At 40.7% G+C, this 72089-nt stretch overlaps 1 protein-coding gene across 1 annotated transcript; it reads right to left on the minus strand.

Annotated features, from left to right (window-relative positions):
• Positions 1-1384: 1384 nt before the first annotated feature.
• On the minus strand, positions 1385-53001 carry LOC143295358 (UV excision repair protein RAD23 homolog B-like). Its single transcript, XM_076607014.1, has 9 exons — positions 52806-53001; positions 44452-44530; positions 42679-42758; positions 41409-41605; positions 33473-33686; positions 27691-27838; positions 6081-6226; positions 5171-5326; positions 1385-2684 (listed from the first exon to the last, which is right to left on the minus strand). Exons 1-9 carry the CDS (start codon positions 52869-52871, stop codon positions 2559-2561), a joined length of 1212 nt encoding a protein of 403 aa, XP_076463129.1. The 5' UTR covers positions 52872-53001; the 3' UTR covers positions 1385-2558.
• Between the last annotated feature and the right edge of the window lie 19088 nt (positions 53002-72089).

The raw sequence follows: 72089 nt of genomic DNA on the forward strand, positions 1-72089 counted from the left end.
AGGTGTGCCCCAGTACGGGTAGAATGGGGGAAACCACCTGTGGGTGCGAGCCATCCTGCGCCCCAACCCCAAATGTCACTGGCGCCTTGACCTCCATGAAGGGAAAAACCTGGCCAAGTCGGAGGGAGGTCAGGTCTGACTTGGATGTCAGTCCCGCCAAAAGACTGGCGGGCTGACTGCCCGGAACTGCCTGACACACGCGGGCCTCCCCCAGCAGGGGAGACCAGCCAGATAGCGGGAAGACCGGCAAAGCAGGTGGCCACATGCCCCAAATCCCCTCCCGAGGGGAGACTGGGGTGGCTTGGCCCAGGGTGGGTAAAGTAGAGGTTCCCCCCCACCCCCCAGAACGAAAACTTTCTCCCCCACAGATGTAGGTGGGGAAGGGGGGTCGGCAGTGGACGGAGGAGGGGGAACAGCAATGGAGCCCCTGAGGGCCGTCTCCGAGTGGGGACCAGGGTAACGGCCAGGCGCAACCTCCACTTAAAAGTTCGTGCCTAGCCACGAGTCCCCACCCCCAAGAGAGGACTTGCCACTCACCCTTTTTCCTGCCTCCCACTGGGACACCTCGGGAGGCGGTGCTCGTACCCCTTTCCCCCCAGTCTCCTTCATGACTGTTGTAATGGTATGAGTGTTGCCTCCGCGATCCGCATCTAAAGACGCATCACTTCGGTCCCTATCGGGAGAAATCATCAGCTCTGGGCCTGGGAGAGTCTCTTGGTGGGTCTCAATCCCAGCATCATGATTCCTACTGTTGTGGGATGACATACGAGGCATGGTAACCGCGCTAAGGCACCCAGCGAAAAATCTGATCCCCAACAGAAAAAGGAAAGACAGGATCAACTGAGAGGTCAAGAAAAAAAGTACGATTCGAGGAGTCAGAGTCAAATCGAGTACACAAAATGTAACAATACAAGAAAATCAAGCAGCATGCAGCAAAATAAGGCCAAATGAACACACTTAATAGCCAAAAAAAGCCCAAGATGAGACAGAGTGTAAACCTGACAAGATGGCGTCGAGAGCACTGGCCAAAGGAATGATTCAGCGCTTGTAGCTTTTTGAGGCATTTCATTGGCTTAGAGCGGACCGGGCAAGACGGGTCGTCTTTTCACTGTCAGCTGCGCGAAATTTGGCCAAGCAGAGCAAACCGATAGGCCTAGTTTGCATCAGTTTGACATGGTACAGTATATGACACCAAAAGTAAATTTAAAAGAGATCTGGCTATTTCATTTCCTGCAAAGTTCAAGGGTACAAGCTGAAAGAGAATGAGAGCGTATGTGTGTCTGTACACGTGCATATGAGTTGTGTGTCTGTTTCTGTGTGTGCTTGTGTCTGAGACTAAATCATGCATACTCAGTGATACATACACACAGATAAATTAAAAGAACCCATTTTCCAGCTTGTTATTTTTTCCGCTTTTGGTTCAAGTAAGTGATGAATGGTTTTCTCAATCACAGATACACATATCAAAGAGACAACAGACAAAAAAAAAACAGTACTAAGCCATTCTACCCTGTTCCTTCTTGAATTCTGGCTTCCAATCATTCATTGTGGACTGGCATCAGATTCTGCAATTTGTACTGGCTGGAAGGTGAAACCAGACAACTGGCAAGCACACATTCTTAGATATCAAGCGAAGCCAAGTGACCAGCTGTCAATCATTCTGACAGTGAGTCCTAGATCCACAAGTGCACCAATACAGACTCTGTTTTGGAGACTGGGTTGACCTTTTAATAGACAATGCAACAATCTTCCTGATACTAACAATTCATGATATCTAACTGAATTAGATCTGCTTCCCAAACCCCTCTTAACAGTCCACAAAACCTATCTGAGCCGGCTAAAAAAATGAGACTGTGTGCACATCACTAACTTCCCACATGCAAGGACAAACAGGTGAACACACCCTCACAATGCAGCATTCATGGTACAGACACGCCACTTCAAATGAATTATTTCTTCCCACAGTGTCCAATATGGCAAAATGTATAAAATAAAATAAAATAAAATAAAATAAAATGAAAACCCAGCACAAAAGCAAAATTCAAGTTATCAGGCAAAATTTGTCTTTTTCACACCCACATCTACACATATGCTCTTACTCGCACATACACAGATTTGCAAATAATCACACAGGAGTCTCTTTTCACACTCCAATTCATGCTCTCTCAGCCATAAAAATATCACTCTAAATATACAAGGATTAATTCCAAAACATAGCCAAAACTTGAAACAGATTGAAATGTTTACTGCTGCAGTCTTCTAACTGCAACTCTATAGGAAAAATGTAGAGGTAAGTTTTCTCTTCATTAAAAAAGAAATCTGACCTACTTTCATACCAACTACTTCTTTGTGAAGGATGTTCCCTCAAAGGTACATGCAGGAGTAATGACCAAAAAACAAAAACAAAAACAAAAAAAAACCCAGCCTTATCCAAGCAACAGGGAGTAGTAGATATGGTTTTTTTTTTACACTAAAACAAACCTTCATGCAATCAAGCATGACACAATGCGCAATGCACCTGCTATCTTGTTTGTCAGTCTTGGGCTCACGACACACAATCAACTCTGATCGTCTTCATCATCAAAACCTTGCGATAACAGAAAATTTGCAGCTAGATCTTCATTCTTTTCGCACGCAAAGTAAGCCTGGATACACATGGCTTCCGAAAACCCCAGGGCTTTTAACTGCAACATAAAAAAAGGGTTAATCTGTTTAGTAAAAGGAATATTCATTTCCCTGAATATGTATGTGTCAGTCACACATACTGTGACTTACTCTTGCAAAAGTTTGCATGGCTAGTCTTTGCCTAGTCCTTCCTGTACAAATCTTGACATCCGTGGGCAAAATCTCCATCAGGGGGAAAAAAAAACATGGGAAAAGCTCTTCCAATTCATCAGCACCCTTGATTAAAATGAGATGAATCTATCTTTCATGGCACAGGAAATACAAACCGTGCTGGCTGAACACCAATCACAATAGATACAAATCATTAGCAATGTGAACTGACGCAAAGGGTGGTAAAAAAAAACAACATCACAAACCTTCATGTTGAAATTTGTGGCCAAGGTCTAAATGACTAAGATCTTAACCCGTTACATCTACCTTTTTTGACACAGGCTTATGAAAAAAGGATACAAGGAAACCCATGCAGTAAAAAAAAAAAAAAAAAAAAAAAAAAAAAGCATGGCAAGAGCTACTAATTCACAAAATCATGAACAAATGTAAGCCTTCTGAAACTTCCTGCCATCGCAGGACTGAAAAAGGTGGACTTTTTTCCCATGACAGATGAAAAGAAACCTCGGGGCCATTTTTGTTCATATCTTATAGACTATCAAACAGTTCATTAATGTCATTTTGGGAATTCCATTCTTCTTACCACTGTCTTTTACATGTTACTAACTTTGGATTTGAAGTCTATGCAATGGAACTGTTGTGCATCATTTATTCATTTCTACTTGTGACATTCTTACCATGTCGGTGAGCTGATTGCCTTTAATGTCAACAAGAGCTGGTTTTAAAACAAACTGCTTCATTGCTCTGACTTTCTTATTACTATTGTCATTTTTGCTTTCAGTCCAGATGACAACACAGGGCCATATCAGGGCTGACAAAACCATTAATACTGATCTGTACAATTCAAAAGGGAAGAAACATAGAAAATAAAATTAGGCTCAACTGCTGTCATATTCAAGAGGCCCTATGCTGAGAAAGTAAAGTTATGCGTGCAAAAAATATCTGACCTTAATTTTTCGTGCGTAAACAGATGAAGCCATGTAGGTGTGGTTTGGTGCACGTATGCAGGCGACCCTAATGCGCATGCGTGAATTTTTCCCGCCTGCAGAAGCTGTCAGTCGACGGCAGACCGCCGATGAGTGAAGTGTAAGTGAGCGCCGTCAAATTTTCGTTTTTGACAAAATGACTGAAAAACTTGAACAATGCTACTGCATTAAATTTTGTGTCAAGCTTGGCGATTCCCAAGTGAAAACTATCTGAAAGATTTAACAGGCCTTCAGGGATGAAGCAATGGGCACCACACAGATAAAGGAGTGGTACAACCGCTTCAAAGATGGCCGCACATCAGTGGAGAGTGAAGCACGTTCTGGTTGGCCCTCAACATCCCGAAATGAGATCGTCATTGACCAACTGAGGACCCTGGTGATGCAGGATCGTCGAATCACGATCAGAGAACTTGCAGACATGGTGGGCGTCAGCATTTCATCTGTTCATTCCATTATGCAGGAGGATTTGGGCTTGAGCAGAATCTCAGCGAAGTTTGTACCAAAGCTGCTAACGATTGAGCAGAAGCAACTCCGTTTGGAGATCGCACAGGACATGATGGAGACTGTGAACAGCGAACCCAACTTCCTCAACAAAGTGATCACTGGCAATGAGTCCTGGGTTTATGGGTACGACCCAGAAACCAAGTTGCAGCCATCACAATGGAAGCATCCAACATCCCCGAGGCCAATAAACAAGACAGGTCCGCAGCAATGTCAAAGTCATGCTTACTGTCTTCTTTGACTCCAGTGGCGTGGTTCATCACGAGTACGTACCACACGACACAACCATCACCAAGGAGTATTACCAAGAGGTTCTGCGTCGTCTTCGTGATGCTGTGCGACGCAAACGGCGGGACCTGTGGGCAGCAGGCAACTGGCAGTTCCATCACGATAACGCACCCAACCATTCTTCACATTTGATACTGAGTTTCCTGGCCCAACACAACACACCTGTGCTTCGTCAGGCTCTCTACTCTCCCGACATGGCTCTGTGTGACTTCTGGCTGTTTCCACAGCTGAAAATTCCCCTGAAAGGAACCAGATTTCAGTCAAGAGAAGACATCATGCAGAATGCGACAGACCTGCTGCATGCCATCCCAAAAGAGGCGTTCCAGCGCTGCTTCCAACAGTGGCAGAACCATTGGGAGAAGTGTGTGGCAGCCCAAGGGGACTACTTTCAAGATGATTAGTTATTAGTATCTGGATACGCGTAGTTTTTATGAACAAAGGTCAGATACTTTTTGAACACACCTCATAATTATATCAAACATAAAATTTTACTTACAAAAGACAAAACCTTTGATGGGTGAGCTCCAAAACAAGGAGAGGTTTAGCATTTTTACCAGGTAAATAAAATAAAAAAAAATAAAAAAAAGGACCGAGAGCCTTACCCTTTCAATGGCTTCTTTTTCTTGTGGGGTGACCTGAATATAACCTGAGTTGCCTCCTCCTGCTTCCTGTTCCTGCCCACCACCACCCTGGCCACCTGTCTCAGACTCTGGTTCGTTAAGCATCTCAACAAACCGCTCCTGGTTCTGGCTGATCAGCTGCAAGCACAAAGGGCACATTGCCCACAGATATTTGAGCTTTCTGTTGTGGACATTTTACATTGCAAGTACAAAGCAGACATTACCCACATATCTTTTGGCTTTTTCTTATGGACATTTCACATCTAAACACTGTAACAGCTTTTCTGTTGGTTTTATCTTTTGACTTCTTTCACAGGTTTATATGATTTTTTTGAAAATGTTCTTTCCTCAAAATATGTTTAAATTTAAATATATCTGCCTCGTAAGATTTATAGCTTGTGAATAAAAATGTCAACTGTCTTTCTTAGTTCTCCCCATAAACAAAACAATAATAGAATGAATCTTTGTAGGATCTTTCAAAATGACTATGACTGTCCCCAACCCTCTTGATCTTTCTCTTTTGCTGCTTATAGCTCAGCTGACCACAAAGGCCATCAGAATTGACCCTGCTATGTTCAATGGAAAATGATTAGTGGAAATAATCAGAGGGAAGGTGAACAAGCTCTAATTCATGCTGAACTGAAAAGATTAAGATGTGAGGTTCCCATTGGTCACTGATGATATCAAGCCATATGCTGATTTATTTTCTGTTTATTTGAAAAAATCATTTCTCTGTAGCAGTAGTGTGGTTTTCAGCAGTAAGACCAAACACGTTCTCGTAATCTCTTTCCTATCTCATTTTAAATTTAATGAAATGCATTACTTTCATGCTTTCTCTCCATGCGAACAACATAACTGTACAACTGAGGACATTGAAAACAATCTGTCTTACAGCCAAAAGAGGGGGATTTGATTGGCCAATCTGCTGCAACAGTACAGGCAGGAGACCAGGATTTTCACGGATAGCAGCTCTCATCCGTTGAAACTGTGGCTGTGTGCGAAGGAAGTCCAGGGCTTCTCCAGTACCCGCTGCTTGAGCTGAAAAATATGCAGTCCACATTATCTTGAGATACAAAGTACACAAATCTTCTCTCTGGGTGTAGTTCCTCCTATCCTGATACAGGAAAAAAGAATCTGCAAGCATGGATCAAGGCAAAAGAGATAAAACAATCTGGTCCGCAGAAACCTGTGTAACATTTGCATATTGCCCTCAGATTTCTAACACAAATTGCAAATATCTAAGTAGCAACTTTCTTGATAAAGTATGTTATCAAATAAGGACTGGCATCTATCATCTTATTAAACACACCGTATGTTTTCAGAAAAACGCAGATGATGTTGGCTGGATTATCTGATGAACATTTTATCACCCAATCACCCTGATTCAGTCCTCCATTTTTTAATTTTTCAAGACATTTTTAAGATCATTATTATCAGTAACATCTTGAACTGTGAAGAATACTAATAGTAACTTCTGAAACTCTGCAATATTATTCTTATCATTACCCCTGGATCTCTCTGAAGTGAGGCATCTGGCAGATTTCACATTATTCACCTTTTGAGATAAGTCTGGGATCTGAAGCTATGCTGCATGCATAGTTCTAACAACATTATGCTAAATTTCAAAATACACAATACAGGTACAATAAACATATCTTGAAAGACCATGTTGGTGTTGTTACTTTCTTTTTTCTTTTTAAATATCTATTATTTGTGATTGCAATCATGTTTTTCCAGATGCCACTTCCTGCTGTTTTCTTGCTGGTCAGCAATTTGCATACAAACACACGCACACAAAGATATTGTGTGATCAATATAATTCACGTCAAATGCTAAAACTTTCATTTCTTATGGTATCTGAATCAAAACTTTACTAATACAATAGTTTTTAGTTGAAAATTATCAAAAAGTTGATGGCGGCACAATTTCAATCTCCATCTGCCATCTTAATTAACTGACTGAACTGATCATGAATATGCTGAATCAATATGCTTACCGGTTCTATCCATAAATCAAGATACACACAAAGTTTCAAGTATTTCCATGCATTTTAAACTGCAAATGTAATGCGTTTTCGTAAAACAAAAAGGATTTTTTTTTTCTTTTTGTTTTGTTTTGCAAGCCACCACTCTGATCTGCAAACCGAAACACACAAACTTTTTAGAAGAATTATTTTGTATGAATTCTGGTGGAAGTCAGGTTGATTCAGCCATTACCTACTTTCATTCAAACAAGGGCTGAAGATGTTATCTGCTTCTGAAAGTTGACTCATATGTTTCCTGCATCAAATTTTCAAGTGTTTCCAAAGACAAACGATCAGAAAGCCAGGTTGCTGGTAGGTTTTTGTAGCGTTTTTGTTATTCTGTAACGTTTATATTTCTTTTTTTTTTTTTTTTTGCTGCCCCATCATCTGCACCATTTCAGTGGCATTACTCCCACGCCGCTCATTTAGATTCCCCCATACACAGCCACACCCAGGTTCGTCCGTCGCAGTTCCAGCGTCGGCAGTCCACAGGAAACCATCGTTGTTAGGTCGCCAGGAGGCCACACACCAGAGGAGACCCTGCACTGCTGCTGAGTCACTTCGGTGGTGTTCAGTGGTGCCTGTTCTGATTTAACGTACTTAGGACACCACCTACTAAGCCCCCTACTAACGACAATAATGGCTTAGTCGCGGAGCCAGACGGAGTGAGCGTCCCTCCCAGAGTGGAAACCGCCACCACGTCCCTCAAACAACAGCCCCCCATGAATCTGCCGACATTGACAGGACTCACCCCAAGCACGGAAGTGGAGGGGTATCGAAGCTGAGGTCACCATGAGAGCAGGGCATGAAAGGCCACAGACTTTGAGACTATTTTGTTTACGTTTATATTTCAATATTTCTTTTAAAAAAATTTTTTTATTTTTTTAAATCTATAAATGTAGTCATTGAATTTATGTTCTGTCAAAATTGGAGATTCAGAACTCATGATTTTCTTTTAAAAATATACAAAATCTATAAATGTAGTCATTGAATTTATGTTCTGTCAAAGTTGGAGATTCAGAACTCATGATTTTCTTGAGTGTTTTTTTCAACTAATCCTAATGTAAGTGAGTATTACACTGACTAAATACTTCTTTGCTTGGTTGGTCAATCACTTATTTTCCAGATTTATCATGCCTTTGTAGTATTGGCATACATATATAGATCTACAGTCTTAATTTTTAGTCTATGAGGTGCAACCTTATCAGCAGTATGCACCTCATCAGAATCTGAAAATTAAATTCTGACCGCCACTTTGTGCCAACTGTCTCAACTAACTCAATATATGACAACACTGTTGATCGCAATAAACACTGTTTGATTCGACAAGGTTATTTTCTCCATCATATTAAATTGAAACCAAATCGTACATTACATGAAATTTCAACTGAACGTGACCACAGTTCACCCTTGGTAGTAGGCCTCCTTCGGTCATGGCTGACCATGGATAGAGTATATCCAACCTAATGTCTAACTGGGCTGTCTGCTTGGACCAAGCAGCGTTGCCTGTGACTGTAGAGACCGATGCGAAAGAGACAGTCTCTGACGCAGCGGTCACATGTGTAAGCTGATGCTGGTCTGTTGGGTGCCGTCCCTTTTCTGTGAGCTTGCTTTTCTGCTGCAGCAGCTGATAGTTTGTCCTCACCAGTCCATAGCTGATTCTTGAGAGTGCTTCTCCATCTGTTACGGTCATCTGCAAGGTCCTCCCAGGACTCAGAGTTGATCTCAAGCGCCTTCATGTCACGTTTGCAAACATCTTTGTAACTCAGCTGTTGGCAGCCAATGCTTCTCTGCCCCGTGGCAAGCTCTCCATAAAGAATGTCTTTTGGGATGCGACCATATTCCATGTGGTGAACGTGGCCCAGCCAGTGCAGCCGACGCTGTCTCAGCATGGTAATTGGTATACATGATCGGGAGACCAGCGCGAGTCAGGACTTCAGTGTTTGTCACCTTGTCTTGTCAGGAGATGCAGAGTTCACCCTTAGGCTATTATAAATTCATGATGTGAAAGTAGAGAGATCAGAAGTGAACTCCAGGTTTTTTTCAAAAGCAGAATGCAAAGCAAAGTGGCAGATGGGAATGAAAACAGGATTAGCAGACTTGATTCTAATTGAACTTGGGCTTTACAAGAATCTACATTAAGCTGAAGGCTATAAAACTGAAAAAAAAAAGTGTTAAAAACAAAAACAAAAAGACCCAAGTAAGTGAGACAAAAACAAAAATACCCAAGTAAGTGACAGTGCAGACAAAAAAAAAAATCAAATCAGATTCTGTTCCAGTGTTGAAAGATGTCACTACTTGAGAAAACAACATCCACTGTTAGCAGAGCCACAATGGAGGACTTTCACTTTTCGGTAGATGTGTCTTATTGGACATGTACACCTTATACATATTCTGTGAGTTCACCGTATGTGCTGCAGCACATTGTAGGCTGTCAAGTACAGTAACACATACATGCATAAATATATAATATATATATATATATATATATATCATGTACACCAGTGTCGGTTTTATACACATCTAGTTTTATTTGTATATTTGATTCAGAGTGGGGGGGAGGGGGGGTGGGGGGGGGAAGATGGCAACAGCCCCAGTGGTGGCAGTATTCCCCCCAACATTAGTGCAGGGAAGGACACAAGTAAAATGAGTTTTTTTCATGCCCAGTTCTTCTGATTGTCACTGATGATCCCCCCTTCTTATTTACAGCTCGACTCAATGGCAGGCTCTCACCCATATTAATGGTTTCATTTGGGCCATTGAAATCTTAAAGCTATTTTCTCCTGTGTGAAAGTATGGAAATTCTTCATTTTTTCTTCAAAGATCAGGGAAGTTGTTGGCAAATGGTCATTCTGGTGCGGATACACAGTCCTCTCCTTTTCACAAACCTGCAGCACCACGAAATCAGTGATTTTTTTTGTTTTTTGTTTTTGTTTATTTTTGTTGTTTTGTTGTTGTTTTTTGCTGTAAGACTAAATATCATGCTTTGAGCTAGATTTATACCACACTCAGCAGAATGCTGAACAGTGACCCAGTCTTCCAGTTCCGTTTCAAGTTTCAGTCATCGTGCATTCTTTCCTTGAAAGGCTTTCTTTGATTTTTTTACATGTAGTTAGTTTGTCTCACTGCAGACGCCAGCGCCAAACCATTGATTTATTCATCCCAAGCAGTTGCACAATTTCCCTTCTGAAAAACAAGATCCATCGCTTTTAACTTGAAGTAACTTGAGGTGTCATAGACACGGTGTCTTGTCTCAGGCATGGTGACATTTCAAGTGTCTTTATTCAAATTCTGATCAGAAACTGGACAGTGAAGCAGGAAAGGCATAACTTTAGCAAAATTCACTGTCAGATTGTGTGTTCACTGAGTAAACTCAAACATACTGACCAGAGAAAAAGCTCACATTTCACCTAGACTGGCGATGAAAATGTGATGGTTCGGCTTGAATGCCAGCCAAAACAGAATTGGGAAACATGATGGTTGGGCTTGACCACCAGCCAAAACAGAATCTGGAAGATGATAGTTGGGCTTGACCACCAGCCAAAACAATCTGGAAGATGATGGTTGGGCTTGACCACCAGCCAAAACACAATCTGGAAACATGATGGTTGGGCTTGACCACCAGCCAAAACAGAATCTGGAAACATAATGGTTGGGCTTGACCACCAGCCAAAACAGGATCTGGAAACATGATGGCTGGGCTTGACCACCAGCCAAAATAGAATTCTGAATTGGGAAATGACGGGCCTGGTGGGTAAAGGGTGGAGATTTTTTCCAATCTCCCAGGTCAACATATGTGCAGACCTGCTTGTGCCTGAACCCCCTTCGTGTGTATACCCAAGCAGAAGAACAAATACGCACATTAAAATCCTGTAATCCATGTCTGAATTTGGTTGGCTATGGAAACAAGAACATACCCAGCATGCACATCCCTGAAACTGAGTATGGTTGCTTACATGGCGGGGTAAAAAAACCGGTTATACACATAAAAGCCCACTAGTGTACGTACAAGTGAACGTGGGACTTGCAGCCCACGTACAAAGAGGAAGAATAAGAACTGGGAAACATGAAGGTTGGGCTTGATCACCAGCCAAAACAGAATGGGAAACATGATGGTTGGGCTACATTACCAGCTAAATCAGAATTGGGAAAATCCACATACTAGCTGCAATCGAAGTTTTAGCCACAGGGACTTCCTCCTCCTTGGCATTCACAGCTACACCGTCAGTCCAGCTCTGGCGATGAACAGCGTTTTCTCCAGCTCTCTTTGTGGTTGCCATATACTAGTTTGGTCATGAGTGGAGTGTCAAAAGGCTACATATCCTGTCTTGCCTCTTTCTACAGAGGGCAGTTTTAGAGAAAGTGCTCCACTGTCTGGACTTCTTCTCAACAGGGTCAGGTGGGAAATGGCACCAACTTAGGTTTTTTTATGTACATGTGATTGTTCAGTCTAATGTGACTGGTGCCAAGTCTCACCAGGACACTTTACTGCTATTTGGGTCATGTGTGTAGTCGTCCCTGATTGTTAAAGGCGTCAGAAGTGTCCTGATGATGGACTTCATCTCACTGAGGCTGATGCTGTTGTTGGGTTGCTCTCCTAGTTTTTCTTTAAGATACATTTTATAATTTCTTTTGCCGGAAATAGCGATTCTTAGTTTTCTTTAAAATACAAGTTATAATTTCTCTTACTGTGTTATAAAGTAAGCTGTCAAGTTTTTATCACTTTCATATTTTAATTCAAGCTTTTCAAGTTAAAATTTTGCTATGTTCATATATATGTTAAATGACTTCGGGCTCAGACACTGACTGGTGTGAGTGACAAGCCTTTGATTGCACATTTCCAATCAGATTAATAAAGATGTAATGTATTGTACTGTATTGTAAGGCACCCTTTTTGGCCAGCCCATCAGCTTGCTCATTCCAAGGGACTCTGCAATTGGCTGAGATCTACTGGAGGACTGCCCGTCTGCTTCTTGCCACTTTCTGCAGCACTGTTGACAAGGATGGGAGTTGTTGTTCTGAAGGGCATGCAGCACTGATAGAGCATGCAGTTAACACTTTTCGTTTCTCTTCCCATGGACTACACCCACAAAGTCTATTTGCAAGCAGAATTTCAGGCTTTTATCAATCCCCCACCCCAAAAAAGCAGTCAACTAACTTTTTAAAAGACTTGTCATGCAGGCTGTTATAAATCATTGTAAAAACCAAACACAAAAAACAACAGTTCATTAAGAACAATGCAATAGTGGTGGCAGAAGACTGCAACAAAAGAAATGGGTCATATTTGGGAGGTGGGGGTGGGGGGTAGGTCTGCCACCAGCAACTGCTTGAACAGAAAAGAGTTACAGGAGAAAACAAATCATGAAGACACTGAAGTCAAATGACAATCTGAATCAAGGGTACATTAGCACAAAGCAAATACCATCTTTAACTTTTAACACTACTTCAGTAAAGCTGTCACATTCTGATGAACTACACATCAACACCCAACCATGTGACTCACAGACAGATTACAATCTATGAACCTTTCCATCAAACAGTGGTAATGATATCAATGTTAGTTATCTACAAAAGAACAGCAGATGATGTGGCATAAAAAAAAATGTTATGCTGAACTTTTTCAAACTACAAAGACACTTCAATTTTCACGAAATGAAAATGGTGTAAAAGTGAACTGTCATGAACAAGCAGTTCAACAAAATATCAAGTGAAGAAAATATGGGGAAAAAAGTCACATTACACAAACGAAACAGTTCCCACTGTTATTAATAATACACATGGAACCTTAAAGCTAAGAAGTTACATGAATGCCAAACCTTGACAACTCAAAGACTGCAATTCACCTGTTAATGAGTTAACACGCTTCAGCTGATTACATTTTGTTGTTGTTTTTCATCACTATCCAATTCTCTTGTAACAGCCACTGCTACTGCTAGAGTAGTTACTGTGATAAGTCTCCCTGATAAGCACTGAACAAAACAGAAGAGCAGTGGTTTCACCAACATCCAATTAAGAGATCGACTGGCCCTAGTTTTCACTGATGGTAATTGAACAGGAAACATAGGAATCCTTCCCTGTTTACCACTATAAAATGCCCTCTTGACAAACTTAATAGCATTTATTTTAAAGGCAGGAACAGCACGTTTGTGTCACAGTAAGCATCTTTGATTAAACAAGACTGAATGCTTTTATTACTTACTGTATTATAGTTCTCTTTAAAAATCACATCATGTTTACAACTGAGGCAGGCAACATGCATAATTTATCACTGGTTTTGAGAACATTTTCAACATTTTCAAACATTAAAACATGCAGCATGTTTCTTAAGATGATAAATGATAGGGTCTCTTCAATATCTACCATCCTGCCAGGTTTAGCTTCTCTGTCACTTGCTGTTGCAGAAAAAAACCTTTATATTGGACACACATACACATGGTTTCTGAAAAATATTTCTACAGACTTTACAGACAAGTTGGGTGGTAATAATATAATACTATTCTGCAACACCAGGTTCCTCTTGTATTTTCAATCAAGTTCCTCTTGTATTTTCAGTCACTTGGAAAATAAAAAAAAATGTTAGACACAATGTATAGAAATATCCATGACTATTCTTCTGGTTCATATTGTTTAACCTGCATGTCATACTTACTTCTTCCATAAGATAAAACCTTTCAGAAGTATTCGATGAGAATTAATCTCTTAGATTTTAAGATCACAGAGCATCTCAGTTCAACATTTAAGTTGTAAAATCTGTAAAACTGAAACCTGTTCATTCTGCAGATACTTCTGTAATATCACTTGCAACTAACAGATGTGACATTAGGCAGTTTGCAGCTGGGCATCAGAACAAACTTAACTGCAGACTGTGTTCACACTGGATGACTCCAGATGGCAATAGCCCAGGACTGTACATTTAGTCAATAGTGCAGAGACTGTAAATTTGCTCAAAATGTATACATATAGAATTTGATACAAGTCTTCAACAGTCAAACATAACAAGAACAGACAGACAAATAAAAAAGAACTTGAACATCAATACAGAATTTTTTTACCACCACTTCCTTCCATGTCAGATTCATCACTATCACTCCCTTCCATGTCAAATGGATTAAAATCTGGATCCTCTGAAAGTAATAAAATATAAACATGTAATTCCTAATATATGTATCTTTTTCATTACTTTTATTTTCTTGAATTCACATTTTGACCAGCTTACAAAAATCCCGATAGCATAAAACTGGGTTTTTTGGGTGTTTTTTTTTATATAATTTTTTTTATTATTGTTTTTAGATCTGTTGACAAAGTGGGATAAAAAAAATAAATGAAAGAGAGAACGGAAACAACTCACTGTTTAAAATACAACAGATCAATGATGTCTCATATGTGTGTACATGAACGTACGCATTCTCTCTCCAACTGATATATAACACACAAATAGTGAGCCATGACCACAAAGTTTAGCCAAACACACTGTGATTATAAACCACACATCATGTTACTGATATACAAGTTCAGATAAAATAATTGTTACTTTTGTTTAAATTGATGTCCCCTGACCTGATGTGAGTTCAGCATGAGCGTTTTCACTGGCTGTACTAATGATGTTGTGAACCAAACCCTGATGAGCATGATGGCTATTATCCTAATTATAATTTAAGACTCCACTTCTCCATCCACTTCAATTTTCGTACACTTATGCAGAAAATGACCTTTCTCATGTTTTCGATGCAATGTTGATCTGTGTATGGGAATATCCTCATATGCAGCTGTCATGACACTGAGTTTTGGTTATGTCATAATAGTGTTGCCTGCTTGGGAAGGGAAGATTTTTTGTATAGCTTAGCAATGTTACTGTAGTTTGGTCTAAATTCAAATTGTGGACAAAGATTTTGGATTTGTATTTGCCAGGGACAACCCTTTTGTTGCCAAGGGTTCTATTATGTGTGCTAAGTGCATGCTGCACAAGGGACCTCAGTTTATTGTCTCATCCGAATGACTAGCATCTAGACAACCACTCAAGGTCTTGTGGAGGGGGAGAAAATACTGGTGACGAGCCATGATTCGAATCAGCGCACTAAGATTCTCTTGCTTCCTAGACGGACACTTGATGTTCTACAGGAATATGAGTCCTTGATGTTGGAAATGTCAAGCTTTTGGAAAGCTGTTGCTGAAGTAGCGGTAAGTTCAGTGTTCTCCTCTAGTTTGATAATGTTTAATTTGCTGTAATTGTTTCTTCTGAATTTTACAAATTTCTAATTTTTCTTTATAATTTACTTTTGAGGACACTGGATAGGTAAGACTATTTCTACAAGGTGAAAGTACTTCACGGCTGTGCCACTTAACTTCCAGCAGAGCTATTTAGTTCCAGAGTTCAGTGAGCGGTCAGGAGCACTGCTGCTGACCTAAATTCCACTGGGATGGGAGGGGGGGAAAGAAAGGGGAGCGCGCGCCGCGCTCTTTGTGCCTATGTTTCCAGCAGAGAAAGGTGTATTGTTTAAGTGATTTTCATTTCATCATATTCGTGCACAGTCACTTTTGTTTGCTGTCATTTTTGTGTGCGTGATTCCAGTGAATGTGAACTTTAAGTGTGTCGTGTGATTTACCAGACACTGTCCGCGTTTTTGTGTTACATCCAGTTATTTGACCTAAGTGTGTGTGTGTTTGAGTGCCGACAAAAATGGAATCTGGTGCGGTAGCGGCAGCTTTGCTGACTGGACAACACACCTTCAGCGAACACTTGAGATGTTTGGATTATATGTGTCGTGTGTGTGGTGAGCGGGTTCTCAGAAGAGTTAAAGACTTTGTGCCAAGTATTCTTCTGAACTGTTTCGTTTTTTCAGTCTAGATGTTTCGAATGATGAAGAGGGCAAACATCCCACATGCATTTGTATCAAGTGCTACAAAAAACTGATAAAAATGAAACATACTCTTGGAAATTCTCAGTTCAAAACTGCAAATGAAAATGTTGCACCTGACATTGACAGAATGTCAGAAATCTGGACAACTTTCGATCCAGATCTATCTTTGGATCAGTGCAAAACATGCTCTTTTCATCACTCAAAAAGTCAGTCTGGTCGTCCGAAAAAAAGACGATCAGCACCCGTAAAAAAATGCACTGATGACAGTTTTGATCCGTCTTGACCGCTGCTTAGATACCAAAGACAGTGTGTCAACGTCATTTTGTCAGTCCACATCAACACCAGTCAAAAAAACAAGAACGCTGTGCACAAACGCATCTCCAATCACACCCAAAACACCTGTCACTGACGCAGCTATATCACCCATCGCACAATTGAAACGTAAGACGGTGTATGTTGACTCAGAGGATGAGGATCTCAATAAATCTCTCACTGAAGAAGAAGAAAAATTATGCACACGACTGATTCACAGGAAAATGTTTAAGTCAGGAGACAAATCAACAGTCAGATGCAAAATTGGAGGTCAGCCAATAGTGTTGAAAAAAGTCACACAACCCCGCAAATCATCTGCCATAGCATCATCTCCTCTGAAGAAAAACGGTCTCAAATTATGCAAAAAATTAGAAAGCACATCTCAGGGAACAGTAAAGAAGCCATAGTAAAACAGCAGGGGTCCGAAATCAAAAGATCAGCTCAGAGCCACAGACAACAGATACTGCAAGCTGCTGGATGTGGCCCAGTGAAAGTGACCAAAAAACAAGGGTCTGCACTGAGAGCCGCCATGGGGTTAAGCTGGGCACAGCACAGGATACAAAAGAGGTTTTATGCCAGTATTGGTGTGGAACATGAAGGGGAAAGGAAGGAGAGGGAGGTGCAGAAAGAAGCAATGTTTGGGGAGGTAGAAATAGAAAAGACAACTCATCTTTGTTGATAAAGAGGGAAGACAAACAGAGATGGTAGAAAACTTATTAGACCAGTACGACAGAGAAAACAAGTTGACATGGCATGATGATAGAATACCGCAGGATGAGATATGGTTAAAAATTGGAGGGGACCATGGAGGGGGGACATTCAAACTCATGCTTCAAATTGCAAACCTCACCAACCCCAACTCAAAACACAACACGTGTCTCCTGGCCATTGTAGACTGCAAGGACAGTCCAGACAATTTGAGAAGAATCTTAGAACCCTACAAAGAACAGCTAGCTGCTCTGCAGTCAATGACATGGCAGAGTGACCTTGTTTGGGGACTATGACTTTCTCCTCAAACTGTATGGACTGTCAGGTGCTCAGGGGACACACCCATGTTTATACTGCACAGCATCCAAATCACAAACACAAAATCCACCTCACTGTAATGAAGGCAACATCACACAGCGCACATTACAGGGCATCAAGACAGACTACAACAAATACAAACACTCCAAGCAGAAAATCGCCAGCCTGCACAACAATGTAGTCAGGGAGCCTATTGTTGACATAGAACTTAGCCAAGTGGCTCCCCCATACCTGCACATTCTTCTGGGAGTGGTCAAAAAACACCATGACCTGCTGGAGGGGGAGTGTCATTCTCTTGACAAAAAGATAGGAGAGTCAATAGCCAGCCAGGAAAAACAGACAGCGACTCAGCCTTTTCTGAGTTTGTAGACAAGCTGAGACAGCTCCAAAGTGCTGAAGAAGAAAAGAGATTGCTAGAAACTAAGATTGTATTTAACGAGCCTGAAGGAGACAGCACACCACTCAGTGATTTCCAAAAACAGCAACGTGAGCTAGCTGATATGGTAGAAGGAAAAGATGCAGACATTGAATATCTCAAGACGCAGCTTGACCTTCCACACCTGGCTGGCCCTGTCACACAACACTTAGATGCTGTACTTCAACAGCATAAAATACACAGACAGGCATACCACGGAGCATCATTCACTGGAAACCACTGTCACAAGTATCTCAAGCCAGAAACAATAGAACACATCAGTGACAGTGTAGTCAAGAAAACAGGTGAACTGACTCAAGACGCGGACATAAACCTCAGAGCTAGGAACATTTCCCAGAAGTTTAAAACACTAAACACGCATTCACATAAACATCTCATATCAAAGACCCTTGACAGACAGTGACGTTGACACACTGGATAGTGACATCAAACAGTACAGGTCTTTCTTCCGCCAACAATTCCCACAAACACGCATCATTCCCAAGCAACACATCCTAGAAAATCACTGCATTCCATTCATTCATTCTCACGGTTTTGGCCTGGCACTACACGGGGAACAAGGGGGGGAGGCAACACACGCAGTCGTCAATTCACTCAAAAAGAAAGTATTAGGGATGCAGTCACAAGATGACAAACTACGTGTCATCATGCAAGAGCACATGACTATTGTCTCCCCCATGCTTCAGCAAGTCATACCCCAAGCAGGAGAATCACGGCACAAATCAAAAAGTAAAGAATAAAGAAATTTTTAGCCCTGTTCTTTTCTCCACCCTGAATCCCTCCCTCCCGCACACACACATTGTATGGAAAAAACAAGAAAAGAAAAAATGTTTGAGTTTAGTCAGTGTCACACTTCAACTGAGTGGATTACCAACTACAAACAAGGATTCATACGGATTTATAAGTTCAGGTAGGAATGTATTTTATTATTTAGAACTTACAAATGCATGTCAGTACATGAAGCAGCTGAGAATGTTCATGAAGCAGCTGATGTTGTTACATCTTATATCAGTTTCTGTGAAGACATGATAATTCTGACAAAAATAATTAAACTTTTCCCCAACAACAAACCATGGATCTCAAAGTCTCTCAAAACAATTTTAAACGAGAAAAAGGTAGCGTTTCAGTCAGGGAACAAGAAGGATAGGAAACTGATACAAAAGAAGCTTAGAGGTGAATTACGAAGGGGACAGAGGGAATTCAAGTCAAAAGTAGAGCAACAGTTTCAGACAGGAAAAATGGCAGATGCATGGGATGGGTTAAAAATTATCACTGGAGAAACGAAAAGGAAAACAGTAGCTTGTAAAATGGAAAAGGTTGAACAGATTGATTTTTCAAATAAACTGAATGATTTCTACTGTCGCTTTGAAAGGAATGATCTGGGAAGGGAACTGGATAGTGTTATCTCACAGTTGCAGGAAAAGATCAAAGATAGGAACACAGGTGAAGACTTTGAGATCGATGCAAAAGTTGTTGAATCTTTATTTTTAAAACTGAATGGCAATTGGCCCCGACAATATCTGCGGAAAATTACTGAAAACATGTGCTTCCCAGTTGTGTGACGTGTTCTGTAAAATTTTCAACTGGTCTCTGAAGGACTGCTCTGTCCCCAGCATCTGGAAAAAATCTACTATCTGTCCTATCCCCAAGAAAAAGAATCCAGCCGCACTAAATGATTACCGTCCTGTTGCCCTGACTTCAGTAGTGATGAAATGCTTTGAAAAAATTATTCTCCGACATCTTCTTTCTTTCACTGAACAGCAGCTTGACTCTCTTCAGTTTGCTTATAAAGCACACAGAAGTACTGACGATGCTATCCTAACTCTCCTTCATAATGCTTTCCTTCATTTGAATAACACGGGATCTTTTGTTCGTATCCTTTTTGTTGACTTCTCTTCTGCTTTTAACACAATACAACCTCATCTCCTTGAACTCAAACTGCTAGGCATGGATGTTGATCCGAAGCTTACTCTTTGGATAGTAAGTTTTCTTCTCAATAGAACTCAGTCCGTCCGCTTTCATTCTGCCCACTCTTCTCTAAAATCTACTTCTACTGGTGCACCCCAAGGTACAGTGCTGTCCCCTGTTCTTTTTACACTGTACACAAATGACTGCAGAGGCACGGAGGAAACTCCTGTCATAAAATATTCTGATGATTCAGCAATTGAAGATCTGTCCAACTCTGATGCTATTTATTTCAGTGAAATTAAAAAGTTCTGTTCCTGGTGTGAGAAAAACTATCTGGATCTCAACGTATTGAAAACAAAAGAAATGTTAATAGATTTTCGGAAAGACCCCTTGCCTGTAGCTCGCCTTGTTATTGATGGTCAAACAGTGGAGAGGGTCAATGAATATAGATATTTAGGGACCATCTTAGACAATAAGCTGACTTTTGACAGAAATTTTGATTCCATTCATAAGAAATGTCAATCTAGAATTTTTTGTTTACAGCTTAGAAATGTTGGTATAAATTCAAATATTCTTCAAAGTTATTATCGATGTTGTATCGAGTCCGTGCTTACAGTTTCATTTATGTGCTGGTATGGAAGTTTGGGAGTGAGGAGTAAGCGTGTTTTGAACGATGTCATGAGTGTATGCAGTAAAATTGTGGGAGTGAAACAAGCTAGTATGCAAGAGCTGTATGAAAGTCGAGTGGTTAAAAAAAGCAGGCAGATAGCAACTGCCGACACCCATATTTTAGCAAAGTATTATGAGCTATTGCCATCAGGACGACGCTATAGAACTTTTAAGTTGAAATCCAGAGCTCTGAAGACTTTTATTCCACGTTCAATCCACCTTTTAAATTCTTGAGAACTGTGTGTGTGTGTGTGCACGCGCGCACTCTCATGTGAGACGTGTGAAAGTCCGTGCATGATAGGCTGTACCTTGTTCTAGTTGTGGTGTGTGTGTGTGTGTGTGTGTGTGTGTGTGTGTGTGTGTGTGTGTGTTTACTGAGCTTAAAACGTGACAATTGGTTATAATGAATGTGCAATATGTAGGAAGAATAATGTGCAATATGCAGGATGAATGTACAATGAATATGTCTAATGCTAACGTCCATATTCTAAATATATTTCTGTTTAATAATTACGATGTAATAATTAATTGCAATGTTTTTAAAAGCGAATATGTGAAATGCTTTTATTTGAGAACATATGTTTATTACTCTTGTTTAATCAAGTTAACCGCGTGTGTGGGGTGGGTGGTGGGGGGTGTGTGTGGGGGGTGCGGTGCGGGTGTGTGCTGATTATCTGGTTGTGGTTTTCCGCAATTCATCTTTATTATCTTATCTGTCTATTATAATCAATGTCCAGTATAGTAGGCTATGTTTATAATTATATTCAAATAATGTTTCTTAATTCTTTCTGTTTTTACATTAAGAATACTAGTTATTACCTGCAGTGTGTGGATGTATGTATGAAACGATGTATGTGATTTCTTTTTTTTTTTTTTTTTTTTTTACATTTGTATCTTCGTAATATTTGTAGGGACTGTTGTTGGCTTTTACAGTTATGGTCCCCATGTTGTTTACTTGTCTATGTTGTGATAATGCACCTGACCAAATTTCTCCAGTTGGAGATAATAAAGTTATTCTTATCTTATCTTATCTTACGTTACACTGTGACTGTTTACTAAAAGCATGGTATCGTCAAGGTGTATCTTTTAGAATGACCAAATGCATGTCGCAAGCAAAGACACACATAATGACACGCAAAACATCTAGTCGGCGAAAATGTCTCTCCCCCTGTGTGCGTCTCTCACTCTCTCTCTCTCTCTCTCTGTGCGTCTCTCTCTCTCCCGCTCTCTGTGTGCCTCTCCCCTTTCTCTCTCTGTACACGTTCCTCTGTTTCTCAGTATGTCTGTCCCTGCATATCTGTCTGTCTGTCTGTCTCTCTTCCCGTGATGTTGAGAGAAGTGTGAAACTTAGGTGGCTGGCAGCAGTTCTCAGTGGAGCTGACCGTTAAATACTGACACGAATTCCGGGGCGGTCTGCCACCTCTAGATAACAGTATCGGCTATATTTTCCTTCCAGTTGTATTGTGGAGACATGCATGTATATCATGATATAAGTTTTATCTCAAACTTAAGTGATATACACACACAACACGGAGTTGAATTTGAACTACGTTTCGTGTGTGTTCCTCAGTTCAAATAGAATGTTCGTGTGCTCGCTAAGTTTTGTACCGCTTGTACACTGCCTGTAGGAAATTAAACCTACTCATGTTTGGTATCTTTAAAATTTGTCAGAGAATCACACATCCATTCACACCCATAGCGCCCTTCTTGTTGCATTCTGACATAGAGTATTATTTTTTAAAAGCACATAACCCTGTTTCTGACAGTTTATCAGCAGCAGCGAAGCTGTTCACAGCTGTACACACTGCCCGTGTAACATGCGCTCCGCTGAGAATAGTGCAAAGTTAGTGGTGCAGCAGAGCACTGCCCCATATACTGCCTGCCTGTCTGTCCAGGCTATCACCTTTCCAACGTTTCGCGCTCGCTCGCTGTTCATCCCTCTCCCCTCCACTTCGCACCAAAACTAAATGGGCTGCCTTGTGCCGCCGTGACTTGCAAGTATTCTTTTCTTACTTGTTTTGCCAGTAAACTTAAGTTGGGTTCTGAGGATGATACAGGATCCTCACTAAGTATGTGTTTTGGACCAAATTATTCAGCCAGTACAGTTGTGAGCATCTTCAACATATGAAAAGTCCAAACTCCACCAAGAAATAATCTACGGATCGAGTGAAAGAAGGCCAATAAATCAACAAAAATTTTATATGCCAACATTTATATTTTTATGTAAGGATTTACGTTCATTATTAAAGCCTACTTTGAAACTGGAAGAGAGATTGGAACATTTGTGATTGTGTCCAGTGAGCATCAGCACTGACATGATTCATCCCTGGAAAGAAAAGGGGGCAAGTGTTTATTTTTCTTTGAATTCAATAAGATAAGGAATGCCTTTGATTTGTTCTGTTGTTTATCCCTGGTATGGAGTGAAGTCAGACTGCAAATATTGTGTGCAAGTTTACCTGCCACATTAGCCTGAGTTGAGTGAATGCGGCAGTGTGACAGTAGAACTTTGAAGCTAAACCTGGTTAAAACTAATCTAACTGTAATGTTATGCATTTACAGCTAAGCTTATCTATAAATAGATGGAATTGGAAAGTGGGAACTCAAAAACTCACAAGTACAATTTTAATTAGAAATATCAAGGAACTTACATTGAGAGAATGCTTCTTGAGCTAACTCACATGAGTTGATAAACATTTTAATTTCAATTATTTTTTTGAAAATGGTTAAAAAAATTGATTAACTAAAATTGATCAACTGAAAGACACTGTCATAGATCATCTGAACAGCTAACAAATTTTGCTGTTAAACAAGAAGCAAACATATGTACATGTTATTTTCTCATGGGATTAACACACACAAAAAAAGGCATCGCACTACTACTGGCAGGTTGAAACACAAACACAAACAGAACATGATTTCAGGATGGATCTGCCAGAATATAATGAAAGGAAAAAAAATTGGTCTCTGATCCAGAAGATCTATATGCAGCAGCAATGACCTCCGTGCATGGTAAGACTAAACACTAAAAAACCCAAGGACTTGATTTTTTTTTTTTTCAAAGACAAACTCCTGTACTGTAAAATATGTTCATTTACGAAACTTACAAATATCAAATTAATTTCTGCCATCTTGCTTTTTACATATCTACACTTTCGTTTTCATTCTGATCACACAAATGCCCTATTTTCTATAGAAAAGGTTACCAAAACACTTAAGAGAGAGAGCAACAAAAAAAGAGAGAGAGAAAAAGATATAAATCTGAATACTTATTGCAACTGATACCGAGAATTTTGTCATGAAACCACTTCATGCCCATAAAATATGAGCACTTAAATGTTAATCAGGACTTCAAGTATCTTAGCAGCCGCATATCTGCTGACAGCAACATTGAAAAATTCTTCATTAGAATGAGTCTAGCAGCACATGCCTTCAACTGACTGCAGAAAATCTGAAACTGATCAGTCTTGCAGACCAACACCAAACTCTAAATCTACAAACCAAACATCTGCTCAGTCCTCCTATATCCAAAGTATATGCCTCGGAAACCAGGAAAATGAACAAGAAAATTGAAAGCCATCTCAGAGGCTTCAAAGAATGCTGTCTCTGTCAAATCCTCAGAACTGACTAGGAGCAGAATGTCACCAACATGAAGAAACGGATATTGGAAGTAAGTGGCTGGGGCACATCCTGAGGTGGAATAAAATCAGACATCCTTATGCTTTTCTCAGACAGGCACCATCAAGGAAAAGAAAAGGCAGACCACAAAGCACATGGAGAAGATCTGTGGAAGAGGAGATGAATACAGCAGGCATGACATGAAACAAAGTCAACAGGCTCAATTAAGACCAAAATTACTGGAGAGGATTTCTTGGTGCCTTATGCTCCAGCTGAAGCTAAGAGGATTAACTGAGTAAGTAAAAGTTAATCTATTTGTCTTACATCCCTTGCCCCAGTAAATCAGACCAGTACAGTTGTGTCAGAAACATTCCAATGAGCTAAGAACACACGAAGATCAAACAAGAGTTATCTTCCTTAACTGGAAGGTTTGGATCATGATGATAAGGGCTTTTATTTTCACAGCAATGAGTAAAACCAAATGTAGACTTCAAGTCACAAAGTCCTTTAGCTGCGGGCTATGGAAATGATGTCACAATACTCCCAGTTTGGTTAAATATACTTACCATGTCAAACTGATGCAAACAAGGCTTATAGGTTTGCTCTGTTTGGCCAAAACTGCAAACTCAGTAATAAGATGTGTCGCCATTAGTCTGCCATTTGCTAACCAATCAAACGCCATTTACGGCCAAGGCTAATTACTCATTCCTTTTCTTTCTCTTTCTTTCTTTTTTAATTATAGGAAATATGCTAAAATCAGAATTTGGCCTGATCCTCTTACAGCATTACAGGTTGATCCCACTTAAATGACAAAACAGTTCAAACATGCACTGGTGAGACTCTGAGAGAGTAAATATGATGAGAGGACAAGAAAACACTCCTTAACCTGTGCTTACCCATTCAACACTGGGGAGTTTACAGCCTTGGCTGGCTTCTATGCCACACTGATACAGAAAAAATGCAGAAAAGATACTGTCTTCCTTCCAAACTACATTTGGACAGATCCAGAAATACTGTATAAGTTAGTTCCCTTTTGCATACATGTAGGATTGTGAAAATGGCTTTAATGAGATGAATTTTGACACCAGAGTAATGCTCATGAGTAGGGTTCAATGAATTAACAGAGTTTCAGTTCGAATCTCTCAAGCATCCAATATCCCAGAAATTTAAGAGATACTAACCCCAAATACTCAATAAAATATGCTCAAAAACACCATGGTGACATTCTACTGTTCATGCTAATATGTGTGCACCTGTGTGTGAACATCTATGAAACAAATGTGTGCATATGCATATCTATGCTCATGTATCAGTGAGCATGCACATGAGTGTTCATATTTGTGAGAATTGCATTTTTGCATTCTCTTATAAATGTTGCAGAAAAATTCTTCTTATCAAATGCTGAAATGTTTTCCAATTTCACTGTTTTACTTGTGTCCACTTAGCCTTTTCTAATCTCACAGATTAGGAGCAACAAAGAATACTGAGTGTAAAACTGATTTCCTTGTTAATAAAAATCTTGCCAGAATGAAGAGTTCCACATTTGTAACAATGATCCAAATGAAATGCATGTAATATTCAGAACAATACAGAAATTATGCAAACATTGTTTCTTTTCATTCTTGTGAGATTCCAAACTTTATTCCCTTTTGCCAAATAATTTTTACAAGATTCACTTATCAGTGTAAAATACAAGGAAGCAACACAAACAATGCCCACTAACTGGATATTGACAAACATCAACCACGCTGGTTTCAGTTGAGACAATAGCGTGCTGAAATGACACACCCATTACTTTTTACTATGGATCCTTTTCCTAGGCAAATTTGGAATTGTTCATGAGAAACCATGCATGGAGACTTGTCACAACTGCCATTTTCTGAATTTGGAATTGTCCATGAGAAACCATGCATGGAGACTTGTCACACCTACCATTTTTGACTCACTTCTGTAAACAAAGTGAGTCTATGTTTTAACCCGGTGTTTGGTTGTCTGTGTGTGTGTGTGTGTGTGTGTGTGTGTGTGTTGTGTGTGTGTGTCCGTGGTAAACTTTAACACTGACGTTTTCTCTGCAAATACTTTGTCAGTTGACACCAAATTTGGCATAAAAATAGGAAAAATTCAGTTCTTTCCAGTCATCTTGTTCAATATTGCACCTCTGGGATGGGCACAAAAATTTTTTTTTTAAAAGAAGCCAAATTATATGCAAATTGAATTTACTGTCATATTTTTTTTATTCTGTAAACTTGGCACTTTGATCTGATATTCAGACACAACAGGAACTTCTTTTGCTAAGCATGGAAGTTATATTTATTTTGCATGTCTCTGGTGCAGATAGTAAAAAAGGGAAATTAATCTGTAATTAATGCTAAGGGGCTTAATTTGCTTTGAACTGATCTTTCTCATCTTATTTACATTTTGAAATTATACTTGATACAAAAAAAGTTTTTGTGTTTTACTCTCAGTGTACAGGGCTTTCACTACGTTCATTCGCCCAAGTGATCTTTTTCAGAAAATACTAAAATCAATACGACGAGTGGACTTTATAGATCTAGTGGCTGAGCCCTGAAGGTCATGGGCAAATATCAACTGCGTACACATATTTATACATATTCAAAGCGCGTGCTCATATTCTTCGTGAACGCAAACAACGCCATTTTGTTTCAAGTTGTTGACCTGCCCATTCAATCCTATATTCAATCGACAATACACGATAACATGTGATGGAAAGTTGGAGAAGGAGACTGTTAAATATTTATTCAGAGAAAGATATGTGAACGCCTCATCACTAACTGGATTATGCCCCAAACTGCCACAAAAATATCCACAGAATCAGTTAAAGATAATAAACCATGAGAGTTAATACCCTTGAATTCATGAAACATAAAAATTTCCAGTCTTGACTTTTCTCAAAATGAAGTCCTTTTCACTTCATATGACGTTTAGAAGTACTTGTACTTGGCTCTACATGTTATTAGTTTAACAAAATACTCAATTATCATATCAACTTTAAAACTATAAAACTAGAATGAACATAAAAGAGAAATTGAATCGACTGTGTCAACCGGGTGTAACTTAAACTTGTACATCTATCTAGATCCAGAGAAAACGGCTAAATGTTGCAGTGTGATTGCGGCGATAGCCACGTCTCCTTTACCGCGGACTCAAAAAAAAAATTTTAATTGCCCTTAAAGATTTTTTGAATGCCCAAGATACACTAGAATAATATGATTTAAACAGCGTTCTCACTGCGAATACCGCAATTGATTTATCGCCCTTTAAAAAAGCATGTTTAAATATTATATTTTTGAACGTCAGCTAAGAAGCCCCAATAGTGTAATGGGTAAGACAGTTTCTTCTCATCCGAACACGCTGGGTTCGAATCTGCCGTTAGGACTTTTTTTTTCTTTTTTTCTTTTTCTTTTAACCTGAAGCTTCATAATAACAAATGCAGAACACATTTTAACGATTACATTTTTTTTTTTTTTAAAGTGTATTACAAGTGAGTCTTGAAGGCCTTGCCTCTCTTGTCTAAATTTGGAATTGTCCATAAGAAACCATGCATGGAGATCTTTCTTCCTGGGTCTTTAGATGGGTTGATACTGAAATACACCAGGCACTAGTGAAAACCACCTCCTACAAAATGTCAACTTACGTGCAGGGCTTTGGGCGCTGGCCAGACCTTGTGGGATAGCCTGCGGGGGGACTCCAGTGGAGGCTGGGGTACCTGTGCCTGCAGCAGGGGGGTTTCCTGCTTCTGACACTGGGGCACTCTCTTCTTGCGCTGGCATGTCAGGGATACCCTGAAACAGGTTTCTAGAATATTTTTTTTCATTTCACTACACTGAAACCAATATTTTTTTCATATCAGTATTAGCATCTATAATCATGACAATATTTTGAATTTAACTGTCCTTATGTCAATGAAAGAAGAAAAAAGAAAGGAAGAAAGAAAGAGATGCAGGTGTCTTGAATGTTCTTATTGTTTATGAGAGCAAATATGACACTCACAAACTACCTTCACCAATGGTGACATTATTTCAAAAAAGATACACATGTACGAGGTAGGTCTGGCCACTATGTAATGATTTGTAACTATAGCTGATGGATCATATTTTTATCACTTTTCACTTTGCCCTGGCAAGCGCAATACTACATACATCAAGCTGAAAAATATATCAGAAAATAAAACCACTAAAACCACTTTTGTTCTTTCCTCTGACTGTTTCTTTTTTTCGTGTGTAAGACAGTGTGAGTGAAACTTATCGCTTGAAGTGGAGTAACCTTTGCTCTTCAAAATGCAGTGCGGTAAAAAAAGTTTGCCGATGTCTGCTTCTGGTCTTAGAGGTTTGGTGTCAAGAATAGGTTGTGGACATTGCTCCTTACAACCAATCGACTATCAAATGGACGAGCCACCAAAAACTTCAACCAAGCCATCCTGAAAGCAGCCTCGAAGGCAATTCCACATGGCGCTCGCAAGAACTACAGGCCATATTGGACAGATGAGCTGCAGGAGCTTGAAGATGAAGTGACAAGGACTAGAGAGGAGGCAGAAAACCACATTACTCTCAAAACCTGCACTGCAAAATACAGAAAGGCCTACATCCAAGCTGCAAGAACAAGCTGGATGGAGACAACAGAAAAGCTGAACCTTGACAGAGATGGCAACAAACTCTGGAAACTCACCAAAGCCATGAACAACGAAGAGACAAGGTCAGCACCTGTCACACTTCAAAAAGAGACAGAGCCAGGGCTGACAGTTATCACCCCATCAGCCTCACCAGCTACGTGGGCAAGCTCCTAGAGTGTATGATCAACTCGCGCCTAGTTTGGCACCTGGAGAAGAACATCATCATCACTCCAGAGCAGGCAGGCTTCCGCCAACATCATTCCACTGAGGACCAAGTGACCTACATAGCCCAGATCGAGGATGGTTTCCAGGACAAACAGCATACACTGACGGTGTGGATAGACATGGAAAAGGCATATGACAAAGTCTGGAAGGATGGCCTCTGGAGGAAGCTCAAGAAGAGTGGTGTGACTGGCTGTATGTACCAGTGGATCTCGCAGTACCTGAACAATAGGAAGGCCCGAGTCCATGTCGGAAGAAGACACAGAGAGAAGGTGTTCCTCAAGGAGGTGTCCTCAGCCCTACACTATTCCTCGTCTTTATCAACGACACCATCAAAGATGTGCCACGCAAAGTCCAGGGAGCCATCTATGCAGACGATCTTGTCCTATGGTGCTCAGAAGAACACCTCACAACTGCCAACCACAGACTACAGCAGGCGCTGAATGTTCTCAAAAGCTTGACAAAACATTGGCTGGTGACAATTAATGCCAAAAAGACCACTTACCGGTACACTGTTTTCAGCCTCTCACCCAAAGAACAGAAGGCCAACCTATGCATCAATGGACAAACTCTGCTTGCTGAGAACAACCCCACGTACCTTGGAGTCACTTTTGACAAATGCCTGACGTGGAAGAAGCAGCAGAGAAAGCAGAATCAAGGGCAAAAGTACAACTTGCCCTCATGAAGACACTGGCAGGAACAACATGGGGCACAGACAACACAACCCTCTGGAGGCTGTACACTGTTAGAGTCAGGCCAGTGCTGGAGTGTGGCATGACTGGATGGGGCACTACAGCCAAGTCCAACTTTGAACGGATCAGCAAGGTTCAGAATCAAGCTACCCATATCATCACAGCGGCCATGAGGTCTATGCCAATTCAGGAGCTTGAAACCATCACAGAGCTCCAGCCCCTTGAGGACCACAGAGATGCCAAACTCCTGACCCAGGCTGCCAAGTTTAAGAGGTTGCAGGCCACCCCATGAAGGACAGACTGTCCCAGCCAACAAAAGGACAGCTGAAGAGAGGGAGCTTCGTACACCAGAGCAGGATCCTAGAACAGCAACATCAAGATATCCTTGACCATGCTCCCAAAGTGATACCCCGGTGTCTTGCCGTCCCTGCCTGGAGCAAAGGAACCCCTCTCCTCATCCAGTGCAGCATCCCTGGTGTTGGCCCCAAAGATTCCCAAAGCGGCCCTGAAAGAAAGTCCCTCACCTGTGAACACCTCCACACCCAGTTCCTCAAAGAGTTCTGGACTCATGTCTACACCGATGGCTCTGCGGCAGATGCCATTCGGAACAGAGGGGCAGTAGTCTATGTTCAGTATCCAGGAGGCAGAAAAGAAAAGATCTGCCTCGCTACCAGCCTGTACTCCACCAATTACAGAGCCGAAGCAGAAGCCTTGAAAACAGCAGCAGCCCACGTTGAGGTCAGCCCCTACGCCAGCTACAACACTGTCTTCCTGACCGACGCCCTGTCCATCTTGCAGGCCCTTTGGTCCAACAGAGATCCAGAACTCAACGATCTGTCCTCCTCTCTCGCTTCCCTCTGCACAAGTCACACAGTCACCCTGCAGTGGATTCCCTCCCACTGCAACGTGCTTGGCAACGAGACTGCTGACTCCCTGGCAAAGGGAGGCACTACGGAAGAGCAGACGGACAGGTCTACCAGCTACTCTGAATCCAGGACCAGAACAAGTGGAAGCAGCAGCATCCATGCCACAACAGAGCAGACCCATACTACCTGCTGACTCATCGAGAGCACGTAGCCATTTTCAGGCTCAGGACAGGCCACAACTGCCTGAAACACCACCTATACACGAAACTCTGTATCAGCGACACAGAGCAGTGCCCATGCAGAACAGGCAGCCAGACAACAGAACATCTGCTGCAGTCCTGCTCGCTCCACCAAGCGCTCCAAGAGAAAACCTGGCCCGACCCAATCCCTGCGGCCCCGAAACTCTACAGAGGACTAGAGGACCTGCGACGTACTGCCGCTTTTGTTGAGATGGGGGAATCCATCTGATAAATGACGAATGAGACAACAACTTAACTCACTCGGGACAAAAAGTTTTCTCCCTTGCTTTTCTCTGCAAACAGCCCATTTAATAGGCTTAGGAAAAAAATCACAAAAAATACAAAACATAGAGTAACTGAATGAAACTCACTGTACTTGACCCACTGACCCCTCTCCTCACATTGTGTTTAGCCCACCTCCCTCCCTCTTCACTGCCCTCCGAATCTTGAGTCACTGTCATTACCTTCTTGCTGGTAGCTTTTTTCACTTCAGATATTTCATTCAAAGTCTTCATCATCCTCGTCGATGAATTGGTTAAATCCGCTCACTGGGACCACTTCCTTTACAAGACAAAGTTTTCAATGCCTTTTTCTTGCATACGATGCAACACCCTTTCCACACGCATTCCATGTGGTCCATTTAGCATATCATTATTGAGTAGAAAGGGTCTTCTACCTAATGTATGTTCATTTAAACAGTATTTTCATAATTCAGACACATCAAACTAACCATTTAGAGTCTGTTTATGTGAAATGAACCAAACTCCAATGAAGGAAAAATCGGAACATATGCAGGACCTCAGTGGATGTCTTGTAGGCACTATGGCAACACTTTTTGTAAGTCAGCTGACATCTTGCAGACACCCAACTGGTTAAATAGGTGATAAAGTTATTATAATGCCACAGTACAACTGTTGTTGCTGTTTTAAATTTGAGTCAAAGAAAATTTCCATACAAATCAAGTGGTTAAAAATTCTCTGCATCATCATTAATTTCAGGATTTCCAGTCAAAATGGTTTTCGTTGGGTGCCTGCAGACCAGTATTACACCAGAAAAGATGAAAAAGAAACTGGGCCACCGACCTGTGTGTTGGCGCCCAGCAAACAGATACCTCTCTGCCCTCCCTCCACTTGCTGGTGGCGAGCTTGACTGACCACCCCCCTCCTCAACCCCCTTCCCTTTCAAGCTACACATGTGGATTGACAGAGCTTGCACTGGCAACTGGTTTACTCCTGGCATGCTGCAGGCCTTGACTGACCAGTCTCAGGTACATAACTTACATCACTGCTACTTTCACTCTATCTCAGTGGGTTGTGACTGTTGTAATCATACACTAAATCTGTACCTGAAAACCCACCCTCACCAATAAACTGTCCATATCTTTTGAGTATTTGCTGAGCCACTTTTTAAAGGTATACCTTCGAAAAATGAGCTCAGACTGATCTTTGCTAGACAACATCATTTTGAGTGACGCTGGAATTTCCCACTGCCTAAGAGTCATACAGTACAGACCAACAAGTACAAGGGATGTCAACACTCTAAAAAAAACATTCTGGAAAATGGAGAAACAAAGTAGGTTGTATCCCTTTAACTACAAACTTCAAACATTCTAAAAGACAGAGAAACAACAAAGTAGGTTGTTTCCCTTTCAATATCAACCATGAATTGCTCATGAAAATTATGTTCTACAGGGATACAACAGTGCAACAAAAGGGACCAAGTCATGTCCCAAGGCAGGAAACAGGATAATCCTTTTTACACTGGAGCGCCCGCAAACAGCCATTAAATATTCACTGTCAAATGCAGAAGTGGCCGGTACCACCTACTAAACACATGCTTACAATGGGTGCAGCCATTGTTATTTACATAAATGAGATTCTCGTGAGAGTCACTGCCTGTTTTTCACCCCTTCCTGTTGAACATTTTAAACTTTTCAGAGTCCGATTTGGTTTAGTTTCGCCGAAGTTATGAATTTTCAGTTTCAAGGTAAGTTTGATGACTGCTGAGAGCTTCTGAACGACAATTCTGAAGATGATTTTGAACCATTTTAATGATTTCTGCGTGAGATTCTTGTAAAAATCGATCATACTGAGTGACCTAGATATCGACTGACTGAGTTGTACCGATAATGAGAGTGAAGTCGGTACTTTAATGTGAATCAATTGCTGCACCTCCGAAATCATGAATTGAACGCTGGAACTGTCAGTGAGTCAGTCTTGATTTCACTGATATTTATTGGTGTTCTACATGATCTTCCTGATTGTGCTTGTTCAATGGATTATATTTCTGATTTGGTTAAGTTTTGACAAAGTTTTAAAGTTTCAAACTTGCAAGATAAGCAAGAACATAAAAATCAGCATGTTCCTTGTTGCAATTCAAGTTGAGGAACAAAAGGCAGAAGAAGAAGTGTTAGAAGACACTGCAAGACCACACAAACTTATTCTAAAAAAGAAATACTGATTTTTTTTTTTTTTTTTTTTTCAAAGTTGACCATCAAATTTGACACTTTTATTTTTTTGTGCAAGTACAAAGCAACATGAGCAGGAAAAATAAATATGTGCAACAAATGAAGTTAATTATATTTTCTATCAATTTTTATAATTACCTACAATCGAAAAGTTATACCCCTTGGCATGGGATTTCATGGGTGGTATGTGCTGGGCGAGGAGGGTTGGGGAACAACACAATAAAAAGAGTTGGACAACAGCAGGTCTTGATTATAACAACAGCCATGGGAGAATAAGTGCATTTCATGACAGGAAAGACAAGGATCATGCTGCACACTGACCCCTAAACAGTACTCCACAGCTCTGTCCGGGTTATTGAAGCTGGCTCTCAGGGCTCGCACCACCTGTTCTCGCTCAAACCCCATCATCATGATTTCTGTCACCATGCTTTCGTAGGCAGAGCCAGTCACCAGGGTGCTTTCAGCTGATTGGACAGCTGAACCAGTTGCACCACCCTCTGATAGCTGAACAGCTGGAGCAGCAGGTGTTGCAACACTGGGGGGAAAAAGGTGACTTGAAATGTGGTTAAATCAGTCTATTTTTTTGTTCCTGTCACAACAGTTTGTTTGTGGATTGTAAGGTGGATTATAAGGTGTGAGTATAACAATTTCAAGAATACTGATTCTGATTTCCTTACTTCCAGCTGACATATCTTGGCAATGTCCACCTATGTTCCAATGAATAATATACAGTCATAAAGTATATGGTCTGGCTAGAGTCACAGTACAAGAAACTGATAATCTCTTCAGTGCCCCTGAGATGCACATTTATGTCAGCAAAAATGCATCGCTATTTACCACATGATATACATATACATCCACATCATTTTAGGATTTTTCACAGTTCAATTTTAAAGTTGATGTGTCCCAATAGCCACCGGTCAGACAGTTTGATATGTCTACTTACATTATACACGAAGAGCAACACCCAGTCACACTCTGAATGGTAAATACAAGATATTATTTTCAGTACCCCTCTCAGAAAATTTCAAGATGACGGATGATGAAGCACAATCTGGCACTAATGGCTTGAAACAGCAGTGCTGCAAACACCCTTCGTGATTTTGTCACCCAATATACTGCAAAAGCTTTACAAGTCACTGAAGACGATGCATTCAGTGTTTGTGGTTGCAAACTCGTTTGCCAAGAATAGCTCAGTGTTTGACCCAGAGTTGACCACAAAGACAACCCTTCCCCTTATTCAGAGCAGGGAGTGAGGGAGGGACTGATGAAGGGGGTGGAACAATGTCGTGCAATGCATGAATAACTGGAGAGGCATGGCTTCTGAAAATCATGCTGGCACTGATCAAAGGGGACCAGCTATCACCTGCAGGCGAAATTCTGAAGAGTACTCACCCACCTCCCCTGCACTGCCAGCAGGATCACTGTTAATCTCTTTGATACTGTCTGAAAGTGAGCTCGAGGTGAGTGGGCATGGCACAGGCAGGTGTGTGTGCAAGTGAAAATGTGTGTGTGTGTGTATGTGTGAATGCGATTTCTATTTCTCTTGAAAAAAAAACTAAAAGAAACTTTGCTGCCTACCCTAATTTTTGGCTTACAAGACATTGCAGCACATAAGGCACCCCCCACACCCCTCCTCCCCCGAAAATTAAAGAAAAAAAAAAGGAACTTATATATGGCGCACACATCCGAAAAGCTGCATCTGCCGTAAAGCGAAAGTAATCCATTATGGCTCTGCTAACAGCGATGTTGCTGTCCAAGTAGTGATGTCATCTGATGAAAACTGGATCGGAATCCAACTTGTTTCCATCTGCCTGTTGACTAGGCTCGGTTACTCTGTCTGCTCTGTTATCTGCTGCTTTCTTTCTTTTTTTAAACACTTTTTTTTTCTTTTTTCTTTTTTTTTTTACAATTTAACATTCTTCAGTCTAATGTACACTGTTGTAAAGCCCCAGTTCATTAACATGTTCAATCAAAATTATTCTGCTAGCCCTTCTTTCAGTCTCGTTTGCCATTTTGCTTTGCATTCTGCTTTCGAAAAACGATCCGTTAACTTCCGATTTCTCTACTTTCACATCATAAATTTATCCGCAAGTCAGTCACTGCTTTTTTTTCATGGCCTATCGGCGAACTACAATCACATTCAGTTGAAATTTGGAGTGCGATGCAATCAGATTTCAATTTGATTTGATGCTGAACATAAACCATGTCAAATCGAACAGTGGTTACACTGAAGTGTTGCTGTTCAGCATGATTGTGAGCGTTTATTGTGATCATCAATGTTGTCATATGTTGAGTTTGTTGTGTCAGGTACAGCAAACAAGACGCAGGGGGCAGATTTGATTAAAAATGTAGTGACTTATTCAGTTACTGGCAGAAAATTACAGTACATTTCTACTGCAGTTGCCAAGAAGCTGTGAGTGAATGATGGGCTGAAAATGTGTCGATTTCCAGAACTTTGTATAATTCAAGACTCAACAGTCTCTGTGTACATAAGGTATGGCGACATATTTTGTTATAGTTTTATTTTCTAGGTTCATTTCAGCTGCTGTTACTAACAGTCTACAACAATATATACATTATGAAAGCATGACATTTGTTTTTCTCACATTTATGTTCACTCATTGCTAACCAGTGTGTTACGCTTCAAACTATTAGAAATTAATAGTGTTCATTTTCCTTTCAGAAAAAGTACGAGTTATGTATACTTTCTTGCAATAGTTTGCATGCTAGAATTTTTTGTTAATAGGAAATTTTCTTCCTAAAATTACATTTAAGTAACATACTTACCGTGACCCATTAGTGCAGACTCCGGCAGGGGTCTGATTTCTGTCCTGTGCAAACTACTACCCACCTATGAGGAGAAAAGGAAAGTAGCTATGGCCGTTAACCTCCCGAAGTAGGTTACCTCCCCTGTGTATCCCTGACTAGTGCCCTCTTTTTACGGCAATTCGCCGCAACCAGCGCAGCGTGCAGGGAGAACAGAAAGTGGGAGGAATGGGAGGGTCTTAAGTGTGGGTCACAGTAAACGTAATTTTAGGAAGAAAATTTCTTTTTAATTACACATACTTAACCGTGACCTACTTGTGCAGAATGATGACAAGGTGGAGGGCTCGTCTGTTCTACTGTCAGTGTGCTGTGATGGCCTGTTGTGTGACCACCGCAGAGGCAACGCCTCTTGAGCCATCATCCCTAAAGCGATAGACGTCCCTCAAGTAGAATTCAATGAAGGTAGCAGGATTTTTCCAGGAAGCAGCTTCCATGTCTTGTAGCCATGCTGAGTGGGCAAAGGCAAGAGAAGAGGACCATGCTCCGACTTCGTGAGCTCTGGCTGAGGGGGCAAGCGCTAAGGGGTCTGAGTTTGAGTGGGTGAGCTGGCGACACCACTCGCCAGGGGTGATGGGGCTCAGAGATAGGATGTACTGTGTCACCTAAGCATAGTGGAGCGGGCAAAGAAGACTGAGGCCTGCAGCTGTATTGTGGGAGAGGTCTGTGGACCACAGCTGTGCTGATAAATGTAGCGCAAAGAAAATCGGGTCAGTGTGTTGAATCCACACTTTATTGAGAGCCCTTCCCATCAAAGGAAGGGAAGGAAAACCGTCAATGCAAGGACGTGCACATGTAACTTGATCTGATGATTCCACATCGGTTGCGGGCCAATAGTGGAAGTGATATATGTGTTTGAAGGAAACTGTGGCATGAGACAGAGGTAGCCCACCATGTTGGGCTTGCCTTAGACGTGACAGCCAGATCTGCAGAGCTCCTCCGTGCGAGCTGACAGGCGATGGGCGCTCCCCCAGCCACTTTTTTGTCACTGCCAAAAAACAGCACTGGCATGTTGCCTATGCACAGAATGGTGGACATTTGGCAACAAGAGACCTGGGGTCCCTGGTATCTCTGGGACAAGGCTGTGTAATTGCCCAGGTAGGTACCATCACAAAGGGGCATACAGAAGGCTTGGTGGCTTATCTACCCGAGTGTGGCATGTTGGAGCAACCTGCAGAAAGTTGGCGGCAGTCAATGGCTGGGTTGGATCAGGCTGTGGGGGTGCACTTCATGTGCCTCCAGGTCACTGAGTCATTCCGTGGTGGAAATCCTAATGGAAGAGGATTTCCATGGGGAAAATTTTCGCTGAAGGTACTTTAGTGAGAAAGGGGGCCAGATCCATGACAGGCCTCTGGCTGTGTGTGGTGCGCACTAAGTCTGGGATGGAGCCGGGCAGGGGCAGGGATAAAAGTGGCTTTAGATGTGTTGTACTGGCCAGTCACATCAAATCAATGATCTCACATACATTTACAGTATGGCCAACAGCAAAGTGAGAACTGTATTATCAGTGGTTTCTTAATTGCAAAGGGAAATCATCTGCAGCTTAGTCATTCATGAAGGACTATGTCTCTCACATAGAAGTCAAATTACACTGGGACTTAGTGCTGTAGCCTTTGGGGCTAACTAGCCTTTGGGATCCGTCCTAATGGTGACAGTCCTAAGGCCCTCTTGATCGAGGGAGTGGGGATGCAACTTGGGCAAAACACTCTCTACTATAAATTGTATAATCGAATTCCAGCCCGGATAGTCGGGACAGCAGTTGCCTCCTCTATTGTTCTGATGGTCATTGTCATACACAACTGATTATCGTATACTGGTCCTAGGAGGGCACCAATCAGCATGGGTAAATCAGTAAACAGCTGAAATGTAAGGAAGCCGGAAGGATGTGACGGGGTCTTGTGGGGCAACCGTGTGTCTGAAAGACATGGTGCTTGTTTCCAAAGTGACAACAAAGTCATCTTCCTACAGGCCCTTGACTGAAGGCTGGGGCTCCATGATGGGATAGCCTGTCTAGGCTAGAAAACCCAGGAAGTGTCTCATTGGAAAGACAGTGCTTGAGAAGTAATGGCCATCTGTAACCACAGCAGTGGTTGTGTGGTGAGGCTGAAAGGATCAGGCAGGGAAGACCAAGTGCAGAAAGTGATTTCCAACGCCAATTGTTTGAGACGTCGATGCTGGATCTCTGTTCAAACAAGGTGATGGGGCAAACTAAAGGGTTTGAATGCAGCATCTGCCGTGCTGGTATGAGTGGGCAGAATGGTGCACCCCTGTGGCTAATGAACAGTTCGTTGTGCTTTGTGAGACACATCCGTCCTCATCAGTATGCCTCTCTCCCGAGTATAGAGGAAAACAATTATTACCCAGGCCTTCTGCTAATAGTGAAGAGTGGAAGAGATGGACTTACGGTGATTGTTTTTGGGCCTGCTAAAACTTGGAAGGCAAAGACATACACCCCTTCATGGGAGGGCTGGCCAGGATGTAGAGCCCATGTGGAGCTGTTGTCACAACCAGTGGTGCTAAAGGCAAGGGTGGGAAGAAGGGATGCCTTACAAACTTGGAAGGAATGAAGGGCATGTGTGTCCGGAGTGGCACCTCTAAGCTGGACTGCCTCATCCCTCCTTGTACCAAATTAGGGCATCTCTAGCCCTGTGGGTGAGGAGGGAGTGTGTGTAGGTCCCTTGGGGCCAGCTACAGCAGAGATGTGGATGTGGCCAGGAGGATATGTTAAAGTTTGCGTGAGACAGTTGTGTCTCCGTGTGTAGTAGTCCTCCAGAATTGAGTGAGGCAACTCTATACTAAGATGTGTACAAATATGTACATAGGATTACGTCAACTTCAGAAGATGTCAAGGAATGTGACCATGCCTTTAGATCAATGCGCAAAAAAGAATGCATGCACAAGCATATATGTAGCAAACATGGATATGCTCAAGTAAATGGGAATGTGAACTGAAAAAGTAATGCAAAATGTCAAACAGATATGCACCTACACATGTGAAGACTGTGCCTGTATGTAGATGTACAGTCCTGAGCCTCATGTGCAGAAGTGTGCAAAAAAATATGCGCATATATTGTTGAGATAGAAAATTTCAATGTATAGAGAAAGAAGTGTAATGGTACCTGTTGATATGGAGAATGTATGAACGCCAAAACGCACGCACATATGCATATATATACACCGAGATATGCGCGTGCATGGATTTGTGCATGTGCCCTTTTTTTTCTTCTTTTTTTTTAATTATTATTTATTCATATTTTGTATATATATATATCCATGGTACAGTATATGACACCAAATAATACGTTATTAACAATAACAAATGTATTATTGTTTGTTTTATTTCATTGTTATTGCCTTGGTCAAGAAATGAATGGCAAGTGGACTGGTTCCTTGCAGAGCAATACATGTGTATATGTCTGCAATTGCTAGGGGGGTGAAGAGCCCAAAAATTTGAGTGGCACATAGCCTGAGAAACAGAGGAAGGAAAATAGTCGTCAGTAGCTGATAGGAGCTGCTGCATAATGCCCTCAGGTGGGCAGCAATGCCCTATGAGAATGTAAAAGAACATCGCTAGTGGTCAGTAAAGGGGGCTGGAGTGCAAGTGAAGTAACTGCGTTGCCTACTGCCCAAGTTTCAAAAGCGGAGCTGCCTCCCTTGGCGCCGCAAAAATTGGTGAAGTGGAGGAAGCCTCTTTAGCACATATCCCCTTTATTATGCTTCTGCACTGTAGAGGGAGGAATGTAATGTCGCGTGTGGGAGTCCATGGCTCGATGCCCCCATAACCGACACGGGTGAAGTGGGCAGCAAGGGAGGTAATAATCACGTCCCTTGGTGCCATGGTCAATGCTGAGAGGAGGTGCAATTTTTGTGTTGCATGTCCCCTAGCAGACCACCTTCCTCCCAAAGCAGAGGGAGGGCTTCCCCGTCCGAATCAGTCGCCACTGGACGCAAGACCGTTGAGGGCATGCCACATGACGGAGCCGCAATCTGTGGCCGTGAACATCATGTAACGTAGTGTGAGATGCTGACTGTCAGTTGGGGCTTGTGCAAGGGAGGTAACCGCGACGCTCGCTGGTGGGGTGCCGAAGTGGCGGTTGCCTCCCTTGAATTTGAAAATCAGAGCGAGGGGGAGGGTGCATGTGTGTGCGTGTCCCCTGGTGGGTCACCTTCCTCCCTACCTGGAGGGAGGGCTTCCCAACCCGAAACGGTCCAAGCGTGGACTCTAGACGGTCGGGGCATGCCACGTGAGTGGCGCACGATCTGTGGCCATGGCCTTGCTCACAGACATATGGGATATATATAGAGCGGACTGAGTGTGCAAAGTGGAGGACGTTAAGTCCATGTTGGATTCCCTGAGAGGGAGCACACTCGTTCCTTGAAATTGTGGGCATGGGGAAAGAGACAGAGGGTGACTCGCACACTGCCGACTGGCAGGGCCAAGAAAACGCGGAGCACGTTGAGACCAATCGCGGATCGATTGAATGAGGAGAAACACCACCACTGACCTGAATATGATGACACAAACCCTGAGAAGCTGCCGGAGGAGGCGTAAGTGTTGGTGGAGGTCTGGAGTTGACCGGAGGGAGTGGAGGCAGTGGAGGAGGTGGAGCGTTAGCATTGTAGACGAAGCCCGAGGTTGAGGGCCCAGTGTCAGATCATATCATATTGATATGAAGGCCCTTAGGCCTGTAAGGCCTATTGCCCGCTGAAAATGGGGGGAAGTGAGAGTCCCCATAATTGTATTCTGAGATTTTTATAATCTAATAGTGCACAAGGCTTATTAATGACGCAAGGCTGAATTTTTGCCCCCAAATACTGTACCTGCACCTGTACCTACCCGAGGTAGAGGGCTCTTACGATTAAGATTGCGCCATAATTTTAGCTCGATTGGCCAAACAAGCTAAGTTTGTGGCCTGATAAAAGTCTTCGTCAGATACAAAACATGAGTGCCAAAGAATCGATAGACAGAAATACAAAAAAACTTAGCCGTATGAAGAGCACAGGATCAGGAGTCAAGATAGCTGCTGGAAAAGAGGGCGCTAATCAGGGATACACAAGGGAGGTAACCTACTTCAGGAGGTTATCGGCCGTCGCTACTTTTGTTTTCTTCGCATAGGCAGGTAGTAGTTTGCACAGGGCAGGAATCAGACCCCTGCCGGAGTCTGCACTAGTGGGTCATGGTTAAGTATGTGTAATCAAATATTACCTTTTACAACCAAAAATCACCTGGCAAATAGCAAGCACTAGCCAAAACCATGCCCGGCACTGGAGAGGTTAAATAACCAGTACAGTATTTCCTCTCTACCCATCAAGTAAAACTGCCCTGAAAAAGACAATTGTACATCTGCTCCTCAATTCACACACTTCAGTACTGCCCTGCTCTGCAATCCTTACCGGATGACTTGTCACACTTTAGTACTGACAGACTTACCCACTATCTGCAGGTGGTCGGCTGTCTCCAGTGCCTTCAGTCTGTGGCTGTGAGACAGGCGGTGATGTGGCAGAAGCAGTGGCCGGAGCGGAAGCTGGGGGAGCAGCCACCTGCATTGAAGGGGCTGGAGGAGAGGTGGCTGCAGCTGTTTCTGCTGGCTTGCTTGACTCTGGCGCTTTGGCTGGAGCTGCCTTAGGCTGGAGACCACATTGATGGAGGGCAAGTTTTGTATCAGCAGATACAGTCACAACAACTACTGTCATTGTATCAACTACAAATTACCTGACAAAGCTAAGCTCGGGTGGAAAAGGAAGTCTTATTCAAAAAGTATGTCAACAGCAACACAAAGCCTGGACAATAGCGTGTTACTACTTTAGTACATTAAACAATTATAGACAAAATCCAGAGACAATGAGATCAATCTTGGAAAACAATGTGAATTTAACTGAAAAAGAAATAATATTTTAATTTAATCTAAATTAACAGTGTAACAACCACTGACATGACCAAAAGAACCAAGCTCATAGCATTTGGAAAACTAAGTTTCATTGAGAAATGACATGGTCATTAAATGATTCAGAACAGTGCACTTCAGTTTCAAGATATTGAAAGCAATTACACAAGCACTTCCAGCTAAAAGTTGTAAATTATAAATTTAAAAAATGGCATAGGTTTCAATTTGACATAATGAAAATGTTTCTTCAAACAACAGTTTGATGCAGTAATAGTGTACTCACTGACTGCACAACAGATGCAGAGAACAGATTTTTTTAAAAGTGATTTGGATTTAACCCTTTGAGCCCTGAGTTCCTGAGCAATTTTAACCCTTCTGCCTGAGCTCCTGAGCCAAAATTTGCAAATAATTGGTATTTAATGTGTCACGGCAGATATAAAAAGAGTGCCCTGACCACCGTTTTACCGGTGGTAGAGAAAAATGACATAATGCCTAGCCACCGGTTGAGCGGTGCGTAAACACTTGTCGTGTTTTGCTATTGGTTGACTTACATTGAAATCGATCTTTTTTATCCAAAGCACATGCACAAAACACAGTGAAAAGGCGTGGCCATGTTGGTACTACGTTCGCTGACGTCAGAATATTATGGTTTTCCTGATTGGCTCTTCAATTTTAGTCAACCAATAGCAAAACACAAAAGTGTTTACGCACCGCTCAACCGGTGGCTAGGCATTATGTCATTTTTCTCTACCACCAGTAAAGCGGTGGTCAGGGCTCAAAGGGTTAAATATTTAACTATTTATCTTAATGTCTTACCTTTGTTACCATGACCACCACAAAATTCTTCTCTTCGATCTTGTACTCCTCCACTTTCTTTTCATCATCAAGAATTTTACCTGCAAAGAGGCACAACAACTGTGTTATTTATAATGGCAAGAAAAAAAATGTGCATGTTATCCTCATCAACAATTGCTGAAAATGAGTGATTTTTTTGATTTTTTTACTCTCTTGAGAAAACAAAAATCCAGTGTTTGGTTGTCTCTTTGTGTGTCTGTCTGTATGTGTGTCTGTGGTAACCTTTAACATTGCCATTTTCTCTGGAAATACTTTGTCTGCCAATACCAAATTTGAATAAAACATAACAGGAAAAAAATCTTCAGTCATACCAATAATAGGTTGCAACTTATGTAAGTCTAATTTAAGCCTGTATTTCCAGATTATTAACATTTCATTTTGTTGATCTGGATCCAAAAACATGATATTACCGCATCCCAGTGTCCGGAATGTAGGGTATGTCTGCTAAGAAGATGGCATGACATTGTTTTCCTAGTTCACAATTAAAAGAAAAGCAATATAAATTCTGGACTGAACACATACAGTGAAACTACAGCATCAACATGTTTACTGCATATGAATGTTCTATCAATCAACAACCATTTACCTAAGATCTAGTCACCAGCCCCATCCACATGTAATATACGGCTTATGTTCAAACATCTGAGTGTGAGTATGCATGTGTGAGTGTGCACAAGTTCTTATATTGATATGCACATGTATCCAAAATTCTACTGTATCTGTGCTTGTGCATGATTTTCAGATTATGTTTGTACCTTTTCATGTTCTATCCACTCCCCCCACCCCAATATTCCTTGTGATCCCGGTACACTTGGTAATAAAGACATATTCTATTCTAAAGTGGAATTAACATAAACTGAAATAAACACAAAAGAAAAATTGAATCAATCATTTCCTTCAGTTTCGGTCAGCCTGTTATAGACTTGTTTTATGCAGATAAAAGTTGCGGAGTGCCTTAAGCGATGTCAATGCTGTCTCCTTTACAGCCGAATCAAAAGAATTTCTTAAATAATCGAGATGTCAAAAAAAACACAATTAAATGATGTTATTACCTTGTTGAATCTTTGGTTCAATCCAACTAGTATGCCTGTGTTTTGGGGTTTTTTTCCACCCTCAACCCCCCAAAACTTATTAATATTTAATACAGAACCCATTTTAACTCATTACTGCCAGTCATCTCCCCTAAACTTTCCCCACAGATGAACCATTTATATGGGTAAGAAAAAAAATGCAAAAAAACAAATGTTACAATTTATGACCTGAAATTATAGTAAAAACTTCCAAACAGATCAGAAAGAAAGAACAGGGGCTTGCAATGAAAAACTGCATTGGCCATACATTTTGGTTCAAGCAAGGGGGATCCTAAGCATGCGGGTGTCAGAAGAAAAGAGACTCAGAGAGAGAGAACACAATGACTATGGACTAGTAACAGTATAGTTATAACTACAGAAGCAGAGAAAGAAAGACAAAAATAAGAGGGGTGACAGGGGAGGAGGAGGAGGAAGGGTTAGGGGGGAGAAGAAACACTTACAGAGCTTTACACTACGACTTAAAGCACATTATACAACTGATTCCAAGTCTGTGTCTATCTCAATATCTGTGCGTACTTGAATGCAAGCAATACCAACAGTATTAGTATACATCATGTGAGTGCATCTATGTACATGTGTTGCCACACACATGCCTATTTTTATTCAAGTTATTGTCTGTACACAATATCCAATGCTGTCTCACCTGCATAAATAAGCTTTTGTCCATCTGCAGGATAATCTTTCCCTCTTTCAGCTTCTATCTTCTCCTTCAACGCTTTTACCTGTCAGAAGATGTAGCAAACATCATTATTAAATGACTATTAATATTATGATAATTATATTCATAACATATATAAATAAAATATAAATCTAAATTCATCACAACTGACAATGAGAAGGTAACAGTAAATCTAATATATAGTAACAAAAACATGATGACTCAAACACTGGATTATTCAAACACTGCAAACCTGTTGTATCATTTTCAAGATTTGGACCAGCCACCATGGCGAAGTGGTTAGTGTCGCAGACTGGGATGAAGCCAATTCAATTCCCAGCGGAAGTGGGTTTTCGGCCCATCGCCAGCTCCTACCCAAAAGTTAAATGTGCTATAGGCTTGAATGGAAAGACTGGGACCACACAGTCAAGTATCATCCACTTCATGGATGCATCTTTGGGTGTGTTACTCAGATGTCCTGACCAACACTGCAAGTGTCTGTAATTCTTTGGCCTTGTTAAGGCCGGGATATCATCATGACAGGAAGCGTATAATACAGCCTTGTCACATAGTTCCAAACCTGATTGGACAATCATTGCAACATCGTCTTCATTACCATCCTCCTCCTTCATCATCAATAACATAAAATATCCCCCAGTCTGTGGTCTTCCATGTCCTGTTCTCAATGGTGACCTCAGATTCAATCCCCCTTCACTCCCGTGTTTGGGATGAGTCCTGTCACAGTCAAGGTCTTCGTTGTTGGCAGATTCATGAGGGACAGTTTTTGGGGGGACATGGCCATGGTCTCCACACTGGGAAGGGGTGGGGGTGGGTGTAGGGGGATGGGATGCTCACTCAGTCTGCTCCACTACTATGCTATTATTGCCGTCAGTATGAGGTTTAGTAGTTGGTGTCCTAAGTATGTTAAATCAGAACAGGAACTACTGAACACCATCAAAGTGACTCAGCAGCAGTGCAGGGTCTCCTCTGGTGTGTGGCCTCCTAGCAAACTAACATCTATAGTTCTCTGCAAATTGCCAACGTTAGGACCATGACAAAAAAAGAAAAAAGAAAAAAAAAGGTGTGGTTGTGTTTTGGGCACTTGAAATGAGTGGCATGGGAGGAATGCCACTAAAATAGTGCAGATTATTGGACAGCAGAAAAAAAAGTCCTGTGTTAGGAAAGCTGGTTTAAGTAGTCCAGTGCCAGAAAATTTTCTATAAAGTGTTCTCTCCATGCCAGGGAATTTTGAGGATTCAGGGTTGTTGTTTTTTCAATTCTAGTTTTAAAAAATTATACAAGATGCAGACGCAAAGTAAACATTTTTTTTTTTTACTTTCTGTGGCGGAAAATTAGTATGGATTCTAAATCTGAGGTGGGTTGGTTTTTTTAATACTTTTTGTGACGGAAAATTAATATGGATTCTAAATCTGAGGTTTTTTTTACCCACTTGCATAAACAAAGTCACCAGGTGTTTGGTTGTGTGTGTGTGTGTGTGTGTGTGTGTGTGTGGTTAACTTTAACATTGCCATTTTCTCTGGAAATACTTTGCCAATACCAAAATTGGCTTAAACAAAGTACAAAAAAATTTTTTCACAGTCATGTCAATAACAGGTGTCTCCCGAATTAAGCAGTATTTCTGAATGATTAACTCTCTCCATACGAACAGCGAAAGAGACGACATTAACAGCGTTTCACCCCAATTACCATCATCCAAATATTGCAAGCGGAAGGCTCTTATACTGAAGAGGTGAATGTTGACAAAGAGTACCACAATTCTGACGACGGAAGCTAAAGGTTGGGTCATTCAGACACCCACTGGACATCCGAGGGGTCTGTGTAGAGGAGAAAAGAGGACTGGCCGTACTGTGTGAGTTAATGGTTTATTTTGCTGAGATGGATGTGTTCCAAAATCTGAAAATTCTAAAAACTGCTTTCTACTGAGTTTGGCTAACAAGATGGTAGGTTGTTTTCGAAGATGACATGACCTCATGTTTCTTGTTCACAATTAAAAGGAAAGAAATACAAATCTGGACAGAACACTTACAGTGATACTAACTACACCATCGACGTGTTTACTTCATATAAGTATTCTAAAGTGAACACTGAATTAACTGGAATGAACATAAAAGAAAAATTGAATCGATCGTTTCTTTCAGCCCATTATGGACTGGTTTGTGCAGATCTACTATGTGTTGGATGTGTTTGAAGGAGATGGCAACATTGTCTTTACCGCCAAAATAAATGAATAGAGATATAATAAAACCCACAAAAACGGTGTTATTACGTCCACTAAAATCACATCTATTTATCACATGAAGAAAACATCAACATTGTTTTAAGTTTTCAATTTAGTCATTTGATGTTAGATGTGCCGCAGCCTTGGGGATTAGTATGCTTGTATCAGAACTGAACATGCGAATTTCGATCCCACACTCATGCCTTCTTTTTTTTCACCCAAGTTTATCTTATATATATATATATCATATTTAATACAGATCACTTTTCAACGATTTTTTAGATCTTTTTTTTTTTTTTTTTTTTTTTTTTGCTCCTCATGATTCCGACTACTGGATAAAGTGCGAAGCACAAGTGAGTCTTGAAGGTTTTGCCTCTTGTTTCCATTTGTTTTTATTCTAGATACTAGATTGCTATTCAGGCATTTCAAGTAATATCAATAAATTTTGTGCACCAAAAAAGTCTCATTCCACCTCCATAGAATGACATATGCAAACACAGCAAACAATCAAAATACAATTGGAAATATCAAACTTATACCTACAGTCAGACTATATCATTAGAAGAAAATAAAACAGGTTATATGTTTATGATAACAATGACAGGTTATATGTTTATGATAACAATCACAATGCTGGTAAACATGTAATTGTAAATGAATAACAGTCCCAACAATTAAAAACAAGGGTTCTGTCAAAATCATGAAACTGAACAGTCAAGCTTTTTTTAAACACCAAAGAGCATTCCCCGTTTAGAGGGGGTAGTTCTTTGATGTGACTTTCTCCTTCCTGGTTGCAACTGGACTAATGAAGTGTCTGCTGTGCATTCAGTTTGTCTTTTCTACAAAGGAGTCGGTCAACAAATCAATGAAAAAAAGAATGAAAAAATAACATCACAAGATTTCTGTCCATGATCTTGTCAACCCTAGGTTTCATGAAAATTGTGGATAATTGGCTGTCCAATTCCTGCCAGATGAACACTATGAAAACAGTTCACTGAAGTCATGAACACGCCCCTTTGCCACACCTTCTGTCTGGTCTTCGACCTATCATCTTTCATCACTCCACTCTCTCTCCTCCCCTCCTACTGTCAGTCATTGTCACCTGCTCAAAATTGATGTCTGATTGGACAGATGGACTGGACAAAGTGTCCAACATTGTTGTCAGTTTCATCACTGTCACTGTCACCACCTTTGATTTAAACCAATCATCTGAGATGATAATAGATAGATGCATCTCTCATCGTTATTACCATACACATTCATCTGCACAGCCTACATAGTTGTGTATACTATATCTGTTAACTGGGATCACTATCAGCTGGACGAAGTTTCCAATGTTATTTTTGCACATTGAAAATTAAAACTGGAATCGATGTAGGACATTAGTGGATGTCTTATAGACTCTATCAGTCTATGACAACATTTTTTTTTTAATAGGACGTTAGCTAACAGTAAGTGAGTAACATCTTATAGGCGCCCAACTGGTTAACTATATTGCCCACACCAAGCAGAATAAATGTCAACTTTTACAGCCAAATTAGTTTAAAGGAGACTGAAAAATAGCCTTACTTAATCACTGTTGCCTAAGTGCACATTAGTTTTAATTTCAATCTGAAGGGCCCAGGTTTGAATCTCAGTAACGGCGCCAGGTGGGTAAAGGGTGAAGATATTTCTGATCTCCAAGGTCAACATATATGCAGACCGGCCTGTGCCTGAACCCCCTTCGTGTGTATACGCACACAGAATATTATATACACAAAGATAAAGATCCTGTAATCCATGTCAACATTCGGTGGGTTATAAAAACAAGAACAAACCCAGAATGCACACCTCCAAAAATATAGTATGGCTGCCTACATGGCAGGGTAAATAAACAAAACTGTCATACACGTAACATGTTACAAGTCTGTCTGAGTGTGTATACATGTGTGCATGCCTGATTGAATGACACAGGAGTCAACCAAGGAAAAGCACTATATAAATATCCATATCATTCATTCACAGCAATGCACTGACTGCAAAAATGTTGTCTGGCAATATTTTATGTATAAAAGTTCACTTTCACTGAGAAAACAAACACAACTGAAGGAAGCTAAAAGGAAGAAAAAACAACAAGAAAAAAACAGGTGGCACTGAACTGCAGTTGGGAGAGTAACCCGAACTTCACACAGAGAAATTAAATGTGTTGTGACGAAGAATGAAAAAGTACTTTAGTAGTAGTTAATACATCGCAAAAATAATCAAATGGCTTTATGGGCTTATTTCACTATATTCTTAACGTTTATTTTTTAGAATGCAAACACAAAGCAATTGGGTCCTTATTCAGTGTTTGTCACACAAAGTAGGAATTAGAGGCTAGAAATAAAACTGGTAAAATACAGGTTTTTTATGGTTGTTAGTAATTTATACCTTTTAATGTCTTATATTTTCAGACACATCTGGAAGAAAACAACTAAAGTTACTTATTTCCATGTTGTGTATGGATAATACTATTCATAGGGAGAAGTGCATGTTAATAATGCTAGTGACTCTTTGACTCTTTCAAGTCAAGTGCTTTATGAACTGCTTTATACTGGACGCGAAATCTGACAGAAGCAATCAAATTTCCTTGGAAGGCCTAGTACACCAAAGCTTAGTTTTCATGCAGACATCTTTTGATATAGATAGAAATCAAATGTGACACGCATCACAAGTGTTACAACTCTTGTAACTTTTCCCCCAACATTTTAACAAACCTTTGTTTCAATGAAATCGTATTATGCCATGTATTTCATAAAATCAAAGAGACACATAGATTATCAACATGGAACACAAGCTGTTATTCTCAAGAGTTAATGTACTGGGCAATAAATGAGAAGGCATTTGAACTTACGACATGACAATTTTTACAAAAAGAGGAATGATATACACTGAACAAACATGACACATTTTACAAAAAAGGAATAGTAAACAAGCTGTTTTCCATGTGTTAAAATTGTCTGTTTTTTTCTTTCTCTTTTTTTCATTGAAAAATACTACACTACGATCTCAAGTCAAACAAGTGGAATCACACAGTGCAAGCATTATCATAATCAGCTGATGAAGTAACATAATTAACAAAATGGAAGAAACTTATCAATTAAAAATCTAAACTAACTTATGTAAAAACTGTTCTGTTCGAAAGTGTTGTGGTTGGTTCGATTCCAAGGGAGAGGGGAGCAAAAAAAAAAAAAAAAAAAAAAAGGGGGGGGGGGGGGAGAGGGGAGCAGACAGGGGGGGGGGATATAGGATCAACTGATGATGCACACACTCACTTGCTCTCCTCACACCAACAGCAGGGCCACATGGAGTGGTTTTTATAGAGTGTTTACTTTACAATACAGCACACACACTAAGCAGTTCACCCTACTTAGCAAAAGCAACACACACTAAGGCAGCACACACTGCCTACTTCAAGTACCTCTTACAAGCAGCACACAGTAAAAGGTTCACCCTACACCTAAAGCAGCACCTGCAAGCAGCACCTGCAAGCAGCATCTACAAGCAGCACACAGCCCAACAAGGATTTCCTTGCTCCTCACATCACTGATCAGTCAGTCAGCCTGTGTCAGTCAGTTTTTCTGGGAGACAGCTAAGAACTGGCTGTGCTGACTGGTTTTATCCCTTCCCACAACATACTGTGCATACTAATGCAAACTACAACACTCACTCCCCCAACTAGTTGAACTGAAATAACCAATCTTTGCTTGTCCTAGTGACGCTATGTGAATGACTGACAGATTCACTGCTTAATCCCAATTCGTCCAATTCAACAGATTGATCTGATTTGCTACAATTCTACCCCCTTGGCTATACACACTCTATGACGACAAGTTCACCCATTTATGTCACAATGAGATTGGGGAGACAGGACAATACAACTCCCGGCATATTAGTGGGCATGATCAAAGTTCACATTAGCATAAATTCTTCCTAGCTTACGTTCCAAAGTCCCGCCATCTATCTCAGCCGTGTTTGTGAAAGGGGAGATGGGAAACGACTTGAAAGACAGGCCACCACACGGGATGTTCTGACATGCCGACACTCGTCTGTTTCAAACACGCCAGACATCTAGTTCAACATGGGGACTGTGGCAGACATCACAGAACATGTTCCAACAGCTGGGGTGGGTGATGCAGCGTCGCTGACCAAAGAGGGCCGACTAGGGGTGGGGGTGCGGGAGGGTGGAAGGAGGGAGAGTGGCGCGGTGTCGGCGCGACCTCAAAGACTGGACTTTGGACGGAGCAGGAAGGGAGATAAGAAGGGGGGGGGGTGAAGGGATGGGGAGGGAAAGGGGGACAGAGTGTGGGAGGTGGGGGTGACACTGCTGGCACACTATAACACTTATATGAAAGAAGAGATGGAAAATTGATGTAACAAACTCATGTCAACATTTGATGGGCCTAAAAAGTCATCAATATTTCTTTTCGATATGTGGTGAACGCTCGCTTCTTCTGTTACTGATCAATCCTTTAATGCCAGAAATTAACTTTCCAGAAAATCTGGATTGATAACATCTCAAATATATTTTTTGAAAAGTGAAAATTGATTTTTCCAGCCAATTTGATGGTTTCAAATGTAAAGAAGGGAATGATAAAGATAACCTTGCAACCATACCAACTTCGTTCATGGCTTCATTTTGGAGTAATGCTGTGCTGAATGCTCAGGACAAATGGGACACCAACATTGTCAAAAAGTAAGCTTCTGTGTTTTAAAGATGCTAAGGTGAAGTTTGTGTTAGTCTGTTCAGATGTTCAGTGACATTTATTGAAATGTTTACTAGTGTTTTAAATGAGGCACAACAGCACAAGATTCATTTTCCAGTTTTCTGATTTATCATTTTCGCATGACATTTTGCAGAATTTTTATCTTAACTTTTTCTTTCTTTTCTTTTTAAACAAATTTTCATCATAATACATATTAACATTATTCAACTTAAGGAGGAAGGTGGCAGAATGGCCAAGACGTTCATCTGCCAATAAGTAAGAGTCCGTGAGGGTCTGGGTTTGAACCTGCTCTTGCCCTTTCTCAGAAGTTTGACTGGAAAATCAAACTGAGCGTCTAATCATTCGGATGAGATGATAAACCAAGGTCCTGTATGCAGCATATACTTAGCACACTGAAAAAGAACCCATGGCAACAAGTGTTCCTCTGGCAAAATTATGTAGCTGAAATCCACTCTGATAGGTACACAGATATATATGCATGCACTCAAGGTCTGACTAAGCATGTTGGGTTATGCTGCTGGTCAGGCATCTGCCTCACAGATATGGTGAAGCGTACGGATTTGTCCACACACAGTGATGCCTCCTTGACTCAGGTTGAGAATCTGAAACTGAAACTGCACCACACATACAACCACTACACTAGAACACATTTTTTCTGTACAGGTTAATAACTGAAGTACATGAACCCCACTTGAACCACCACTGAAGAATGAACAATATAAATATATGTCTTAAGTCAAAAGGCTCTTCCATTTTGACAGAGAAAACTGAACACTAACTTTACTTTAATAGTAATGCTCGGATGATATGTCATGTGGGATGAAACTTGATCAGATTATAACAGGAGACACAATCCTTCAAAAGCATGATAATACAAAGCATGATAATACAATAATTTCACAAGTTAGGAACATGTGTAAAACTTAAAAATAAACTGATTTTTTTTTTAACCTTAATCCACTGAAAATGGGTTACAACACTACTAATGGTAATATCGTTTCATACATGCACAAAAATTGCCGATACGTTAGGTGCAATAATTTTGGATGCTAATAATAGGACTTTGCCGTATACTATACGATGTTTCGTGTAAATCAATTGGTAGTACAAGTAATCATGGTGGTTTATTGGATTTTATGCGACTTTCTAAGTGGCCACATATTCTTTTTCTTCAAAACTGAAACTGTGGTGTCATTCTCGTAACTCTATCAATCTAAAAAGGTCGGTGCATACAGTGTATTAATATCATTTGGCCTCCTATAACCTCTGCAATGAGAATCAAAACCTCACTTCAGCACTTCCAAACTGAGTACAAGTGAGTTACGGAACTTACTGCTACAAAATAAAGTTCTTACCGTACATTCAGGCTCAAACTCAATCTTGAAAGTTTGCTGTTGAAGAGTTTTCAGCGTTATAATCATTTTGATATCAGAATATAAAAACTGTTATTATTCTACCCAAGATGGAATACGGTACAATGTGTTTCCAAAGATGCTGTCTTAGTGTCTGTGTCTTTTAGACAGACGCCATTTACAATGACATCACGCAGAAAACGTTCGCATGCGTTAGGCAAATAAAGAGGCAAATTTGTCAAAACAACAACAACAAATTTAATCTTTAACCGAATTGCAAACGAATGTGAGTCTTATCATAAAAGGCACAATATTAACAATCAATAAATTCTGATGCTGTCATTTTAGCCTCGTCGCAGCTATACAAGCAGAATCCTTTGGCATCCGATTGAATGTGTCAGATTTCAGCTTCGTTTATTTATTTATAGTCTGTTCATCTAAGATGATGATATTAGAGCGATTTCAGCTTCCGATGTCTATTTTGTCTGTCTATTTCGTGTCTTGTCAGTCAACGATCTTGTTGGACTTTTGCTTTATTAGGGAGCTCTATGTAGTAGTAGTAGTAGTAGTAGTAGTAGTAGTAGTCAATGAGTCAAATGAGCGAACAAAAATTTCGCCACGTAATTATACGTAATTATTACCGAATTCTTCTTTCCCCCTACTTCTGAAGGAATTGTTGTTGTTTTTATCTCGTTGACTAAAATGAAATTCCAGTTTCACGAAATAAAATAAAAGATAGAAAAAAAGTAGACACGATCGGCTCAAAGGCATTCCGAACTGCGAAAGCATTATTTCAGTTTTGAATACATTTCAAGCGTTTCACGAAATAAAATAAAAGATAGAAAAAAAAAGTAGACACGATCGGCTCAAAGGCATTCCGAACTGCGAAAGCATTATTTCAGTTTTGAATACATTTCAAGCAAAACAAGAGAATTTATAAATAAATAAATAAATGAATAAACAACCAGTCGACCTATCAAGCTACTAAAGAAATAAAGAAACAACAAAAAACCAAAAAAGATTAAAGAAAAAAGTACCTACACGATTATAGTTAAATGGACTGGTAATCAGATAATTTTTTGTCTTTTTCACTCCAATCCTTGTTCTTAACCTAATCAATTTTCTTTTTAAAATCTTATTGTAAAAATAGACAGCAATTCAAAAGACGAACAAAGCAATTAAAAACAGGCACCAAAAAAGGTATCTGACAAAGTATATAAGAATGATATATACAAATGATTTAATGAGTCAAAAGCAGTGATGATAGTGATGAAACAAGCTTTTTACACATAATAGTGTATTTTCATCATATAATTTTTTTTATGGCTTCTGTTATGTCCACATCGGGAAATAATTTTCTTTCAGATTCGGTGTTTTTCGTATCTGAGGTATGCAGATATATATACTTCTGAATTAGGCTATTCCAACAAGATAGTTGACTAACAAGACACGATTATCCAGACAGATAAATATATTTAGACATCAGAAGCTGATATCGGACACATTCAGTCAGATGTGAAAGGAGGCTACCATTTTTCCTCTTTTTTGTTTTTAACGCTAAAGTGGAAATCGATGCAGTATATTTTTTCCCCTGAATGTTACTTTGCATGGTTTGTAGAATCTAAAAATCAGCCATGGAATGCACAGGTCACTGTCCAACTAGCTGAAAATTAGGTCACTTTACGCAACAACGTGTACAAAAGACCTGCTTTGCAAATTATTACGGGACCTCGTTGGAAAGGTCTTGAATAACCACGTTCACATCTGTCATCAGATCATCTTTTTTATGTGGATTACATAAGTAAAAGGCTTATCTGTGTGTGTCAATCACCAGTCAGCATGAGACCCGTCCTAGTAATCCTTGGTCACCTCCTTCAAACATATCACAGGAGAATTTGCGAATACAGGCTAATCCATGTTTCTTGCAGCTCTACCACCTTGAATCACAGTCTGTCTGGCAGCTGTATCTGATGGCTTGAAGAAGTGTGTCTGGAGCAGGTGACGAGTCAGCCATGAAAGACTCAATGTGGTCGTCATTGACCAGTCCTCTGGGTTCAGGTTGCAGATACAGTGCATCCATTGCTGTACCTGGAGATATGTCCACACATTGTGATACTTACTGGCGTCACTAAATGGTGGCAGAGTGAACCTGTAGGCTACAAAGCTGGTGATCAGAACCAAGTTCCGTTGAACAAAATGATGATGACAATCTTGCCTGCAGACACCACCTCTTCCACTGTTTGAAATACACTTTAGCAAGTTCCTGAAAGATGTTTTCTGCCTTCAGCTTCCTTAATGTGGGTATGCCTTCCAAACCTTGAGATTGTGTCATATCCTGTGTTGGCATAGTGGGTATGCCTTCCAAACCTTGAGGTTGTGTCATATCTTGTGTTGGCATAGTGGGCATGCCTTCCAAACCTTGAGATAGTGTCATATCCTGTGTTGGCATAAACAAACACTCGTTGTTTCTTGTTCTTAAATTTTGAATCTGATCCGAAGATGACAGTGTTCAGATTTGGGGTGACATGGTGGCAGAACAACAGATCACCAGGTCGGTGGAGAATCAGCTGGCCTGGGGAGTGGAAGCTTCCAAGTTCGATCCCCAGCTTTAGAACTAGTATAAGTCAGTCACCATATATTTTCTGCAGATGACCAGTGCCATTGACCAGTGGTGACTTTGATGTAAATTGCAGGTTTTGACTATTCAACAGCTTATTAGTGTCTCCTGTGTACCTTGTACAATGCAGATGACCAGTGGTCAATGACAATGACAAGTGATCACTTTGACCTAAAATGTCATATTCTGACTCTTGAACAGCTTATTACTGTCCCCAAAGCCGGAAAGGGGAACCCATAATTAACTGATATGCGACTTTGATTGCATTTAGAGTTGAACAGACATTTTTACCAGAAAATGAATGTATGTGGCGTCGGAGATGGACGTGTTGACCACCTGTTTCAAGTTGTGCTTGCCTTTGAATGAATGAACAAAATTCAAGTGGAACCTTACGGCTATCGCGCGGTTCTTTTGCGTAACATTTTTCAATCTTGATATACCATTGATGATAGATGTTTTATTAGAACAAGACATTGATATAGATCAGATCTATATGGACTGGATCTTAATAAGGGTTGTACTTATTTGTTTTTGACCACTATTTTCAGACATACTGCCACGTCGCAAGATAGCGCCCAAATTTTATATATTTTTGTAATTTTCAACACATATGACACAAGAACAAAACAGATTCACACACAATTGTTGCAGATATTTCTTTGTTCAGTTGAAATCCCGGTAACATGCGAAACATTTGAATAATCATCGAAAACACATGTGTATATTGAATCATTTACACATGACTATCTGATGCAGCCTTCATACTCCAGCCAGCTGCATTCTCTTTCCCCTGCAGTTTACTGTCGTGTACTGCGCCAGCGTTCATGAGTCACCAGTTCATTTCCAAAGAAAGATATGTATATCATACCGTTCTTTTCATATCAAGACATGATGTTGGTCGAATTTGCCATCATCTGCCATCCGTAATTTCTTAATTAATTGTATGGACAATATTCATCGAAACAAACCTGGTTAACATGTATTTATATATTTATATTCTACGCAGAGCACGAAGCATTTTTTGTGCCTTGTGTTTAAGAACTGACCCCGTGCTCCCTTCATAAATTCACCTTTGGATTCGGTATAATTTCATTCTTTATGAAATGACGACAGGTAAATGCATGAAAACAAATTTGCGTCACTAATTCAGTATAAAATGCATGAAAATGGAAATGTTTCTTTTTGACCCTAAAGAGAGTTTTTACTTCCTGTTCTCTTATCTGTGGCAGTGTCCTGCACACATATGTATAGGTCAGCATCAGCGCGGCAGCAGTCAGTCACATGTACTCTACCACGCTAAACGTAAGAGAGCTGCAACCCGCGCGGCTTGTGTAACCTCGATCACACATTCTCGCCTTGCAGCTCTTTGTTGGGTGCTCTCTCACGGACAGAGCTGTGAATAATAATTAGTAAAAATTAAAATCTAATTATGTTCCTGCCCCCTCCCCCCTCATACAGTGGTAAACGTTATAACAGTGTGATCAGTATAATTTATTCTATTTTATCGTTAAAAAAAAGAACAGAAAAAACCAAACAAATAAAACACCCACCCACCCACCCACACACACAAAACAAACAACAACAAAAACCGGCTTTGTTGCTAACATTTGCACCTAACGCAAATATTGATCTAAATTCTCTAGTCTATAAGCGTTTCAACGTTTTGGAAGCGATTTCCCTTCAAAAACGACTGACATAATGGTTAGAAAGAAGTGTAAGTCAAATGGTGTGAGGTTTGGAGAGTAAGGGGGGTAGGAAGGATTACATTGCTGCAGGACCGTGCTTTACTTCTGGGCAACGTTCGAGTTGGGAACCGGAGTGTGTTGTCTTGCAGGAGAAGGACACCTCTGGTCAGCATTAACACCTCTCGGTTTTGATGGCCTCCCGTAATTTCTGCAGCAGTGAAAAGTAGTATCTATCGGTAATTGTGGTACCCTTTGCTAGCGAATCCATCATCACAGCTCCGCGCTGAACCTTGCCTGCCGAGGGGTTAGTCACGTATCTCCTACGGAGGCGGTGAGTGGAAATGTTTCCATCACTTCGTCTCTGGATCATGGTCATGGACCAATGTTTCGTCTTGCGTGATTAGTCTGTCGAAAAAGTCCTGGTTTTCCTGGCACACGGCCAAAAGAACCTGGAAGGACGTGACTCGTTCATGTGTCAGGAAAGGTATGAGCATCGTGCATACAACTTCTGCCTCTGCAAAATTAATAGTCCTGTATGGTTTTTACCACAGACCCCACACCGATCTTGACATCTTGAGCTTGGCGAGAGGCTCATCACGGCGGCCTCCATTTTGTGTCATCAATGGCGGACTGTGGTCGTTCGGGAATGGGAGCCGTTTCCAACGATGTCTAACTGCACGAATTGACGATGCCAGTGCTTGACCGTCATTCGATGGGGCATCCTCCCCATGTCTCTTTCACCCCATCGGTGTGCAACCAACTGGCTCCGTTACTCCGCTGTAGCACCTGTAAAAGAGAAACTGTTATTTCAGATATGCAAATTACCACGTGAATTATAGATACATGTGCTATTTCGGTCTCCTACAAGAACGAAGATAATGATATGGCGCCTTTCCATGTCAGTCAGTCAGTCAGTCATGGCCTGGCTTCGCTGACGAAGATCTAGGAAGGGCGTTGTCCACGTCTGATGCAGGCACGCTCATGGCTGACAAGGCCAATGCGGGAAAAGCAGAGTCGGCCGCAGCGGTTGCAAGGGAAAGTCTGGTCTGGGTTTGCGGCTGCAGCGTCGTGGTTCTTCCTCCTTCTGCGTTTGTCCTCAAGGCTGGTCCTGCGGTTGTTTTCGAAGGAGGAGACAGCTTGGTGGATGGTGCGTCGCCAGGTCTCTCGATCAGCGGCTACTGCGGACCACTGGCGATGGTCAATGTGACAGGCACCGAGAGCTTTCTTCAAGGAGTCTTTGTATCTCTTCTTGGGTGCTCCTCTGTCACGGTGGCCAGTGGACAGTTCGCCATACAGCGCGATCTTGGGCAGGCGGTGGTCCTCCATCCTGGACACGTGCCCTGCCCAACGTAGCTGGGTCTTTAGCAGCACTGCCTCGATGCTGATAGTCTTTGCCTGCTCCAGGACCTCGACATTTGTGATGTAGTCACTCCAGTGGCGAAGGCAGCGCTGGTGAAAGCGATCAAGCAGTCGTATGTGGTGCCGGTAGGTGACCCAGGTTTCGGAGCCATACAACAGGGTGGGCAGTACAACAGCTCTGTACACGCTGATCTTTGTGTCTTTCTTCAGGTGTTTGTTGTTCCACACTCTCTTGTACAGCCTGCCGAATGCGCTGTTTGCCTTTGCAAGTCTGTTGTCGATCTCCTTGTCGATCCTGGTGCAGCCTAGGTAGCTGAACTGGTGGACCGACTTCAGCTCTGTCTCACCGATGCTGATGTGAGGAGCGTGGAATTCTTCCCGTGGGGCAGGCTGGTGGAGAACTTCCGTCTTTTTCAGACTGACTTCTAGGCCGAAGAGCTGCGCAGCCTCTGCGAAGCAGGACGTTATACGCTGCAGGGCCGCTTCTGTATGGGCGACGAGGGCAGCATCGTCGGCAAACAGAAGCTCTCTGATGAGTTGCTCCAGTGTCTTGGTGTGGGCCTGTAGCCGCCTCAGGTTGAATAGACTGCCATCAGTGCGGTACCTGATGAAGATACCATCGTCGTCGCCAAGATTTCCATGTAAAACGTGCTTAACTGCGCAAATTGACGAAAAAAACATGCATTTATACATTAAATATATTCAAATCAAATCAAATTATGGTGCTTAGAGCCTCGCCGACCACTAAGGCCATATCAAGGCTATCGCCACGTTAATACCTACTATAAGGGTAAAAAAAAAAAAAAAAAAAAAAAAAAGTCACCGTTTTAAACTTTCCACTCGAAGTTTAAAAAACCTTCCATCGTTTAAAACCTTCAAATCAGATTAAACATGTTCGTTTCTTTCAAGAAATCCATCAGCGCCCAGGAGGGACATCACGAAACACGAAATTCTTCAGAAACCGCCGCGTAATGTCTGTGTCTAACGTCATGCAGATCTCAAGGACCACGTGTTATCAGCGCCCACGGAGGGACATCACGAAACACGAAAGCCTTCAGAAACCGCCGCGTAATGTCTGTGTCTAACGTCATGCAGATCTCAAGGACCACGTGTTTCACGGTGAGAGGCTCATCACAGGGAATACAACAAGTAAGAATGAGTAAAAAGAAATAATTTTAAAAAAACAGTGTGCCCCGCACGCAGTCTGCACAGCAAGACTCCTTTCTGTTCTTCACCCCCGATGGTCTGGACGGATTTGGAACAGCTTGTTGTCCGTCTGGGTGTTCTACTCCTCTTGCCAAAGATCCTTAAGTGTTCACCTTCTGCTGCATGTCTTTATGGTACGAAGGATCTCGATAATTCTTCCTTTACAGCGTTCCTGGCCAGCTGGTCTGCCCTTTTGTTACCACGAATGCCAACATGTCCAGGAACCCAGGCCAACACAACCTCGTACCCTTTCTTCGTTATGAGAGTAAACGCAGCAGTTTGGGATGAGTCAGATTCCTTCAGGCCATCGCCTCCAGGGCTGACAAGGAGTCGGAAAAGATCACGAATTTCTTTTGTTTCGAAGAGAGAACCATTTTTACCGCCAGAACCAGTGTGGTCAGTTCCTCAGTGTACACAGATATAATGCGTTCCGTTGAGGGCTGGTCAGGAAAGGCGGGACAGAACGCAGATGCAGCGACTCCGTCCTCTGACTTGGAACCGTCAGTGAAGATTTTTTGGAAAGTGGGAAATTTGTGGCAGAGTTCCGAAATGTAAGTTCTGTAGGCCAGTGAACTGGTGGAGTCTTTACGGTACGAGGCCAGATCAGGTGTTTTAAAGGTCCACGGTGGGCTGTCGGGGAACTTGGAGAAGTCTGAGATGCCACCGACATACAGATCAGCATTTTCTATGTGCGGCTGAATGCGGAGTCCAAGAGGAGGGATGCAGTTTGGGTTGTCTTTAAATTTCTTGTTGAAGGGGTTGTTGAATACAACGTCGTAAGCAGGGGTTTTGGGTTCAGAAAACAATTTCAAGTAATAATTTAGGGTCAGCAAAGGTGGGTAAAGTCAACGTGAAATGTCAATCACCGTCTCAGAAACTGAGCTGGAAACCTTGTGTTAATGTAGTTCCTGAACCAGACTGACATCTCTCTTTCATTTCTTGCCTTAAATGTATGTGGGGTGAAAACTAAATTGCTATGCACAGACTTTGCTGACTTCATTTCAGAATTCGACATTATTATTTTTACAGAAACAAATCTTGATGATACTGATACAAGAATACTCTGTTTGTTACAAGAATAGAGGTAAATTTAAAAGAAAGTCATGAGACATTGCCCTTTGTATTAAAGAAAGTATTGTTCCACACTTGATTATCTTTGAATCAAAGAAAGAAAAGATAAAGTTAGGAAAATCACTACAAATTTGTTGACTTGAAATACCCGCAAATGTTTTGATTAGAAATTGTTAGAAAGAGATCCTGTCAGGTCAGGTCATTAGACCTGCTACTGATAACCTGTAATCCAGTACAACCTGTTCAGGGTCGGGTTGCCGGCGACTAAACAGGCAATCCCACCGCTCCCTTCCGGGACTGGTGAGGCGGGTGGCTACACAGCCCTTATGGAATTAAAAACGAGATCCATAAAAGGGCGTCGGCTCAGGAGTCATCTAGCTCCACCGTGCTGTGTGCATGCCCCCGGGTGTGTCTACCCATGCATGCGAAGTCTGAATCCGGAAGAATCTGCGGAAGAAACCTATCGGTTCAACGGAGAGGAAGGCAGTTACAGCAACGCACTGTGGAGTGCAGAGAGCAAGACGCACTGTGGAGTGCAGAGAGCAAGATGAGACACCAAAAGAATATATGCAGTCGTCTTGCCACTGGAAATTGGTGGACCCGGACGAGAGAGTGAGGTCGACGTTGCGCAACTCCTCTTCACTTTAAACAAACTCATCGCGCAAGTCATCAGTCATCCTCAATGACCTTTCATCCTTCATACTTTCATCACCCCCAAGTCCTGTGGCGACAGGCGAGCGACGAAACGACAGGTGTGGGTACACTGGCAGTTGCAGCCGCAGACCTGCACGCAGGCGGCTCAGGCCATAGGGTCGTTCTTCATCGACAGGAGCAGCGATGGAGCTCGGCAGCCGTCTGAGCGTCTGAGCAGCCCTCTTTAGGAATGCACTGCTCAGGAAGGGGCTAGAAAAGGTGCCCTAAAAATTGCCTGCTCCATTAGTCTAAGAAAATTACGAAAATACCTAAAAAAAATTGCAAGAAAAGTTTTTTTTGGCTCTATGTATTCAGGATTTTTCACACTATCACCTGTAAAAGATAAGAGCAGGAAAATTAAATAAAGAAAAATAAACACAAGGAGATGGCGCGAACGGGGCACCATATTTGAGTCTGAAACTCTCAACTGGGTCACGTCACTGACACCTTGTCAAGGATGGCACAACGGGGATGGGCTTGTTAAGTACTACGCTTCTCCGGCATTTCGTCCGCGCAGCGGAACCTGCCTACCACTGTATCTTATGATTCTCTGTTGAGCGTACGGAATATCATACATTGCTTCATTGTTAAGTAATGTTTCCGAAAAAGCAATTGTACTTACAACAGTCAAATTAGACTGTTACTAAAATATAATCACAGTTATCATGATCATAAAGTGTGCTAGCACAGACTGCATGGCAGTGGCATAGGGGTAGACAGGTTCGCGCGATTCCTCCGTGTTTGCGTGTGTGAAGTCAAGAGTATGGTAAACCATGCGCTTAATAAAGTTTCGTTCGCTGAAAATTTAAAGATTTTCTTTTTTGAGATTTCTTTGCAAAATGGAAATGGACTAATATCAAGACACATGTGTGATTTGCAAACCCCCCTGCAGTGTTGACAAAACATTTTCCGTACTATCGGAAAAGGGCTGCAAAGGTGATAATAACATTTTTTATAGTAAGTTTGTGGGCTTTCGTTCCCATCAGTGTTTATTTCATATGTATTCGTTTATTTATTTCCTTAAGCACTGTCTTCAAGGCTTAGCTTTTATTGTTTTCTTTTGTTTGTTTGGTGTTTTTTTGTTTGGTTGTTGTTTATCTCCATCTACTGACTGTGAAAGTGTGTGTGTGTGAGTGTGTGTGTGTGTGTGTGTGTGTGTGTGTGTGCGCGCGCGCGCGCGCACGCGCGTGCTAGGAAGGCGGAAGGGCGAGGGAGGGGTTAGGAAGGAGAGGGACGGAACTGAGAAGAAGAAGAGAAAGAAGAGAGAGAGAGAGAGAGAGAGAGAGAGAGAGAGAGAGAGAGAGAGAGAGAGAGAGAGAGAGAGAGAGAGAGAGAGAGAGAGAACTAACAGAAGGAATCTTGTTTACTGGATGAAAAGTACAAGCACAGGAAGACTTACGTACTACCCCAATTTTATGAAAAAAAAAGAACTTGAGGAAAGGCAATAAGAAAAACAAGGTATTACATTAAATGATTTAAGTAATATAATAGATTTAAATATAACTGATAAGTTCAATGAAACAAAAAAACTGTTTAACGTGTGGATAAAAAGACCAATTACACCTCTAGGAAGAGTAACTGTCCTTAAGTCGATTATCTTGTCAAAATTAATTTACTTATGGATTATGCTTCCAAATCCACCAGATAACAGTATTCAAGAATTGCAAAAAATGTGTTTTAATTTTGTATGGGACAAAGTTAAAAGATCAGTGGCAGTGCACAGTGTACAAAACGGAGGTATAAATATTCCACATATTCTATCATTTATAAAAGCTTTAAAACTCACATGGTTGAAAAAATACTACAATATGTCGTATCGTCCAAAATGGAAAATTATATTATCAAAAGAATGTCCAGAAGTTGAAATGTTACAAGAATATGGCCCAGTAGTTCTTACAGTTGGAAGACGTATAATAAACCCCTTTTGGAAAGATGTGTTTCGTAGCTACACAGAATTTTATGACAAAACTGATATACGTGTTGAGCAAGATATCCTGATGGAACCTTTGTTTTTCAATAACAAATTTAAGATTGATGGTAAAGTCTTGTATTTTGAAGACTGGGTCAGAAAAGATGTTTATTATGTGAGAGACATTGTGAAAGGGAATGGACATTTTTCCAATATTCAAGATATCCAAGATAAAATTGAAAATCGAGTCCCAATGTTAGAATTCTTTGGTTGTGTTAATTCAGTTAAAAGTTTTTTAAGAGAAAAAAAACATAACATTTGAAAACAATGATCACAATGGAATAAAGCATACACTGCAATGATAAAGGCCCCAAGAGGAACGAAATGTTTCTACGAAATAATTGGAAAACCAGAAAAGCCAAATGCCTGTAAAAATTGGGACTTGATTTTTGAAAACAAGCTTGATTGGAAAAACATTTTTTTCAATACAAAAAAAATCCATGAAATAAGGTTGAAATGGTTCCAGATGAAAATTAATTACCATATTCTTGTGACAAATTCGGTTTTGATGAAGATGGGAATACTGTAATTTTTGTAAGGATGAAAGAGATACAATTCTGCATTATTTATGGGAATGTAACCATGTACAACATTTTTGGAAGGAGTTTGTGAGATATTTAAAAGAAAAGTGTTTACATTGTGATAGACTTAACCTGAATGACACACTGGTGCTTTTTGGACATAACAAAATGAAAACTGATGAATGTTTCTCATATATCTTATTGACAGCTAAATTCTATATATACAAATGTAGAATCAACAAAGTAAAACCAACATTACAAATGTTCAAAAAGGACCTCAAACAGGCATATGAAATAAAGTATGCCTTTAACATAACTATGGAATATAACAAGTTTGTGGAAAATTGGGCACTTTATAATTGTTTGATACAAGATTGAATGATACCTTGGAACTTTGACATTGAACATATATTGTTTTGCTGTTATAGATTTGTCAGTACTTAGAACTTAATTATATGCCTACCCTATACTTTCTAATGCACAAAACATATAAATTCTGTATCTGTAAACCTTTGAATAAAAAATGTTGAAAAAAAATGAAAAAAAAAAGAGTATCTGAGACCTGTAGAAAGGGCAGGAAAGGTGTTATAGAAATAATGAAGTCTAGATCCGAGCATGTTTTGAAAGCTGTTCGAGTCACAAATTGAACCATTTTTGACATATGCAGCTGAAGTGTGGGGTATGGAAGATGAAGTAAACAAATTGAAGTCATTCATACATTTGCCTTGAAAAGATTTTTGAATGTCCCCTGCATGCATCAAACAAGCAGCTTTATGGTGAAACTGGAAGGTACCCACTGCACATCAGAACATCAGTGAAATGTATTAGATATTGGCTGAAATTAGTTTCGCTTCCTATGTCCAGACTGCAGGCATACGAAATGCTTTTGTTTCAACACGAATGTGGCCATCGAAGGTTAAAAATCTCCAATCAAAAAATGGCTTTGGGATTGTATGGCTAAGCGAGTCTAGTTTTATCTTAGAATTTGAAGATAGACTTATTTCACATAGAAAGCATAATTGGCATTCGGAGATAGAGAGTAATGACAAATACCGATGGTTTAATTCTTTCAAAAGTGTTTTTCAGGCAGAAAAGTATTTGTCATGTGTCGCAAATAAGTGGCACAGAGATAACCTTATCAGATTTCGTCTCAGAGTTAGTGGTCTAAAAAGTTTTAAAAGATGGTTCTTGGTTGATAACGAAAATCTGTCAGATGTTGTCCATCATGTGAAGACGGATAAGAAGATGTTCATTTTTTGTTTCATTGTACTACTTACAGTGACATTAGGAAAATCTGTTCAAAACTGGACTCGTTCAGAACAGTGTGGCAAACATTCTTTCATGTAACAACGTATTTCTTCTAAAAGAATTAGCGGGATTCACTGCAAAGGTAATGCAAATAAGAAAAAAGAAAATAGAAATTATTAATTGTGACAGCATTTAAAGTTCAAGGAATTCGTGTCAAGATGATGCGCGTTTGTCTGTAATTGTGGGTGAGCAGGATGGGTGGGTATGTGGGATGTGTGAGTGAGGTGTGTGTGTGTGTGTGTGACAATCAGACAGGGATGGTTGCGAGCGTGCGTGCGTGCGCGTCGGTATTTACAGTTCAAATGATCATGCAAATTTCTTAAGGTGTTCACAAGAATGCGTGTTGTTTCTTGCCCCCTTGTCTGAAGGGCGTTGTAACGCTGAATGGACATTAAAATCATTATCTTGTCTTGTCTCTCTCTCTGTCTGTCTCTGTATATCTCTCCGCTTTTTGGCGCCTGCGCTGCAATTTTCTCTGTAATTGTATGATTGTATGTGTCTTATGATCCATGTGCCCCTGAGGGTTTTTTTTTTTCTTTCTTTTTTGTTAACGTTTCACTGATCACTGACCACTGCTATACAAGGTGAAAATTTTTTTTCTGGAAACAGAAGCTATTAAGAGTCAGAATTTTTTTTTTTTTTTTTTTTAAGTCAAAGTGACCAGTGGTCTTTGGTTTAACTCAGCTGAGGATCAAATTTAGGACCTTCCATTACCAGACGGACCATAATCACTAGGCCATGTGTGTCATTGTTTTCTCACCTTTTAAACTGTACTTTACACAACTGACGAGTCAGACCCGACGGAAAACAGTGAATTCATGTATGACAAATTGTACCAAAGTTGACAAGAATATATGACAATTTGGAACAAAATGTCACAAATCTGACAAATTGCAATGCTGTGACATTCTATACCGGGCACACCCGCACAAAATGTAATTGCGACATTGTGTACAGTTGTGACATTTTCTACCGCGAACCTCTGAATCTTATGAGGATCTTCCAAGAAACTGTTCTGGGGTCTTTTTGGTCACATTAGTCCTGCTTTTGCTTGACAACAAAATATCTGCCACGGTTGTGTTTTTGTTTTTTTAATGTGATTTGTAGTGTAAGCTTCAACTGTATCCCTGCAAAACTCCTGCATTTGGATACAAGATCAGACAATGTAGCTTGTTCATCATTTTCCTCCAAATATTGAAATAGTTTGAGGAAAGTGTCCTACCTGACCTGTTAAGGATCCTCAGAGAAGGGTATGGTTTGGGGTTGGTTTGAAAAAAAATAAAATAAAATAAAATGAAATAAAAAATAAAATTCTTCGACGGTAAATCAAACAGGAATGGTCATTCAGAAAGGTTCTCCCGACATGTTAGCCGAATTCTGTCAGATACTGTTTTTGCCCAGTTTTCCATGCTGTGGTTTGGTTTTTACTGGGAAGCCTTTATATCATTTTCTCTGGTCATCAACATCAGCAGGGATGCTACAAAACAGATTGAATCCTTGGCAGACTGAAATCATCGTCTTGATGGCCTTGGGTTATGTCATATCTCACCAGATTTTTTTCCCTTCCAGTTTGAGGAAACAGCACTTCTGTGGATGAAATCTAAGCTGCCATTTGTTCGTCCGGTTCTGTAGTTGGTCCAGGTCATTCTGTAGGCCATGGTCAATATCAGTCCTGGCATAGAGCTTTGCGTCATCTACGAACATCTTTACATTGCTTTTCACATGTCTATATGGGACATGTCCCATATTGATGAATATGACAGAAAGGATGGGACCAAGAATGCTGCCTTGAGGTATTCTGCTGGTCACGTCTGCTTCTGTTGAATATGTGCCATTGACAATTACCTACTGGTGTCTGCCTATCAGAAAGTTGGTGATCCATTCTAGTACCTTGTCATGGGCTCTAACTTTTGTCTTTGGTGTGGTACTGAATCGAAGGCCTTCTGCCAGTTCATTTATGTAACAACCACAGTCCAATTCCTTGGGCTTTTTATTTTTTGGGTCGGTCGTAGTTTTTCAAGCTTGATCCGCTTCTGGGGTGAGTTTATGTCTGTCGGTATATCGCGACAAACGCAACGCAGAGACAGTTAAGATATACGCTTTTCTCGGCAGCGGACATCGACATTCACACGATATCATCACTTCATGCCGCGGTCAGTATTTTAGCAGTGTTCGAAAATTTATTATTGATTATGACCAAACTTTTGTGACGGTGTCTTTGAGTAGGCTGTTCTTATTTATAGATGATTTTATTCTAGCCCGTGAGAAGAAAAAAAATAGTGCAACGGTTTCCATCGAAAAATTACTTTCGGTAGACCATATCCGAATGATCAAGTTATAAAAATACATAGTGGAGTAATGGCCAACAGGGAACGCGTCCTCTTTAGGAAGCGAGAGAATCTGCATGAGCGCAATAGTTCGAATCCCAGAAGAGTCGCCAATATTTTCTCCCCCTCCACTAGACCTTGAGTGGTGGTCTGGACGGTAGTCATTCGGATGAGACGTTCAACCAAGGTTGAATATATATGTCATGACACCAAGTTGGTTGTCATAATGTGCTTGTTGTAAAGGTCTGATTTCCTCTATGGTGTGGCTGCTTTACTGTATTTATTTGAACTTTATTTGGACTTTCTGATGAAAATCATGTCACTTAACGCAACAACGTGTACAAAAGACCTGCTTTGCAAATTATTACGGAAAGGTCTTGAATAACCACGTTCACATCTCTCATCAGATGTACTGCTCCAGAGAATCTTGTATTGCTGATTACAATTTTTCAATTATGGTAAGGTACCTGAAGAATGGACGGTGGCCACAGTAATACCGCTTTATAAACAGAAAGAAAGCAATCTTCAGCAAATTGATTTGGTAAATTGTTTACTATCTGTTAAGAATTTACTCACACTTAGATCATAATGATACCATTGGAGAAGAACAAGCTGGTTTTGGGGCACGCTACTCGGTTACAGACCATATATACTTTACACTCTATAACAAACCTCTTTCTTGCCAAGAAAAAGCGACTGTATTGCACTTTCAAGGACTAAGAAAGCTTTCGATTTGGTGGATAGGTCTTTTTTGTGGCTCAAAATGGTTAATGAAAATGTTGTGTTATACAGGAATTGTACAGCAAGTACAATGGAATCAAGATTTATCTCATTGAGAGAAGTGTGAGAGAAGGGGAAAATTTATCGCCATTCATCAACATCAGCAGGGAATCTACAAAACAGAGACTGAATCCTTGGCAGACTGGAAAGATCGTCTTGATGGCCTTGGGTTATCTATACAGGCGTTGTGTTTATATATATATATATCTCCTATTTTCACATTTGTATGACACAAGCCAGCATTTTGTACGAAATCTCTGTCATGCACTCTTTAAAATGTCACTACGCTGTGCGCTGTACCTATTGACAGTCTGCGACCTCTCTTGAGTGAGTTGCCGAGAGCTAATCTTGCTATTGCGCCGATCGTCCGCACCCGTGCTGCGTTCGCCATGACTAGGTCATGCCCATTCTGCCCCATGTCCCCGCAGGAACACCCACATTAACGTGGCGAGGATGTGCGGCTACAGAGTTCACTCCCTTGCTAGGGACGCACTGAGGCACCCTAGAAGGGAGATCAGACTGGAAAGATCGTCTTGATGGCCTTGGGTTATCTATACAGGCGTTGTGTTTATATATATATATATATATCTCCTATTTTCACATTTGTATGACACAAGCCAAGTCTTTGACTTGACTTTTCCTTGTTTGAGGTCCCCTGTTTTGTTTCTGCGGGTAAATATATACATAAGCAGCATGCTGATTTGAAGTACTGGTGAGTCAGTAATTTCGGGTTCAGTGGTAATGAGAAATTCGGTTACATCGTTTAATCTAAATTTTGTGAATTTCGATGTTGTTTTATTTTCATTTACATTTCTGAACACTGGTTCAGTAAAACGAGAATTGCGACGCAAGTCAAGTGTGTACTATTTTTACTAGTTGTTCGATTTAACTACAGTTAGGTTCTGAGGATGTTTCAGGACCCTCAGCGAAGGCCTGTTTTCGGACGAAGGTGTTTGGCTGAAAAATCGCCCACCGAAAGATGTTTGGGAAACATCAACTGAAAACACGGTCGTGAAAAGAAACAAATGAAAATTGTCATTATGATTTAAAACTATAACGAGAAGCGAAGAGAGAACAGAAAGCATCGTGTTTTCTTGGACTGGACTTTTCATATGATTTATCCCTGAAGGGAAAATTACTATTTATTTTCTTTGAATTATTAATAATCACTCTACAAGCTTCAAAACAGATAAGTAATTTTTCTGTCATTCTGATTAATAATTTGTCAGGGCTCAAAACAAAAAAAAAAAAAAAAAATCACAGAGAGGGCCCAAAATGTGTAGAGCACCGGGTAAAAACCACGCTATGATGACCATTGGGTTATGTAATGCCCAGTGGACCCACCTCGAGTGGCTGGCAGGCTAGCAGGCAGGATTCAAATGTGTATCTGAAAACTGGATGTTAAAACCACTCAGTCAGTCAGTGGAAAAGTCTACCAGGTGTTAAAACCACCACTAGTTATGTTAACGGACAGTCTACAAGCTTCAAAACAGATAAGTAATTTTTCTGTGATTCTGATTAATAATTTGTCATCACGTTATTGCTTAATCTTTGAATTATTAGTAAATTATTGAGAGGGCTCCAAAAAAAAAAAATCACATCTTTGTGAGGACAAAGTGATATTTCTGTGTAAAAGTCTACCAGGTGTTAAAACCACCACTGGTTATGTTAACGGACAGTCTACAAGCTTCGAAACAGATAAGTAATTTTTCTGTGATTCTGATTAATAATTTGTCATCACGTTATTGTTTAATCTTTGAATTATTAGTAAATTATTGAGAGGGCTCAAAAAAAAAAAAAAAAAAAAAATCACTTATCTTTGTGAGGACAAAGTGATATTTCTGTGTAATTGACTGATAATTTGTTCTCGCGTTGTTGTTTAATTATTGAATTATTAGCGAATCACAGAGAGGGCCCAAAATGTGTAGAGCACCGGGTAAAAACCACGCTATGATGACCATTGGGTTATGTAATGCCCAGTGGACCCACCTCGAGTGGCTGGCAGGCTAGCAGGCAGGATTCAAAAGGGTGTTGATACAAATGTGTATCTGAAAACTGGATGTTAAAACCACTCAGTCAGTCAGTGTAAAAGTCTACCAGGTGTTAAAACCACCACTGGTTATGTTAACGGACAGTCTACAAGCTTCGAAACAGATAAGTAATTTTTCTGTGATTCTGATTAATAATTTGTCATCACGTTATTGTTTAATCTTTGAATTATTAGTAAATTATTGAGAGGGCTAAAAAAAAAAAAAAATCACTTATCTTTGTGAGGACAAAGTGATATTTCTGTGTAAAAGTCTACCAGGTATTGTTTTAAACCACCACTGGTTATATTAGCGGACAGTCTACAAGCTTCAAAACAGATAAGTAATTTTTCTGTGATTCTGATTAATAATTTGTCATCACGTTATTGTTTAATCTTTGAATTATTAGTAAATTATTGAGAGGGCTCAAAACAAAAAAAATCACATCTTTGTGAGGACCAAGTGATATTTCTGTGTAATTGACTGATAATTTGTTCTCGCGTTGTTGTTTAATTATTGAATTATTAGTGAATCACAGAGAGGGCCCAAAATGTGTAGAGCACCGGGTAAAAACCACGCTATGATGACCATTGGGTTATGTAATGCCCAGTGGACCCACCTCGAGTGGCTGGCAGGCTAGCAGGCAGGATTCAAAAGGGTGTTGATACATATGTGTATCTGAAAACTGGATGTTAAAACCACTCAGTCAGTCAGTGTAAAAGTCTACCAGGTGTTAAAACCACCACTGGTTATGTTAACGGACAGTCTACAAGCTTCAAAACAGATAAGTAATTTTTCTGTGATTCTGATTAATAATTTGTCATCACGTTATTGTTTAATCTTTGAATTATTGGTAAATTATTGAGAGGGCTCAAAAAAAAAATCACTTTGTGAGGACAAAGTGATATTTCTGTGTAATTGACTGATAATTTGTTCTCGCGTTGTTGTTGAATTATTAGTGAATCACAGAGGGCCCAAAATGTGTAGAGCACCGGGTAAAAACCACGCTATGATGACCATTGGGTTATGTAATGCCCAGTGGACCCACCTCGAGTGGCTGGCAGGCTAGCAGGCAGGATTCAAAAGGGTGTTGATACAAATGTGTATCTGAAAACTGGATGTTAAAACCACTCAGACAGTCAGTGTAAAAGTCTACCAGGTGTTAAAACCACCACTGGTTATGTTAACGGACAGTCTACAAGCTTCGAAACAGATAAGTAATTTTTCTGTGATTCTGATTAATAATTTGTCATCACGTTATTGTTTAATCTTTGAATTATTAGTAAATTATTGAGAGGGCTAAAAAAAAAAAAAAATCACTTATCTTTGTGAGGACAAAGTGATATTTCTGTGTAAAAGTCTACCAGGTATTGTTTTAAACCACCACTGGTTATATTAGCGGACAGTCTACAAGCTTCAAAACAGATAAGTAATTTTTCTGTGATTCTGATTAATAATTTGTCATCACGTTATTGTTTAATCTTTGAATTATTAGTAAATTATTGAGAGGGCTCCAAAAAAAAATCACTTTGTGAGGACAAAGTGATATTTCTGTGTAATTGACTGATAATTTGTTCTCGCGTTGTTGTTGAATTATTAGTGAATCACAGAGGGCCCATAATGTGTAGAGCACCGGGTAAAAACCACGCTATGATGACCATTGGGTTATGTAATGCCCAGTGGACCCACCTCGAGTGGCTGGCAGGCTAGCAGGCAGGATTCAA

This window comes from Babylonia areolata, chromosome 20 (assembly GCF_041734735.1).
Source record: "Babylonia areolata isolate BAREFJ2019XMU chromosome 20, ASM4173473v1, whole genome shotgun sequence".
Lineage (NCBI taxonomy): Eukaryota > Metazoa > Mollusca > Gastropoda > Neogastropoda > Buccinidae > Babylonia > Babylonia areolata.

Bases quoted from the DNA above. Each gene is read 5' to 3' on its own strand.
- LOC143295358 (XM_076607014.1), bottom strand. From the start codon at position 52,871: ATGATTATAACGCTGAAAACTCTTCAACAGCAAACTTTCAAGATTGAG. The intron at 44,531-52,805 runs GTAAGAACTTTA...ATCTTCTGACAG, and splicing joins AGTTTGAGCCTGAATGTACG to GTAAAAGCGTTGAAGGAGAA. The intron at 42,759-44,451 runs GTGAGACAGCAT...GCCTCTTTGCAG, and splicing joins ACAAAAGCTTATTTATGCAG to GTAAAATTCTTGATGATGAA.